The 69,371-nt window shown below is 48.1% G+C and overlaps 2 protein-coding genes across 4 annotated transcripts; one reads left to right on the top strand and one right to left on the bottom strand.

Moving 5' to 3' along the window:
* The first annotated feature begins 10,983 nt into the window (after positions 1-10,983).
* Positions 10,984-28,827, top strand: LOC121673174 (ras-related protein Rab-6A). Of its 2 annotated transcripts, none has more exons than XM_042046262.1 (7): positions 10,984-11,079; positions 13,611-13,664; positions 15,316-15,421; positions 17,210-17,321; positions 18,023-18,116; positions 23,567-23,633; positions 25,772-28,827. In XM_042046262.1, exons 1-7 carry the CDS (start codon positions 10,999-11,001, stop codon positions 25,834-25,836), a joined length of 579 nt encoding a protein of 192 aa, XP_041902196.1. In that variant the 5' UTR covers positions 10,984-10,998; the 3' UTR covers positions 25,837-28,827. The 2 variants fall into 2 exon arrangements, with proteins under 2 accessions (XP_041902196.1, XP_041902197.1); XM_042046263.1 differs by lacking the exon at positions 15,316-15,421 and adding an exon at positions 15,143-15,248 and having other exon boundaries at positions 10,993-11,079.
* A 4,572-nt stretch (positions 28,828-33,399) lies between these two features.
* LOC121673175 (pleckstrin homology domain-containing family B member 1-like) lies at positions 33,400-39,162 on the bottom strand. 2 transcript variants are annotated; one of them, XM_042046265.1, is made up of 7 exons: positions 38,917-39,162; positions 37,746-37,805; positions 37,125-37,277; positions 36,195-36,297; positions 35,323-35,362; positions 34,582-34,687; positions 33,400-34,508 (listed from the first exon to the last, which is right to left on the bottom strand). In XM_042046265.1, the coding sequence occupies exons 2-7, from the start codon at positions 37,780-37,782 to the stop codon at positions 34,372-34,374; spliced, it is 576 nt and encodes a 191-aa protein (XP_041902199.1). In that variant the 5' UTR covers positions 37,783-37,805; positions 38,917-39,162; the 3' UTR covers positions 33,400-34,371. The 2 variants fall into 2 exon arrangements, with proteins under 2 accessions (XP_041902199.1, XP_041902198.1); XM_042046264.1 differs by having other exon boundaries at positions 37,746-37,808; positions 38,917-39,151.
* Positions 39,163-69,371: the final 30,209 nt, after the last annotated feature.

Raw genomic sequence — 69,371 nt, 5'->3', positions numbered from 1 at the left:
TCTGCAGAAAACCAGACAAGAGGTTTCATCTCTAGAACATAAGGCTTAGATTTTAAAATGAATTTTTATAGCTGTGCTGAGGAGGTAACATTTCCGTGTTTTTTTATTTTGCTATATTGACAGAGTAATTGAATTATTATATTTAATAGATTTGCTCCTTTGTGTTCAGCAGTGAGGGGTTGCCTCTTGTTTATTCTTTTGTACAATGGGATAGTAAAAAACACCCCAGTTTTTATAGGAAAACTTTTCAGTGTGCACCTTAATAGTTTAAAAAAATTCCAAAGTGGGACTTTGAGACAGAACCAGAGGCTGACCCGGTTTTACTGTTTCATTTCTTTGTGGCTGTGACTGAGCAAACAGAACAAGATTTGTTTGCATTGTGCTCTTTCATTTATTTCCCATTTTGGGAGGAAGAGTCTTGCTAATTACTGACAAAACCCACAAGAGTTAATGAAGCTATTTATCACCGGGTATTTTTGTCCCTGTCACAAGGCTTGGTGCAGATCCCAAAGGAAATCTTTCCTGTGCATTAATAATCATGGATATTGTTCTACTTTTATCAACTCTGCCAGTGCTGATTAGGATTTGCTTAGCAGGAAAGAGTTCTGAGTTTGTCATTAAACTTTTAAATGAGTCTCCACACATTTTTATTGATCTGTGTGATCCCAAAGTGCAAAGGGGAGCTTTTTCCAGCTTTATGTGTCCAGGCTGTGCCTTCTACTTTGGGGCCAGTCATGAGCAGTCTTAACTTGTGCTTTAGTTTATATCTGAGAAATAGAGATACCAGGTAAAACTAACTGGCATCTCCCTCAGGAAAAAAGTGTAGTGCTAAATAAAATAGGATTCTAAATTGCCTAAAGACAGCAAACAGCCTGATGTTGCCTTAGAAAAAGATGGATAATAGAAAATACTCTCTTCTGCCTCTTCCTTTTCCCTTTAGCTACTGCTGAGCTTTAAACACAAGTGACAATTCTTTGCTTCTCTTGCTGGTTTTAAAATGCCCAGGGACTGCATAAAATACATCCATATGGCACTGAATACTTGGATCAGTGGCAGAGCAGGCTTTTATCTGGTTGTCCTTCAATGTGTAGCTGTCAGCTGTAAAACCCTCCTGGGTTTTTACATAGTATGCCTGGGAATGATTGTGTAAAAGGAAGGATCCTTTGGGAGAATTGCTGCTCTGCCTTTTAGAGGCAATTTCTTGTCCACTGGAGATGGACCAGTAAATACCAGTGAGCCAGCTCAGCTGTCTGAGTGGGAGGAGAAATCTCCAGGTGAGATGTGACCATGAGGAACAAGAGACTTTCCCACTTGTCACTGTCTGCTCACATCTTTTGCAGTGGCAGAAATACTGTTCAGGTTCCCTTGAGGAAGGGAAGTTTCACCTGAGCTATTCAGAATGAAAACCACAGCAGGGAGCATGGACAGGATGATCTTTAAAGGTCCTTTCCAACTCAACCCATTCTGTGATAACTCTTGCCAAATACTTGAAGCAAACTGCAGTAGTGTACAGCAGGAATTAGACCAGGAAAATGTATACTGCAAGACTAGGAATAAAATGAAAATTTTCTCATTTAAATAAAAAGAGAGCAGGTTTTTAATAACTTTAACTAGCTCTGCATTCCTAGCTACAGAGACTAATGTTCAGCTAGATTGAATCCCAAGTGTGTGTCTCTGTCCAGGGGTATATGTAATCTAAAACAAGGCTGAGAACTTCAAATTTGAAGACATGAACCAGCCTTGAACCGGTAGGTTTTGGAAAGCATCTCTTGGAAAGAGAGAAAAGAAATCCTTGATTTCTGCATTGTACTGAATTTGACTGAAAAGTGGGGGAGTGGAGTTACATGCCTGGCAGCAACACCCTGGGAAAAAAACACTTAATAGGTCAGAAAAGTGCATCAGCCTCCATTTCCTTCTGTCTTGGATGAATTATTGTAGAAAACAACACCGTGAACATGCTCTGAGGTACCCAAAGAGAACAGTGAATGAGAATTAATGAGCTTTTCAGGCTAACACATATTTTCATAGTCATCTTTTTTATAAGGCAGTTACTGAAGTGTTAATCATTTGATTACTGGTTGTTGTAGATAAGGGAGTAATTGGTCCCTTTTTGTAAATGATGGAAGTGCCTGACAGGAAGGGGCATCATGTTTCCATGGATTATTGCCCAGGGAGATTGACTTGAAGTAAAACCCCTTTGCTCTGATGACATCTGGGTTGTGACAAAATCCTGTTTTGTATTTCCTTCTCAGTAGCAAGGGCAGGTCTTTAAAACACAATCCCAAATGTGTGTGAAACTTAATTTTTAGCATGGCTTGAAATAAGTATTACAAATTTCTTTTAGAAGCCGTTACAAATGAGCCTTTGGTGCTGGCCAGGGAGAAGGGCTGAATCTTGGCCTCCTTGGTGACAAACAGCTCTGGTGTTGCTTGAGGACATTTCCCTGAGCCCTGAGGAGCTGCACTTCTCTGTTTTCCTGGGGCTGTAACAAATAGAGCAGATATTTTTTGGTGTAACTCAGGAAAATCAAGTTATACCTTGTCTTGGGAAGGAAAAGCATGTGAAATGCAGGATCAGGGCAGCTCTTCCCATCCTTAGAGTTTAAAATGGTGCTCCTGTGCAAAGGGCTTGGCTCCTTCCTTTGTATCCCTGTTCTTGCAGCACGTGGGAACGAGCTGCAGATGATCCCAGCCATTCCCAGAACAGCTTTCAGTGTGTTCATCTGCTGGGTAGGTGTCATTCCTTGTTATTCCCTGTTACATCATGCCAGTTCACTCCACTCCATGCTTCCCTTCCTGCTGCTCTGCGCCAGACACTCATAAATATTCATGTGAGCTTCCCACCATCCACTTAGGCTCCTATCCCTGGCTAAGGGTCTGTTCCAGTTTGCTAAATGCAGCTTTTTTTACCAGTGCTGATGGCTGGCTGGGGAGCTAAGGCTGATGTCACACTTTCTGCTTTGGGAAGTTGCTGGGAATTGCTGGGATGTTAAGGCTTTAAAAGGTTTTGCTCAGAAATTCTCCCATCACAAAGAGCTGACTGAAGTTCAAGGCACCTGATCGTCACAGGGTAAAAGGAAAATGGAAATTTCCTCAGCAGCAAAATTCTGGCTGTGCTGTTTCTTGCTTCATTGAATGAGTAAAACTCATCTCTCCACCTTCAGCTCTAATAAAACTGTCTCATCTTGCCTTGAAAAGTCCAGTCCAGACAGAATCTTTGTAAGGATAAAGGAAATTGAATTTACAATGAGCAAATAATCAACTTTTTGTTCAGGATCTCTCAGTACTTTAAAATACTCAGGGCTGTGTACAGAGGGCAAAGGAAAGAGGCCAGTTTGGTTATTCCACTGGTTCATTGATCACATGCTGCATCTCATTAAATTCATCCCCATTTTGTGTGGAGCGCTGGGACAGTGCTATTACTGATCATCTGGAAGGGGGTTAAAACCTGTGTTTTAAGGAAATAAATTAATTTTAAGAGGCTCAACATTCTCTCATGAATCCCAGAATGGTTTGGATTGGAAGCAGCCTTAAGGCTCATCCAGTCCCATCCCCTGCCATGGGCAGGGAGACCTTCCACTATCCCAGGTTGCTCCAGGCCCCATCCAGCCTGGCCTTGGACACTTCCAGGGCATCCATATGCTTCAGGATTACCTTGAGGTAATCCAGAACTTCCAAAAGTCTCTCATGTTGTCCAGTCAGTTTCTCTAGAATTTTTATTTTTGATTGTTTCTGCTATAAATAGTCTCTGAATAACTGTGGTGATGGCTGTGAGGAGTTACTACTTTCGGCTTTGTCCACTGCTGGCTAACAAATGGAAATGGAAAACAGGGAAAGGCCAAGTCCACCTTTCCCTGTAGTTCACCAACGCTGAACAGGCTGCTCTGGGAATCCTCCACATCCAGTCCTTGAATTTCTGTGTGTTTTTTCCCCTGCTCTGTAGGTACAGGCCAGCGATTCTCAAATTCGGAGCTCCAGCCTGCCAGCAATCCCTGAAGCCAAAGTAATTGATCCAGGACTGTATCAAACAGTTTTCAATAGTGCTTTTAATTAAAAGGCAAAATAAAAGCTTTGTTGTGGTGGTGACCTGAAAAGAAATAAAGGATTGGCAGGGATTCATTGGTTTAAGAAGGCCAGCTGCAGTTGTTTGACATTGTTATTGATTGTGTCTGCCTTTCTAGAGTTCCTTTTCGAGGTAGGATACCATAAAACCTCCACAAATACACTGCCAAAAACCCCTTTCAGATGTGGTTGCTCTGCTGCCTGTCCTCCTTTCCCCAACAGTCATGGACAAACTCCTGCCAGTAGCATCCTTGTGGCTGTTTTTCATTGGAGGAGGTTCAGAGCAGGTTGGAGCAGGTTCTGCAGCCTGTGTGTAAGTTCTTGAAAGGGCTTTGGCTTATTTTGGGGCTGGGGTTTGCCATGTGGGTGTTGTTTCGTAGCCCTGTGAGAGCTGCTGGATCCCCATTCCTGGAGGGATTTAAAGCCCTCTGGATGCAGCTCTTGGGGCCGTGGGTTAGTGATGTTCTTGGCAGTGATGGAGGAATGGGTGGACTCCATGATCTTGGAGGGCTTTCCCAGCCAAAAAGGTTCTGTGATTTTTTTTTTTTTTGCATTTTTAGAGGTATCCCTATGGACCAAAACGTGTCCTGAACTGCCAGAGAAATACCTAAATACCAATATTTGGCATCAGCACGTTGTGTGCAGGTCCTCACTGGCCATGGTTCTGTGGGAAGCATTGCAGCTGCAAATGTCCTTTGTCAGAGGAGCAGCTGCTAAAATAGAAGGAATAAAACTGCTGGAATTGTGTTGAAGGGACGCTGTGTTCAGAGGGTGCTCCCTGTGCTCCGCTCCCTCCGAAGCCGGCGGATTCGCTGTCACTGCTTTAATTTCCGTTGCCTGATCTCCGTGTTTGATCTCTGCCGTGAGCTCTAGGCCATTGTTTGTTCTGCTTGGAATGAGTATCAAACCCAGAATCAGCTAAAGTCAGGGTGAGTTGTTCTCTGGGAGGAATGAAATGGAATGTATTTAAGGTAGAAAATGATGGAGCATCTCTTGAACTACAAAAATGGTATATAATCAAACCTAAATTGTTCCATGTTTTTGTGGGTCTTGTTTCCCTGTAACTCTCTGGATATTCTATGTTAACTTCCTAAACAGAATCTTAAATTCCTTCTTTTAAAGGAGCACATCTGTATAATAGGATGACAGAATAATTTATAACCTAGATCTTTAACTAGGCTGGGAATAAATTATCTTAAAAGGGGCTGTTTGAACCATTTTGTTTATTCTACTTAGAGTGGTCCATGCATGGATTTCAAGAAGGTTCATATCTTGCAGGCTTTTTACTGATTTTATTTTTTCTTGATTTTTTTTTTTTTTTTAATTTATTCAGGACTTAAAACTGCAAGGAATTGGCTCAGGTGGTCCTTTGGTCTGATCTTATATCCCATCAGGAAAGAAATGGCAGAATAAAATAGGTTTGACAGCAAAGCAGGAGTGCAATCAATAGGGAAAAAAATCAGGGTAAAAACATCCTTTAATTAGAGTGAGGAGATGAGACCTCCTCAACTGTGGCTTTTGCCTCTGCTCCCTGGGACTAGACTGGATTCCATCCCCCGAGTTCCTCACTGTGGCTGGGATAAACTTCACCTGACTGAGAGTTCCTTGGATGAATGCAGTCTGCTGGCTCTGTCAGTGCCTTCGGATAATGAATGAGTTCTGTTTCTTGCTTGGAGGGAGCCAGGTGAAATTTCCGTAGTTTGACAGCAAAGAGCAGCAGAGGATGGGGGATGTTTTTATTATTTTTTAAAGAAGCTGCTTTAATCACTTTAATACAGCATTTCTGTTTCCAGTGCTGGGAATGACATACCTAAAAATACTCTTACTGGTTCATGCAGATCATTTTAAGTCAACTCTGTGCATCTTCCTTTTGGGGCTTCTTTTTAAACACAAATCTAAAAATGGTTTTGAGGCATTCATAATTCAGTATATTGTTCTTAGCAATGCTTTTCCTCTGGGTGCCTTGGGTTGGTTTTTTTCCCAGCAAAATAATTCCAGTGAAGATTTTGAGGTGAGCTTATCTATGAAAGAAAGTTGTAGTGTCACTGGGGTTTATCCTTCAGTCAAATCTGAAAGGAGTCATGCGAAGGGCAAGTGAAATTTTGGGATTACACTGCAATTTATCTGCTATTGTGAGGAGAAGGCTTTCCTCATCTTCCTCCCTTCACCTCTGGCTTTCAGCAGGTTGGATCTTTTAGCCAAGGCTGCTTCTGAGAGCTGGGAGAGGCCAAGTGCAGTTTTCCAGTTGAATAGGCAGGACATGTTGATTACTGCTAAGGTTATTTCGCTTTGCAAATATTTCTCGGTTTGTTTTTTTTCGTGGTTGCTGATGCTTTGAAGGTTCTAAACGACCACTAGGTGAAGTCAGCAATTTAAATGCGACTTTTCCAGAAGAATCCATGGACAAGATGTGAATCTCTAGTATGATCTGCCTAAGAGAATGAGAGGGGGATGTCAGACCTGCTCCTCGTGCATCGCACAGTCCAAGTGCCACAGTCCCAATTACTTTTCCTTGGAGGTCACTCCTGGCTGGTGCCTGAGCCCTTTGCAGACTCTGGCAACAAATGACCTTCTAATCCCATGCTGGCAGGGAGGTGATTTGTGTTCTCTCATGGGTCTGTGCCCTCCTCCTCCGTGTCTCGGTAGAGTGCCCAGCACAGAGCGCTGCAGCCGGCGCTGTTCCGCATGCGCTGGCACCGAGGGCTGCGGGAGCTGTGGGAGCTGTGGGAGCCCACCGTGAATCAGTGTCAGTACTGGGGGCTGCTGCTGGACACACAGATCTCCCCAGGAGCAGGAAAAAGGCAGCCTGCAAGAATCAGATGGAACGACCTTGGAATCTCTCCAGCGGCTGCTGTCGGATCAAAGTGGGTGGAAGCACGAGATCAGCGTATTGATTCCATCTTGCAGCTGACTTCTCTCTGTGAAATCCCTGCCAGGCAGTGGCTCAAGGCTCCCAGACAAAGGGTATTGATCAGGGTGACTCTGTGAGCTGAAGGCTTGGAATTTAGCCCCTCCTGGTTGATGGCAGTTCCACTTATAGGAACTTCACGACTTCCCATCTTTTAACTCAATCATGTTTGGACACGTGGCTGTTTGCTGCCACAATTCAGTTGCTGATTCAGGAGGGTGTTGGTATTTGGGAGGGTGTTGGTGTTCGTGGGTGTCTGCTGGTTTCTGTGCTGAACCAGTGATCAAACCTTGCCTTTTAGGAGTTTCCTAATTTTATATATCAGGACAGCCGACTTCTTGTCCCAGAACATATGAAAACATTGCAGCCTTCCAGAATTCAAGTGGATGGGGTGAGCAGCCAGTTCATGATGGGAGCCACCAGCTCCAGATTCTTCCAGAGCTGACCCAGCCAAAGAAAACCATCTGAACAAGTCAGATCCGAGCTTAAAAATTCCTGTTGGAGCTGGACCCCTTCAGAAGTGTACATTGATAATTAGATGATAGAAGGTGCTCTGGGGGCTGGAGCCCCTCTGCTCTGGAGCCGGGATGGGAGAGCTGGGGGTGTTCAGGTGGAGAAGAGAAGGCTCCAGGGAGACCTCAGAGCTCCTTCCAGAGCCTAAAGGGGCTCCAAGAGAGCTGGAGAGGGACTGGGGACAAGGGCTGGAGGGACAGGGAATGGCTTCCCACTGCCGGAGGGCAGGGCTAGATGGGGTATTAGGAATTCTTGGCTATGAGGGTGGGAAGGCCCTGGCACAGGGTGCCCAGAGCAGCTGTGGCTGCCCCTGGATCCCTGGCAGTGTCCAAGGCCAGGTTGGACGGGGCTTGGAGCAGCCTGGGAATAGTGGAAGTTGTCCCTGCCCATGGCAGGGGGTTGGAATGAGCTGGTCTTCAAGGTCCCTTCCAACCCAAAACCTAGGATTTTATAATCACAGCACTTAAGCAGTGGTGTCTGAGGCACAGCTGTGTGATTAGGAGCTGTTTGATGTGGAGATTTTGTTGGACGGAAAGTTGGAAGGAGCCAAGAACTCATCTGGTGAAGCCGTTGTTCAGCCTCTTAATGACAGAAAAATGTCCAGAATTGATGTTCAGGTGCAGTGTCGAAACAAACGGTTTCTTTGGTTAATCACTTATTTACTTGGCTTCCCTCCTCTTCAAAACACTCTCGGATGCCTTAGATGTAAATTCCTGGAGTGGAATGACATCTGACAACTCTGCGTGCCAAGGAAGGGAGGAGAGTCCACTGCCCAGCTGAATAAGTTATTTTAGAGTTTAATTGCCTCAATTTCCCAGTTCCATGCCCTTCTGCTCGGATTGTGGTTGGACTTCGCTTTTAGCTGTTAGATCTTGATCTACAGAGGGAAAAGTGGCTGCAGACAACTTTTCCTGAGCAGTAAGTCACTTCTGCCCTCACCTTTCAGCTGGTTGCTGTGAGCTATGCAAGCTGCCTGGTTTTTTTGCCAAAAAGTTCCTTCTCAGCTCCTGAATTGTTTGAGATTTTCCCTGGCTTCCTGTAGCACAGCTGTCAGTGTGTCCAGCAGAACCCTCCTCCCTGCTCCAGTCAAAGCAAACCCCATTCCCAGCACTTCCTCCCCCACCTCTGTCCCTCCAAGGATGTGATACTGACCTTTTTCTTGGAATTGTTCCAGTAGCATACCAGGGATATTTTGGCCTAAAGGATATTGCATTGCTGACTTATGCTGCCCTGGACGTACTCGTGTGTGGAAATTTTTCCAAGAGATTAAATTAACTCAATAGATTAAAAAAAAAACCCAAACCAACATCTTAATGAAACAAAGCTGAAGTCTTGAGTGTCTTATCTGTTCCTTGGGCTATAACCCCTGGATTACTTATCCAGTTGTTTCCCATCTGCATTTAAAGCAGCCGGTTGTTCTTGTCTCTGTGTACTACCTTGTTCTGCTTCTCCCTGCTGAGCTTCATTTGCCTCCTGAGGTCATTTTGGCATTTTCCAAGATGAATTCAAATTCTGATTCTGTCCTCTCCCTCTCCTCTCCCCAAATTAATGCCTTTTGGGAATTCGAGAAACATATGGCCAGCAAGGCGGAACAGAAATCAGAGATACAGTGGGAACTGTGGGCTTTCTTTCCTGCCAGGATTTCTAAAAGGAATCCATTTGGGTTTTTTAAAAGGAGGAATGGCAATGCCTCAGTATTCATGGAATTAAAACTGTGAGCAGTTGGTGTTAATACCAACTTGATCTGGTGCCTGTCAACATAAACCTGGGTCTGTTCAGAGAAGAAAAGTCTTGGAACTAAGTCCATTAGGATGCTCTCTCCAAATGTTGGTTGAAGCAGATATTTAAATATAAACAAGCCAAGCATTACCTTATTTCCCCCCTCTTTTTGTAAAATGAGTGAAGGTAGGGTAGGGAGGGAGGTTCCAGGAATAAACGGAATATTTTCATATTTTGTAGTCTGTGGTCAGACCCCGTCCAAGACATGTCACTCAGAAGGGAAGAATTTGCTGGAACACTTCATTGTCCTTCAGGGGTCGTGAGTTACCAAAGCAGATGATTTCCTGGGTTAGATTGGACCTGTGAAGAATTAAATGTGCCTATTTGCATCAGTGGCCACGTGAGGAAAACCAGCTTGTTTGTGACGCTGCAAATCAGTTCCTGGGATTCAGCCTGTGCTGCAGCGGGAAGGGATTGGGTTTGCTTGTCTGTGTCTCCTGAGGATTGTCACTGGGTCTGGAATGAATCCCTCCTCCCCTCACAGCAGCCTGTGGCTGTTTGTCCTGCACCAGCTCGAGCTGTTCAGCACATTCTTGGGACAAATCTGAGTAAGGGATTCGGGAATCATTCCCGTCTGGGATGCGCCGCTTCCGAAAACCTACTCAGAGAAGGGAATATTTGGTCTACCTTTGTGAAGGCAGCTTTTTAGCTTCATGGGAAACCTGACTCTGCCTCCAGAGCAGAATATGCTAGAAATTCATGTGGGAATGCAGATTTTGACTTGGGAAGATCTCATCTCTCCAAGGCTGTCTGCTGGGTTCCTGTTTGTTTAGTCCTTTTTCAGAGTTCACTGAAGATGAAAATGCTGCTTAATTGGGATACTGGAGATTTTGGTGACACTCTTATGTTAAGATTTAAAACAAACAAACAAAACCCCCCAAAACTCACCCCAGAAATCATAGAATGGTTTGGGTTGGAAGGGACCTTAATCTTGCCTTAAATCCCTGTGTTCACTGGGTGGTCACCCGGGCAAAGAACTAAAATCCTTGGAGTATTGCCTGGAGAACACAAGCTCTGCCCTGTGCACTCTTCCTGCTGTTTATCTGCACCAGCAGTGTTTGGGATCCGACACAAGTCACACAGTTCCTCTCTTCTGCCAGTGGGAGATGGCAAATTCCAGCTGCAGGGAGGTTGGAAAGAACACTAGGAGGAGATGTAGCCTTGAGGAACTTCAGTTGCTTCCCAGATAACTGGCCTACAGTTAAGAGGATTTATACACATCAAAATGAGGCAGCTGGAGATATTCCAGTTCCTGTGTATCTTGCTGATCCCTTCCAGGTGAAGATGGAGGAGAAGGAAAAACCCTATGAAGTATGAGTTAGGCTTTGGCCCAGCTCAGCTGTGTTGTTTGGTCTTAGAGGAGAAGAAGATAAGTGTTGTGGGGATGGTGGGGTTTTAAAGTGAATAATTCCCGTATTTTATGAGTGAGAAGAGCTTTTTGTTGTTAATAATTAGTTGTAGGGGCTGTTAAATTCATTCAGTTCAACTAAAATTACTGAATGACTTGGTAGAAAATGGAGCAACGAAATTAATTTTCATCCCAAATCACAAATATTTAAGAGTAAAACTGATGCTTGGGAATGATACCGAAAAAATAAGTGACCTTACAATTGTAAAGTCAAATAACTGCTCTTGTCCTTGAGGGAAGTTTAAGTGCACGCTATGGATCTGTTGGACACAGTAAACCCTTTTAAAATGACTTGCTTAAAATTTGCTCTGAAATTGGTCCTTGAATCCATGGTTTTTTCTCTTCTTTTAGTGGGGAAGACTTCCTTGATCACCAGGTTCATGTACGACAGCTTTGACAACACCTACCAGGTAAATTAATCAGTATTTTTGTCTTGTGTAAGACTCCTCTGCTGCCGTGTCTTCCATTGCAGGAAAAGTCATTCCGTAAGAGTTGGGGCACTGACCATGAAATTCCCAATTGTAAGATCTTAATCACCTGCCAGAGTGGCACTTCTGGGTTGGATTCTGCTCCAGAAGTTTATCTGCTGCTTGCAGCAGGATGAGCTGTGGTTCTAAAGGAATACCCGAGGCACAGCCAGGGAATAGCAGTTGTTAAGTCTGCTAAGGGTTTTTTATCCACCATTTTCTACCAGACCATCAACAGATCTAATCCCTGTGTGTGGATAACATAGCAGGTACCCAGCTCTTTTAAACAACGAGTTGACACAAGCTAGAAAATCATATAAAATGTGAAAAAAAAAGGAAAATGTAGGAAGTTTAGAAAACAATTTTACAGATTAGCACTGTGCAATCCAGGAGAACAGTTGCCCACTGTTGCCCACTGCCAGAATTTAGCATGAGCTCAAAATGTGGCAAGATATAAAAGTACTTCAGTTTCCTAAAGTGTATCTCCTCCAAGCAGAACTTGTTTCATGACTTGGTTACAGTTGGTGATGTTCTGGATACACGAAACTGAGAAAAATCTGTTCCCTGGTGCCTGGGAAGGTTTTCTTAGGGGGGTGGGAGGAGGAGGTAATAGAAAAAAGGAAAAAAAAGGAAAACGTGATTCTCCCGTTCCTCAGTGTCTGCCCAAGGATCTCATTGAACTGAGTGATTTCCCTCCTGCCTCCTTCAGTAATTCCTCCTTGCTGCTGCTAGGAAAAACGAGATGGGAAGTTCTCCCTGAGCTGTGGGAAGAGGCACGCTTCCATAGTGTGGGAGGGCTGGAGCACACGTCACTGCTCCCGAGGCAGCAGACATCCTTGCTGATTCCTCCCACTGTAATTACATGGACATTGAAGGCAGTTCTTTTATTTAAACTGGGTTTTTTTTTCCCCCCCAGTGTTTTTTCTTTTAGGACTGCTCCTTTTCCTTACGGAGTTTGTGTCCTAGTTCTTCCTTGAGGAGGTTTGACCCTATGTGCTCTAGGATAATACGGGTGTCGCCAGGAGAGGTGGTCTGTTGTAATACATTAAATGATTACAAAATCAGTGAGTGGCACTTAGAACAGTGAGAAATCCTAAGGGCTTCCAAGATAACTTGGATTTAGGCATCAGTGCTGCCTGCCCAGTTTGGGCGTTAATGGACTTGGGTCAGAGCCATTCAACCAAACCCCTCGGTTTTCCTGGAGTCGTGACTGAGGTGGGGCCATACCTCCTATTGTGCTGGAGCTGGAAGAAGGAATCAGTCACAAAAGCTCCAGGAATTTGGCCAAAATCACATTTCCAAAATAGACATTTTTGGATGCCCAGGATTCTCTAGAGACCCCTCAGAGCCCAGTATTTAGTGCCAGTGCACATCACACCCTGATCGTGGGTAACTGGAGCCGGAGGGGAGTTCAGGGACGATATGCTTGTTCTGGACGTTTCTGGCAGATTCTGAATGCGTAGTTTTCTGAAACCTATCATTTGAACATGGGTTTTTATGTTCAGCTGTTAAAAATAGGAAGCTGCCATTTAATAAAATCCGTGCTGTGCATTGGATTCCTTTTACTTGATGCTGGATGAGAGGAGTTCAGCTGTGTTCCTCTGTCTTATCAACAAGAACTTGCTGTACTGTGTCAGAAACCCAAACACCTGAAATAAAACCATGCAATTGGATCTGTTTATTTTACCAGGAGTGATTCCCCTCCATGGACATGCTGGGAATGATTTCCCTTGTGCTGTGGCACCATATGTAACATATCATAGAAGATCTATTTTTTAGTAAAAGTCTGGAGTGTAGGGAATGCTGGAATCCACTCCTTGATAACTGCTGCTTCCCTGTGTCGTGGTAGGACAGGCTGGGAGAGGAGAAGGCTCCAGGGAGAGCTGAGAGCCCCTTCCAGGGCCTAAAGGGGCTCCAGGAGAGCTGGAGAGGGACTGGGGACAAGGGCCTGGAGTGCCAGGACAAGGGGAATGGCTTCCCACTGCCATTAGGATGTTCTCCAGGAAACTCCCACTGGTGTCTGGACATTTGGGTGCAGTTATGCTGCTGCTTTAGGACAAACCAAGCTGTAGTGGTTGTTAGGGATCATGTAGGTGTGTGCCTTAATCTGCCTGGGAAAGTGAAGATCCATGGAGATATTTGGCAATTGGGAAGAAGACAATGTGCCCACATATCCTGGTTGAGCTGAGGGACACCAATTTGTCACATGCATAAAAATCCCTGCTGCTACCCAAATAAATGTGTGGATTAAACTGTCAATATGCATGAACTGAAGCCGAGCTTTAGAGCCTTTTGTGCTTTAAGGAATTGTTCTAGTTGTGATATATTAAACAAATTGCTTATTGAATCGAGTTGTATCTTAAGAATAAGAAACCCAAGCTGTTTCTCTTTCAGCTGCTGCTGCTCCCCTGAAAATCACTGCAGGTGTTCTGACATTTCATTTAAGAGCTGTTGGTTTTCTCATCTCTTTACAGGCAACAATTGGCATTGACTTCTTATCAAAAACCATGTACTTGGAGGATCGAACAGTGAGTAAGATTTTGTTGCTCTTCTCTCTGAACAGTAGGAATGAGGACCAGCATCTGGTTTTGTGCAGCCCACACTTCTGAGATCACTTGGAAGCACAGGCTGAGCCTTCATCTCCCAGCTGCTTCCAGACTGACAAGTGCTGTGGAGACACAGCAGTGGGGAATGGGAAGTGGGGAATGGGGAATCATCACTTGGTTCATGTGTGCAGGGCTCTCGGGTGCAGTTTGGGAGTGGCACCAGGTGCTTTGGTGTCATCCTCTCTGAAGAAAGAGATGATACAGATAATTTGAGGGGTGAATGGTGGTGGGAATCTGGAGAAAGGGGAACCATGCTTAACCCCTTCAGTTTTTGATGCCACAAAACAGAAAGGTAAAATACAGATTGCCAGATGTGGCCAGTTAATAGCTGGCTCCATCTTCTTCCTCTTTTGAAAAGAAGGTGGCCTCTGATGAGTTCACAAATGAGATTCGTTTCTTAGCTTGGTGCGGTCTTAGCTCCTCAAGTGAAATCACTCCTCTGTGCAAGCAAAGCTGTGGTTTAAAATGAGCTCAGATTCTTAATTAAGAAATTCAGCCTCAGTTGAGCTATTTGCAGAAACAAAACTGCAGTGCTGCAGAAGCTTATGGTACTGGATAAACCCCCAATAAATGGTACTGGATAAACCCCCAATAAATGGTACTGGATAAACCCCCAATAAATGGGATTGCATGGAAAGTGCTTGAGGGATGAGATGTGCTTTCCATGGACAAGCTGGCTCTTACACACCTTGCCATACATGTTGCTTTTAGTCTGTCTTGCCTTTTCTTCCAGAACCTTGCTGGTAAGAGCCATTCAGCCTCTCTGTGCATGTTACTTTGCAGTTTAGAGTTATACAGAGCATTTTATCCTTGAAAAACTGACATGAGTAGCTTTCCCAGCTTTTCCACCAGCAACCATCCTCCATGCTGCTGGAGGTTGCCTGTGTGGGTCCTGAGGACGGAGAGCAGAGCATGAAACTCTGGTGTAGGGAGAATTGCAGGTGAACATTTCACAGAATCACAGGATCACTGAGGCTGGAAAAGCCCTCCAAGATCAAGTCCAACCATTCCCCAGCACTGCCAAGGCCACCACTGCCCCACGTCCCCCCCAAGTGCCACATCCACATGCTTCTGAGCACCTCCAGGGATGGTGATTCCATCACTTCAGCCGTAGCTTTCTTGTTGGTCCTCTCAGTTTGGAAGCTGAGCCATTCCACCCCTCCCCTTTTGGAAGGGAAGCATTTTTTGGGAAGCTGAGCTAGCTGCACCCCCCAGTTTGGCTGCTACTGTCCCTCGGGAGAGATTGCTGTAAGCAGATGGTATCCTGCTGCTCCCAGTCCCCAGGCATCTCCTGCATGAGTTTATCCTTTTCATTTAGCTTTTTTGGAAAAAGTAAAGCATTTATTTACTCTTTTATTTTTAGTGGCAGTTTGGCTTTTTTAATTTTCTCCCACCCACAGATCAGGTTGCAGCTGTGGGATACTGCGGGTCAGGAACGTTTCCGTAGCCTCATTCCCAGTTACATCCGTGACTCTGCTGCTGCTGTAGTAGTTTACGATATCACAAGTAGGTATTTTGCACTGGGTTTGACCTTTTTTCTTATTTTTCTTGCTTGTTTGACTGATTTTGTTAGGTACGGTTGCAATTATGGGACACAGCAGGTCAAGAGCGGTTCAGGAGCTTGATTCCTAGCTACATTCGTGACTCCACTGTTGCAGTTGTTGTTTATGATATCACAAGTGAGTGGGGGGAATTCTGCATTTCTAATACTCTGCCCTTTTCATCCTCTAGCTTAGCTTTGCATGTCCTCTCACGTCATCTGCTTGGGCTTCATCCTGGCATGACAAAAGCGTGGTTTCTTTGCTTGTTTTGAACAAGCCCTGTGGTTGCTGCTGTTGTGATCTATAAACTGTCTCAGAAACATCATTTTAACCCTTCCCTATCCCATTTTCTTCAGTCCTCGAGTCCTGCCTGCTCTCGTTGCACTCTTCCATCTGCCTTTTGGTTACAACATCACCTGTGACTTTTGGTCTTCATGTTCATGGGTATCTGAATTCTCAAATTGGAGGCTGTTGTAGCTTGCTTCACTTCATTCACCCTCCCCCACTGAACAAAATCTGGGCACGGGCTGGCGGGGAGAACGCATTAACATCACATTTTCCTTGGAATCAGCCACTCTCATGTGCTGCAAGATGTAAAACTCACCACTAAGCCCTTACCCTTTAACAATTGCTCTTTCATTTCTTACTAAGGTATGTACATTTTTGTCAACTAAAATATTAGTGCTTCTTCAACCCTGCTCCTTCTGTCCCTCCCCTCAGTCCAGACACCCCTTAACTTACCAGTTCCTGCACTGACAAAGAGCAGAAATTTTGTTTTAGGGGAGCTAGGCCTTCAGACAATTTCAGTTCTAAACCAGAATTGACTGAGAACGATGGCCTAATTCTACGCAAATGCCTAAGTTCTTGTCCTTTGATTTATAAATACGAGGAGATTACAGCAGGAATAGGGGCTTTACCTAGAAAAGCTCTAATTGTTAAAAATGGCACTTTACTTTGAGCTAAAATTACAGGTTAGCTGTGAACTCTGAATTTTTTCCTGACCCAGCAAATTCAATATTGCCAAGCAGTAAAGAGAATTAAGATGCTGGCAAGTGATCAAGTCGTGGCTGTCTAGCACGCAATATATTACTTTGCAGTAGAAGCCATTAAAAAAAAATCAATACTTTTCAAGAACTGCTGCAGTGCCCCCCCCCCCCCCCTTTTTAAGTACTGAAACTACTTGGGCTGCTCATATGCTCTTTGTGTCACTAACTGGCAAATGCTGAGCTCTATGGCAGCTTTCCTCCAACTCCTTTTTCCCTGTGGGATGCGACTTGTCAAGCACCATACAGTCTGAATTCTTACCTTGCAGCTTTTAAGAAGGTAGCATTAAGTGCCTGTGAAGAGGTTAAATTTCTGCTTCTGGTTTTATGCAAAGATTTAGAAATTGTTTTGAAGGCAAGTGTTCAGTGCCACAGGAGTTGCTGCTGTGTTGTGTAACCCTGGGATTCCCTAGAGAAAATAAAAATTACTCATTCAAGTGTACAAAATGCAAGGCTGGGATTGAGGATTTTGAGAAGCAGTGGAATCGTAGGAACCTCTGTAGGTACACAAGCCATGAGCAGTGTGGAGTGCAAAAACTAATCCCCACTCCCTATGGAAAATACTTCATGTTGAACTAAAAAATAAGGAACTGAAACACGGTGATAAGCCTTTTCATTTTAGGTGCTGTCAAATTATAAATGGACTCAGTTCCCTCCCTGGCTTTGAATCCACCTGTAATGATGCCCTTGCCCACCTGAAATTAATGCCAGACTTTCCGTGTCCTTTAGTGGGGGAGATTTAGGGTTCCACTTGCTGATTCTTCATCACCCTCTTCCGCCGACTCCACAGAATATGAAGCTTCTCTTTCCAAGTCCAGATGTATTTCCTGGTGAGCTGTGAGGGACACCTGCAGTGATAACCCTCTCCACTGTTCTCTGATAGATGTAAACTCCTTCCAGCAAACCACAAAGTGGATCGATGATGTCAGAACGGAACGGGGCAGCGATGTCATCATCATGCTGGTGGGAAATAAAACAGATCTAGCAGATAAGAGGTATGGAGGAATAATCCAGCTTTCAAATGCTTTTCTTACTCTGCTGCTGTTTGCTTCTATTTTAAGGAGTATATTTAAATGTATTTTTTTTCTGGAGATGGCTGTGACTAGAGAAATCTCAATTTTAAACCCACTTTCTTTTGGCTAAGCCAAATTTCCATCACAGTGCTGTGAATGAGTGGAAAAACCATCACCAACTTGTCCAGATATCAGGAGAGAAGGGGCTGTTGACTACAGCCCACATCAGTGAATGAATAAACTGGTTACAAATATTTGTTCTTAATAATGTTCTGCTTAATGGATGGAACGCATATCCAGGGAAAAACGGGACAAAATTCCTCCCGTATGAGATGGTTACACTTGGACTTTTTTTGAAACAGTATGGTTTTGATGATTATTTTTGGACTGTGATTGCTAATTGTAAAATATAAAATAAAAATAAAATAAAAGCACAGCCTCCTGGACAGGGATTTGGGGGTGAACACTTGGCTGTTCCACTGGAATGCTGAGTTCTGCTTCGGGAGCCAGGTGTGCCATGGAAGTGGGTCTGGTACCTGAAGTAGTGATATCTCTCTGCAGCTCTGCATTCCAATCAGGAAAAAAACCCATTAAGTGCTTTCAGAACTGTAATAAATCTTAATTATTAAGGTGTTTGTCCAGATTTGGGTTTTTTTTCCCTAACTCTGTGTTTTCTTCCCCAGACAAGTGTCCATCGAGGAAGGAGAAAGGAAAGCCAAAGAGTTGAATGTAATGTTCATTGAAACTAGTGCAAAAGCAGGATACAATGTAAAACAGGTGAGTGGCACTTCCCTGGATATTGGGAGGCCTTGGCAAAGGGAGCCAGTGGGAATTGTAGTCCACACACAGCAAGCAACCCCTCAGAGTTGTTGGCTGAGGTTCTGAAGGATCCCTCACCTTGCATCAAATGACTTGGGGCTTCCTTCCCCTTAAATAATAGAGGAGTAATGGAAGAAGCTTTGTGAGTACAAAATCACACCTTCCTGGATTTTTGGTGATCCAGATTTGGTGTTTGGACTGAGAGTGAGACAAAAAGTTGGGGAAACACAGGTCTGAGGAGTGTTTGTTATTCAGTGAATGAACAAACCAGTGAAGGAGGAGCGTGATGGCTTAAAATGCTTCCAGTGCACAGGGGGACACTGGAACTGCTGTTCCCACTCTGTTGGAAGGCACTGCAAGTGACAGCAAATGTTCCTGGATAGCCAGAGCTATTTATTTCTAGTAGATGATGAGTTGCTTTTGAATTGGGGAAAGCAGTGAAAGGTCTTTTGAGCTGATGGGACTGCAGAAAAATGAGCGTTTATGTCCTGAGATGAGCTGTGGCTCTTTAAATTTGGACCTGGAAAAGACATAGATTCTTGTGTGTCTCCACAGAGCAAACACAAACATGTGAAATGCTGTGTTCAGCTCCCTGTCCCCTGGGAATAGAAGGATGTGGAGCTGCTGGAGAGAGTCCAGAGGAGGCCCTGGAGCTGCCCCAGGGCTGGAGCCCCTCTGCTCTGGAGCCAGGCTGGGAGAGCTGGGGGTGCTCACCTGGAGAAGAGAAGGATCCAGGGAGAGCTCAGAGCCCCTTGCAGGGCCTAAAGGGGCTCCAGGAGAGCTGGAGAGGGACTGGGGACAAGGCATGGAGGGACAGGACACAGGGAATGGCTTCCCACTGCCAGAGGGCAGGGCTGGATGGGATATTGGGAAGGAATTGTTCCCTGTGAGGGTGGGGAGGCCCTGGCACAGGGTGCCCAGAGGAGCTGTGGCTGCCCCTGGATCCCTGGAAGTTTTCAAGGTCAGGTTGGATGGGGCTTGGAGCAACCTGGGATAGTGGAAGGTGTCCCTGCCCATAGCAGGGGTGGCACTGGATGAGCTTTAAGGTCCCTTCCAACCCACACCATCAGGGATTCTCTGTGTATGGATGACATTCCATGTATATTTTATATATGTAGTTACACAAATGGTTTCTATGCAGAAATGGTACCAGGAGTAAGAAAACAGGATTATAAACTACTTTATGTTCTAGACAGGACTAAAGGGTCTGTTATTAAAATGTCCCTTGACTTTGTCTCTAAGTAGCAAAATGATTCCCTATATAATGGGATAATTATAGCAGTGTTAACTCAGAGCTCTTTCACTGCATTACCCACCATGGACGTATTGGCTTCCAGGGTCCCCCAATTACCCTGCCACAACAGAGGCTGCCTTGTAATTAAGGTTTGGATTCTGTGCTGCAGTCCTTAATGAGTGCTTAGACCTGGGGGTGTGCACTGAGAGCAGTTGCTTCACTGAGAGGAGTGATGATGATGGTGATGATGAAGTAGCAGCTCTACACTCCTTCTTTCCTTGAGGGAGTTTCTGTGCCCTGCCACATTTCCAGAGGTTCTGTAGCCAAGCCTGTGAGGGAGTTGTGGCTTTCAGGGCCGGGTGGAACCCTGAGGATTTGATGGTGTGCAAAGACACGAGTGGATATTCAAAAAGAATTAAAAGTGGATTTTTCTTCTAAGTTTTGATCCAGATGTTGCAGGCGTGGGCTGGGATGTTCAAGGGTTTCAAAGCTCTTCTATACTCTAGAATATTTGTAACTCTCAGTTTTTTATTAGTTTAATAAATAGTTGTTTAAGCAATTATCAAAGGATAAGACCTTTAATGCCACCACTTAGATGGTTTCCTGTTTCCTTGCTGCTTCTCTATTGAATTGTGTGAATTTATTTTAGTAACTTAGCAATAAATTCTCTCCCAGTGCAAGGGGAAAGTACAACTGCAGAATGGATCCCCTACCCATAACCTGTGTAAAATCCTTAATAAGCTGAATGCAAATTTGACCTTCCCATAGCTGGTAACTTCTATCCACAATATATTCTGGGCCTGGAGAACAAGCACTGTCTAAGTTAATTTTCATACAGAATTTTCATACAGAAACAGCTGAATTTCTTGTCCTGCTCGGGGAGGGAATGGCTGTGACTTTCCCAGCTCCTCCTCATCAGTGGGAATCCAGGGGACTTTGGTCCTTGTGTGCTGCTTTTAGCTTCTGGTTCATCATTTTCCGGTGGAAGGCAGCATGGATAAGAGGGAAGGGCACTGCCCTCAGCTTTGTGCTCCCTGCAGCTGCCCTGCAAATCCAGAGGGCCTGGCTTTGTGCTGGGACCGCAGTAGGTGAGGTGCTCTGTCCTTGCAACAGCAGGTATTCCAGTGCCAGCATCTTCTACCAGCAAAGAAGCAGAGGGGACCGTGCTGCTGCCAGGCTTTTTTTGCCATTCCCTGTGCCAGGAAAGGGGAGAGCTCTGAGGATGGCACCTCAGTGCTGTGTACTGTTGGATCTGTGACTGCAGAGCTGTTTGCAGTCCCCAAGGTCCTTCACACTTGCTGTTCGTTCTGGCTTTAGGCAGGGGCTATTGAAGAAGAAATGAGTGGATACTGGGGAATAAAAGCGGTGGTGGTGTTATTGTGGGGTTAAACTGATGCAGCAGAGGGGAAAAGATTGGCTTTTGGATCCTGCAAAGACTGATTGCCAGGGGAGCCTTAAGCTGGAGAAGAGAAGTAGATAACTTGCTCCATTTAATGCAGAGAATCGTAGTCTCTGATTCATTCTGTCAGCCCTGAATAAGCTTTAAAAGACTTTGCGATTCCTGCTCTGGCTCGGCAGTCTGTATTTCAGGGAATCTTATTGTTAGTCCGTGGATTTCATGCCCAGAATATGTCAGGGTTCATTTTGCTGTCTTGTAGAAAGAGAGGGGAGGGAGAGCCCTTGAATTCCTCCCTCCAGCAGTACCTGGCACACTCCACGCTGGCCCTGGAAGAGCCAGGGGATGAATGTGGTCCTTGGCAGAAGAACTTTCTCACGGCAGCAGCTCCCTGAGCACAGCCCCTCTGTGACCCTGTTCTCACAGAGCTGGGCTCTTTCTCCTGTCTTCTGATTCTTATCCATCTGATGGGCAAGAATTATCCTCAGAGCTGCAGAGAATGAGAATTAGGGAAAGATTTTTGTTTGCCTTGCATTGGGGAACAGGTTTCTTGCCCGGTTTTTCCATCTGGACAGTGATCCTCCTGTCCTTTCCATATTGCTGCTGGACTGTGGCTGAAAACTGGTTTATGCCTGCAGTCCTTTGTGACCCTGATCTGTTGGGATTTATTGGCTGGAGTAGCAGGAAAGGCACAGTTTGGCAAATGGCTGGAAACTGATGGTGAGAGATGAGGCATTTTTCCAGAGTTTCTATCAGGAAGCAGATTGCAGAGTTGAACGCTGAGAGAGCGTTTGTGTGGCTTTTAGTCTTTCAGCTGCTGCATTTAACTCCTGCTTTGGAAAAAAAGTCCTGGATGCTCATCAATACTTGTGTTTTTATACCCACACAAACACTTAAACATGTACATGTGTGTGTAGACACACACTGGCTCGGGGCTGACAGCACCAGGAAGCTCGGAGGGCCCTGTGGGAAGGCTGCTTTCCAACCATCAGGAAGTTTCCCTAATTGGATTTACTCACATATGCTGGGGCTGATAAGCAGAACGTTAATAAGAAAGAAAGTTGATTTTTCTTAGTTGCCAAATTCCTATTTTTAGTCTGATAATTTAGGGGAGAAATACTGCTAAAAGCATCATTTTATTCCTGGTCTTAATGTAAAGAAAGGATTACTGTATTTTAAGCAGTAAATTCTTTTTGTCAGCACTGTGGTTTAAATGCAGGAATTTTGGTTCCATCAGCTGAGGATTTTTTAAAGACTCCTCACCCTTCCTCTGCGTGGGCATTCCTGCTGTTGGTTTAGGTACAGTTTAGCACCTGGAATTTTGTTATGTCCTGGTCGGCCTCTGAGGATTTCCCTGAGGTTTTCAGGGAGGCTGGAAGGTCCAGGTTAATTGCAGAGGTTCACAGAAAACACAGAGGGGGGTGTACTAAGCTTTGTTTACTTCCAAGTTGTTGGCTGAAATCAGGGAGTTACGTCAAGGACCGACTTCTCAGACCCCTGTCCTTGGCTCAGATTCCACTGTGTGCCAGATTCCTGCCAGGAAAGGTCCCAGACAGGCCTGGGGGCTTGCTCATGGTGAGCTTGGAGGGGGCTGTCAAGCCAACAAAGTTGTCTTAATTGTCTCTCCAGCATCATTTGGACACTGGGAGCCAAAGCGGGGAAAGCCCTTGGGCAGGGACCCGCAGGGCTGGTCGGGTACCCACATTCCTGATGTAAACAGGCTGGCAGTGGCTTGGCTTGGTTTTCTGTGGAAAGTGGGTCACTGGGAGTAAGTGGTTTAGCTTTGTGTCATTTGAGGAGAGGCAGGAAAATGTGCAGTAATGGAACACACCAGGGCTGACGTCAGACCCGCACCGGGCGATCCAGGACTCCCGCGCGGCTCTCAGGGATGCGGTGGGAGCGCAGCGATGGATGGAGAGCATCCTGTGCTGGGGGGGACAGGCAGCTGGATCCAGGGCAATTCTCCTGCAGTAGTAGTGGGCACATCTGTAGGGTCCTCACCCAGAGGAAAAGCCGTGTGGTGGGAATTACAAAGCTGAGCCTCAGGGGCAAAGGCAGGAAATGCAGGAGAGGAAATCAGTTCTGTTCCATCTCGCCTCCTTCAAGTGGAATAAAACCGTGAGGAGAGTTTGGAGCTCAGACCTTGCTGGGAAACTGGAGGTGGTGTTCAAGTGAGAGGCTTTGGATGCATTTGTTCTGTGCTTTATGCCCTGAATGTGGACATCGGATAACCATGACGTGGGCACCGAAAGATGAGGATTAGGTTTGGGCACGTTCCTTTGTCTGGTTTACAGGAGCCTGAGCCACAGCTGGGTGAAGCTTGGAAGAAATCCTTTCCATACATCCCATTTTCTGACACTTTCCCATGTGTGTCAGCTCAGCTGATACGGTGACAGGTTCCTGGATGGTGTGTTTGCCTTCATCAGCATGTCCATGCTCCTTTGTAATCCTCTGGGGAGGTGTGAAAATGGAATTCCCAGCTGGCATGGGGAAGTTGTTGGGGTCCATGGACATACGTGGCAGGTGTGAGGTGAGGTGCTGGATGCCTCCCATCCTATTTGCAGAGAAGGTGCAGGAGGTTTGCTGCTCGCAGCCATTTGATCTCCACTAACAAGAGCTGTGCTTTGCCCTTTCCTAGGAATAAAGGTTATATTTGGTGTCAGGATTTTGGGGCTGAGCAGTGTAAATAGTGCTGCAGGATGTGTTGAATCATTGTTTGAACTGTCTCAGCCAGGGGGAGCCGTTGTTTTCATCTGTTCCCTGTGTGGTTCTTTGCAGCTTTTCCGACGCGTGGCAGCTGCCTTGCCTGGGATGGAAAGCACACAAGACAAAAGTAGAGAAGACAGTATCCTTTCTGTGCCTGTGCCAGGCGTTACCCTGGACGAGGAAAAGCCGCTGCAGCCCTCGCGCAGCTCGTGGACATCCCAAAAAGAGGGGGAATAGGGGCAAGTAACCTTCGAGCTTGAAGTGCTGAGGAAGAAGGATTGGTGGGTTGAAAGGCTGGGAGCAGGGGTGTTGAGGGTGGAAGCAGCAGGGGAAGGAATGGTGATGCAAAAGGATTCTTTGCTTGGTGTTTGAACGTGTGGGATGTGGGGAGGGAGGTGGGAGAAACAGCTGCAAAGAGGTCTGAAAAAACCCCCCTATGTGGCTCTTGCACATCTGCCTGACAGAATCCAAAATCAAACTGTCGTGGAAGGGACCTCTGTAGGCCCCTTCTCTGACCTTCCTGCTCAAAGCAAGGCTGACTCCCAGATTAGGCCAGTTTCTCCAAGGATGGAGATCCCATAACCTCCCAGGGCAGCCTGTCATGGCCTGGACCCCAGGCAGCATCTCTGTGGTGGGAGGGAGAAGACTCAACTGATGCGATCAGTCTTAGCCAAGGGAAAGCAGGTGGCATGAGGGATGGAAAAGGCATGATGTAGCAGTATGGCTACACTGGAATCACTGCCCTGGCCAGGTGGGTGTGTTTGGAATAGCAGTTTTTCCAGGGTTGTTGGTTTTATTTGCAGCAGGGATCATGCAGCTGGTAAATAGAGGAGAAATTGTATCTTGGTGGAAAGAAGTCCCAGCAACTGTGGGAGTGAGACAAGCCAGGCCTTGAGATTCCATCAGAGCATCTGATACATGGGGGAAAGAAGGATTTGGGAAGCTGGGGGTTGCAGCTGCTGAGGCACAAGCTTTGTGTGATAGGGACTTGAGTGAGCAGAAATACTTCGTCATGCAGGTCCCTGAAAGGTTAACGAGCGACAATCTTTATTAATGAGGGGTAGAGTGCACAGGCAGGGGCTGTGTCAGGCAGTTTGATCACCAGTGTCTAAACGGGAGTGCAGCAAGGGCACTGGGAATTTGGCTTCCTGCAGCCTGCAGATAGCAGGGATGGAATAGCATTGTCTCCTGGGCAGCTGCATTATGATTAACGGGGGCGTTTTTGCAGAACATGGAGGGTTCAAGGATCTTGACCCACTTGTGCTCTGAGATGAAGCTGTCAAGGCTCATGTCAAGCATCTCCAACTTAAACACACTTCAAGCTTTAGATCAGCCAAATGGACCAAACACTGGAGATGAATTATTGGTCTTTTGTTTCTCTTTCCGTGTTTATTTTCTCCAAACCTCTTTAAAAAGCAACTTCAACCCCCTAAAGAAATAAGTTGGAAGTACCAGCTGTGTGATCTCTTTGCCTCTGTGTTCTCTGATAAGGGGAACGCTGGAGACTTGTGGTGAACAGCTCTGAGCTGGGGATTAGCATTCAAAGCTCCTCCTGGGCAAAGTTCCGTGAGGCTGTAACTGTAGGGCATCCGCTGGGAATTGGAGTGCTGCAGAGGGAGTTGCTTATCACAGGCAGGTTCTGAGCAGCCAGCTCTGCAGTGACCTTGTGGGACAGTAGCTGTCACTGGAAGGGGGAGCTCAGGCTGGTGGCAGGGCTTTGTTGGCTGCTGGTGGAAGCAGAGAGGTTTAACTGAGCACGGATTGATGGGGAGGTCAGGATGGCACGGCCGGTGCTCCGGGGATTAGCAGTGTGCAGTGGTGCCCAGGAAGTGGTAGAGTCCCCATTTCCAGAGGGATTTAAAGTCGTGTGGATGTGGCACTTGGGGATATGAGATACTGGTGGCCTTGGTAGTGCTGGGGGAGCAGGTGGACTGGAAGATCTCGGCGGGCTCTTCCAACCCGAATGATTCTGTGGTTGTGCAGAAGCAGTGATCAGACCCTTCGGTGTATCCATGCATCTTTAATTCCCACAGCAAGAGGTCAGTGGGATCGCTGGGAAGAGCAGACTGGTTGGAGACAAGCATTGGGGTCCGACATAGTTTCTGCTGCATATTTAATGTGCCAGTGCCAGGGCAGGAGGGGCAGGTGAGAAACCTTCGGTTTGGAGCTGGTCTTTCCAAGCATTTCAGTGGGGAGCACTGAAAGTGCCGTTCAAAATCCTGCTCTTGGTAGGGAAGCAGAGTTGGAGATCTGTTTGCCTTAACTTCCTCCTTCCAGTGATTGACATAAAACTGGAAAAGCCTCAAGAGCAGCCTGTCAGTGAAGGAGGCTGTTCCTGCTAATACCATGTGGCTTCCACCTTTCTCCAGAACATCACTGCTTTCCCTCCCTGTCCTCTTCATTGACTGCAGTGTGAATATTGGCTTGAACCTTCCCCTTTCCGTAATAACGTATCGCAGTTCATCATCGCTGGCTGTCTCGTGGAGATGATCTTTAGCTTCACAAGCACACCCCACACACACACACACCAACAAAATGTCAGTGTCTTCATTATTTATAAGAAAAAAAAAAAAAAAAGCCAAAATATTCCAGCGTTTTCTAGGTATAACTTTAAAAAAAAACAAAAGCAAAAAAAAAAAATCCAAACAAAAATAGGTACAATTTCTTAATATTTGTTCCTTTTTTAATATGTTATGATATTGCACTTTGAAAGGATGGCAACTGAGTAAGTTTGGAATTGGACCTAGACGAGATGTATGTGCAGAAGAAGGCTTGCAAATCTGGCCCTTTGGATTTCTCTCAGAAACTGGGAATGCATAGACAGCAGGCGGAATCACAGGGGGAGGCGGCAGATGCCGAGGGTTAAACACTTATCCTTGATAATTAAACACAAATTAACCCCAAGCTCTTAATTGCGTTGAGCAGAGCGAGTCTGCCTGGTGTCCAGACCCAGCCCGGCCGTAGTGGGGCTTTGTCACCGCCGGCTGCTGGAGCTGGGAATTCTTGCCGAGGCAGCGGGGACACATTTCCAAGGACGCATAGTGGGAAATACGGATGGGCTCTTTGGGATGAGTGGCTTCTGGAGGATTTGGGGGGGAAGGAAAGGGTGGATGTGCATTAGCAAAACACTTGCAGGAAACAGGGAAATAATGTTTCGAGTGCAAAATGAATTTTCAGAGCTTTTTTTTTTTCCTTTTTAAGTAGAACACCAATGAAGTGAATTATTACTGCCCAAGAGATGGGAACGTAACGTTTCAGCTGTTTGGAGGAGAAAGCATTTTGCTTCTTTGTTTTTTTAAGGGAAATATTGAAATCAGGGCTGGCATTAAAACCTGCCAAAGCCAATTGAAACCTTGGAAATTTGGGACAAAGAGGGAAGAGCAGCTGGCTGCCCCAGCAGAGGGGGAATGGCACCCGCTTTTCCAGAGCGTGGGCATAGGTCCGTGGGGAAGGGGTGTTTACTTTGATCCTGCAGAATCCTAGTTGAGACATCTTAGATGGAAAGGGAAGGACTGGAGTAGGATGGAAACCAACTTCTGATTATGCAGATTTATGCCTTTATTTTTTAGCTTTTTTTTTTTTTTTTTTTTTTAATGTTCAGTCTTCCAAGTTGGTTTAGTTTGGTTCTCTAGAGCTGTATAGTTTGGTTAAGTAATTAGTAATTTAGTTTTCTATGGAATTAGGCTCACAATTAACCCTTTTTTCTTTGATATTTATTTCTCGGCTTCAATTTTTTTACTCTTTTCAGTGCTGATTTTGTTGTTTTCCTTGGGCTGAGGAATCTGTGTAGAGCTTTGCTGATGTTGCGAGATGTAGCTACCCGAGAAACACGGAATGGAACACACTAGAAGTGCACCCTTTTAATCTTTACTAGTCATTGTGAAGTTGCTGTGTAAGTTAATAAACACAATTGTAAATACATTGTTTGCTGGGCGACTCTGGCCGAGTTACAGTGCAGGAAGGAATTCTCGAGTCTGTGTTGCGATTGCGAATTAAATGGACAATTGCAAGGGAATATTCAGGCTCCTCCTTGGTTCTCTTCTGCCCCTCTCTGTACCACCTAAAATAACCACCTGGGGGAGAGGAAGGGAATCATCCTCACCACCACTTTCCCCAGGAAGCGGGCATAAAAGAGTTGGAATTCTTCATTCCTGAGGTGAATGCCAGGCTCGTGCCCTGCCCTGGGTTTCTAGCAGCTCTGCACAACAATAACTTAAAGGCAGAACGAGATGTAAAAGTGCTTTTCTAATGCAATATTAAAGGCGAGTTTTTTTGACGTGGCATGTCTTGAAATAAACATCAATGATATGTGACAAAGGATCATTCTTTATTTAAAAGAAACTCTCTGGGGGAAGGAAACCTGGCTGCTTTTCCTTTGTTGTACTGTTCTTAACCATGCAGAAATGCTTCATCCTGCTGCTTCTTCCTTTGCTTTGGTTTGCTTTTGTCTCCTTTGGTTCTCCGTGCAGCTTCTTTTGGTCCTCATTTGGCTGTTCCCCACAAGGACATCCTTTTTTTTTCTTGCTTCTGATAGAACCAGCCCCCTCTGCTTCCCACAGTCCCAAGCTTTAAGCACTGGATTTAAGGAGCTGGCTTAGCCCGTACGGGCTGTAGTGGACCAGCAGCCTGGCTGCTTTTCCTGGAAGACCTGAGAGCAGGTTTGTCCAGAACTCCCTGGGAACAAAGGTCTGGAGAGCAGCATTCCCACAGCTCCGTGTTCAGCACGGCCAGGGGGCTGCAGGAGCACGGGTGAGGCTGTGGTTTGGCACTTCCAGACAACGTCCCTGGGGCTGCTCAGCACAGCCAGGTATGTTCCGTGCATGTCCTTGCTGATAGTCTGTGCTTAATGTGACCACAGGGCTCAGTCCTGTCCTCATCCCAGTTTTCCACAGAGCACACACTTCCAGGGTGAGCACAGGAGCAACATGGTCTTTATATTAATTTTTTGGTTTTTTTTTTTTTTTTGCACCATCCATCTGTCAGGTTTTAGATTTTAATTTTCTTTTGCTCCGTGGATGTGGCCAGTGGAACCATGGGCACAGACTTCTAATGCTGATTTTCGTGTGATTTTTTGAGTGAAGGTCTCGGCTCTGTTTCTTTTCTCCTCCCTGCTCTGGCTTGCTCGTTGTACAGTCCATCATGCAGCTATTCCATGCCTCACGTTTTGTCTTGATAAAAGTAGTTGAAGAAATTGTGTAAGGGGAAAAAAAGGTTCCTTTTCTTCATGTTGGAATGTCAGTGGTACCTCAGCTCTGTTTGATAATATGAACCAACAACAACAAGAGAACAAATCCTTAGCGCTTGAACTAAATAAATACCTGTCTCATTGGAAAGCTCTGGGTCTCTTCTCTCAGCACGTGCAGCGCAGCGCAGGCGGGAGGCGCAGCCCCTCACGGGGGGCTGAGGTGCTGCAGGAGGCTTTTGTGAGGGCAGGAAGAGTTTTGGGGGGTTCTGTTTCAGAGGGAAGGTGGTGCAGGGGTGTGTTTGCTGTTGCTGCAGTGTCTCTGCGATTGTTTGCAGCGCCCGACGAGCGATGCCGGGGACGGAGCCAGTCCAGGGAGGCAGCTGTGCCTCTCTGCTCCTTTCCGCTCTCTGCAGCCAGCTGCTTCCTCCGTTCCCTTCCCAAAGGCGATTCGGGTGCTTTGCGCGGCCTCACCGCTGCCTCAGCTTCCCTGGGATACGGGTGCACCAAGCCCACCTTCCCTGAGGAGGATCCTCCTTAAGCCTCCTTGCTGGAGATGGCAGCCAGGTCTGCGGGGCCAGGGAGGTGAGTAACAGATGCACTTTGGTGAGTTATCCTTTGCTCTCCTGAAGGAGAGAATCGTGGAATCACAGCATGGTTGGGTTGGAAGGGACCTTAAAGACCATTCAGTGCCACCCCCTGCTGTGGGCAGGGACACCTTCCACTAGCCCAGGTTGCTCCAAGCCCTGTACAACCTGGCGAGTAGAGGAGGGGAATTACCTGGATTTGGTGTGGGAACACCAACAGCCCAACCTTAGTCTCTTGGTTAAGCTCTTTGTTGTTAAAAGGACCACGAATAAATTGGTTGTGAAACTGGAATGCAGCTGTGGAGATGTGCTGGAATTAGGGATATGGAAACAGTCGTGGGGGGGAAATGAGTCCCTGGAGAAGGTTTTTGTCACTGGGAGGAGCTTCCATTCCTTGTACCTGGCACCTCCAGGCACCACCCTGGGTGGGAGCCTCTGGAAACACCACAGTCACCGCCTCGGTTCCTCCTGGCTGCTGCCGTGGGTAGCCTTGGGACCGTCACCTCCCGCTGGTGTCCCCAGGCTGCCACTGGTGAAGGGGGTCTCGATTAAACTGCAGAGACGGGGCTGCCGTGGAGCAGGGAATGGGGGGGGGGCACCCACCAGCTCCGGAGGGTGCTCCTGGCCACTCGCTCGTGGCTGCAGTGGGTCAAGCTGTGCTCCCAGCCCAGCTCCAAAATCCAAGAGGGAGTATCTGGCTGGGGTTGGAGGGTGCTGATGGCTTCTTTGCTCACTGGTGGGATCAGCCCTGATTTTTCCAGGCTGGAGGAGCCAAAGGATCCTCCAGGCAGCATCTGCAGAGCTGCTGCAGCAGCCGAGCCGTAGCCTTGCTGCAGTTCTGCTTGCAGTGCCCGAATCCTCAGCACACCAAAGTAGGTAGGGCTCTCCCTACCTGCTGCAGCAGCACCTTTTTCCATGCTGGGCATGTCCCAGCTCCGAAGGAAGATAAATGGGGTGGGCAGGCTGCGGCACAGGCTGCCAGCGCTCCCGCAGTCAGAGAGGCAGCTGCAGACACCCAGACCTCAGAGCAGCCTCTCCTTCCCATCTGTGCTGCTTTCTCCTCTGCTGCTCTCCCGCTGCCTGAGCCGGGCTTTCCAGGCTTGCTGAGCTTGGGGTTTCACCATTGTAATTCTTTTGTCATCAGTTTAATGGATTTTTCATCAATTGGCAAAAATACCGATTTTATTTCCCCCCCTCTTTAACCATTTTTCCCTTCCCCACCCTGGTCCGAGTGCATGGTGTAGTCGAACGTGGCTTTTTATAAAATATTTAGGATCCTCTTGTAGGAGCAGAATGGAGCTGACTGCCCAGACCGATGCCGGAAAGGCCGGGCCCGGGTGTGTCGGGAATCAAACGCCTGTGGAATTGCAGCTCTGCCCTTCCCGGGAGGATAAGGGGTAGGGAAGGGCTGGGGCCAGCTGGGTGATGGTGCTCCTGCTGCCCCACAGCTCTGCCCTGCTGGGTTGGGAGGGAGGGGTGCTGTTTCCAGATCGAATTTTCCAGGCTTGCCACCTGTTTCCAAGCATTTGGATATAAATCAGAGCCGTTTTGAGTGCTTGCTGTCGGCCACCCGGAGAGCACGTCTGGAACGAGGATGTTATTAAAGGCTTGATTAACGTTATTGCTAATTAAAGAACTGAAGTGTCTCTCCCACGGCCAGTGGGTCCATCCACGGCGCTGCGTGTCCTCGGATACAGGGCAGGGAAGGGAGAAAATGGGATTTACCCACGCTTGCGGCACTGGTGGCTTGGCACTGACTTTTCCTGCATTTATCCCAGCTCGGGAAGAGGGGCTGGATGGAAATTGGAGGTTTGATCCTGACATTTCCTGAGCTGCTTGATTTCCAGAGAAGTGGGTTTGGATCACAGTGAGGGTCACGTGGCCCCCAGCTGATTCCTGTCCCATGGGATATTGTGGGATTCATTTTCCAGGTGGTTTGTGCGCATGATGGGTGTTAATGGCTTGTGCCTGCTCCTTACTGCGGATCCTGTTTTCCTGAGGGGTTTTGGAGTTGTTCTGAGCTTTGCTCCGTGTTTGGAGCTTCAGCAGCTCTCCCTGCTGGGAGAGAGGAGTGCTGCGAGTCTGGATTGGAGTTGGGAATGGAGCGGGTCAGCCCTGAGCTCTGTCCCTCAGCACTTCTGGTCCCTCTGGTCCTGCCCAGTGCCGCTCTCAGTCGGCGCCATGAGCTCCTGGGAAGCCCTTCCCGGGCAGAGCAGACCAAGCCAGGTACTTCTGAGGGCTGTGGTTCAATTGTTTGCGCTCCCAGTATTATTTATAACATATTTAATTGCTCCTTCATTTAGCTCCCTAGTGCAGGGCCTGGCTGCTGCCAGCTGTTCCTACTGGCGTGAAGACCCTGGGAATTGCTGCTGGAGGCATGTGCTGGTCCACCACTGTCCTTGCCCGGATTGCTCCATGTCCCTGGATCTCTGGGAGACCAGCACAGCAGGAGAGAAGCAGGAACAGCTTTGGAATGTTCAGGTACCTCAGGGATGAGGAGCATGGGTGTCTGAGCTGGGGAAAAGGAGCTTTCTCAGGTCAGCAGCCGGATATGGCATGGGAATGAGGGACAGTTTCTAGGTTGTGTTGCTACTGGTGACAAGTTTTCAGATGTTTCCACCTCCCAATGTGTCTCACCTGGGATTATGCACTTTGGCTGGTGAATCATAAAATGGATATTGGATTGGTAAATTAGATATTAGAGAAAAATTCTTCCCTGTGGGGTTGGTGAGGCCCTGGCACAGGCTGCCCAGAAAAGCTTCTCAATACCCCGTCTATCCCTGCCCTCTGGCAGTGGGAAGCCATTCCCTGTGTCCTGTCCCTCCATGCCTTGTCCCCAGTCCCTCTCCAGCTCTCCTGGAGCCCCTTTAGGCCCTGCAAAGGGCTCTGAGCTCTCCCTGGAGCCTTCTCCTCTCCAGGTGAGCACCCCCAGCTCTCCCAGCCTGGCTCCAGAGCAGAGGGGCTCCAGGTCCTGGAGCTGCTCCAGGGCCTCCTCTGGACTCTCTCCAGCAGCTCCAGGTCCTTTGCTGCTGGCCCCGGGGCTGGGGCAGCTCTGCAGGTGGGGTCTCACCCGAGTGGGGCAGAATCTGCCCTTCCCTGCTGCTCACGCTGGGGGATCAGCCCAGCACGTGGGGATTTTGGGATGCCAGCACACACGGCTGGGACGTGTCACAGGTTGGAAATGGGGACAGTGCCCCCCGTCACAGGAGTTGTTTCATTCCTGTGCCCACCCCTGCAGCAGGAATAGCCGTGGGTGCTGGATCAGCGGCCCAGGAGCGGCGGTGCCACGGGGAGGTACCGGTGAGTGAGCGCTGCGGGGCCTGGCCGGGGTCATGGACAGGCATGAGGGATGAGGATGCAATGGGGTGTGTGGGGCTGGATCCGACACCTCTCCAGCCCTTGGGAGCTGGTGTTTGTGCTGGAATTAACAGAGGGATGGAGGGGCCTGAATCCCTGGCGTAGAAGTGGGAGCCAGGCGTGACTCCTGCTTTGCAAATTAAACAGAACCAGGGATTCTGTTCAGCCACCTCGAGGCCTAACCCGGGGCTGGCAGTGCCTGACACTGCGCGGGGCCTGTCCCAGGTGGAGACGCCTCATCCCATGAATCCGTGGTGCAAAAGAAGGAGCTGCTCTGCCAGCACACGACGGTGGTTCTCGTGCACAGGAAGAGGATTTTTGGGGCAGCTTTGTCCCTTCCGTATCTCTTCAGGGCCACTGTACCACGTTCAGAGGCTGAAGGTGGAACCCCCAGAGCTCCCAGTGGGAAAGGGAGGGAGGTAAAGGGGCACAGGAGGAGGCGGAGGAGCTGGGGACATCCCTGGGCAGCTCTCCAGGAGGACACAGTCCTTCCCACCCCTGGAGGTGGCCAAGGCTGAGTATTCCCTCCTCATCCTCACTCACCCGCAGGCCAGGGCTGGTTTTTTGCTGCCTTTATTAGACTTCAAAGAGGTTGTTTGTTTGTTTGTTTGTTTGTTTTTTCTCTTTCTGGGAGCGGATGCACAGCAGGAGAGAGGCAGGGAATGCAGGAGAGGATGAGGATGGTGTGTTGGGATGTCCCAGTCCCCCGATGGGCACAGGGAGGAACTGACCCGGGGCTCTAAAGGCAAGAGCAGGTTGGGGTGCTGGTATCACTGGTGGTTTTCTATCCAGCTATGGGGTTTGTAATTCCTAAATCCAGTATCAGTTGTGGTTCCAGGATACAATCCTGGCTCTGGGGGTGATGCTCGGCAGCTGCTCCTCACCCCTTCCATCGCCATCTCCCTGGTGCTGCCCAACCAAAACCCTGAGCTGCTGCTTGTCCCCTGGCCTGACCGTGTGTCCCCCCTCAATCCCAAATCCCTGCTGTGAAGATCCTGGCTTGGCTGCCAGAAAGGATCCCTTGTCCCCATGGAGAGCTGCCCTTCTCGCCCTCCCAAAAATCAAGGTGAAACTGAGGATGCTGTGTGTCCCTCCCTTGGCTGGAAAGGTTGGGATATTCCCTGGGCTGTTCTCAGCCTGGTTCCCAAGGGTTTAACTCCAGTTCCTGAGGGTTTTGCACCATTTCGCCAACTTGGCCAGGCCCGGGAAACCGGTGAGAGTTGGAAAGGGGTGGAAATCCTGCAAAGGTTTTCATCCTCCTTAATCTTTCACCCACCTCTTGAGCATCCCGGTGGTTGCCCCCTGTGTCAGCTCCTGCTCCAGTGCTGGAGCCTCTCCCAAAAACAGCCCTTAAAAAGCCTCTGCATTGTGGGGTTCACCCAGCCAAAAAAGATCCAGCCACTTCCCCCCAGATTGACTCCCCCTCGCTCCCAAACACGGTATTTCTGCAGCCAGCTCCCTGTGGAGATTTGGGGTGGGGAAGCTCTGCCAACAGCCCAGGCAGCTCCCCGGGCCCTTTGCCGATGGGAATCGGATGCTGTGGGGTTCTGGAGTGGGTTTTGGGGGGGCTCTGAAGCACTTGGGGGTTATTTAATGCAGAAGCTGGGGCTGGGAGGAGGGCGTGTGGGGAGGTCTCTGTCCCCAGGGTGTTTTGGGGAGGCTGAGGTGGGCTCAGGGCAGGTTCGAAGCCAGGGGTAGGTTAGACCGGGCTGGGGAGCAAAGGGGGGGGCCGAAGCCCGGCCTGGGGGCTGCTAAAACCAGCACGGCATCCACATGAAGGAGCCCAGGGCGGCGCCGGTGGCGGCCCCTGCCAGCAGCCCCAGGGCCATCTGGTCCCCAGAGACGCGGTAGGGATCCTCGCGCACGATGACGTGGGTCACCCCGGGAGCTGCAGGGGAAAAGGGCCGTGAGCGGGGTGCGGAACGGCCTCGAGCACCCCCCGGGGCCACCGGGCCACCCACCTCCGTACTGGTGGCCGTAGTGGCCGGAGCTGATGTAGGCGGCCTGGTGGGAGTCCAGGGGCACCGTCTGGTAGTAGTCGTCGTCGTAGGGGTCGTACACGTGCACCTGGAGCAGCGGGGGGTGGGGTGAATTTGTGGGGCTGGGCCGCAGCCCCCCCAGGGGTGACAGGGCCCTGGGTCCCTTGGGTGGGGAATCTGAACAGTCCCAAGGGCTGGGGGCAGCCTGTGCTCAGGTCACCCTGACTGCCCCTTCCCTGTCACCTTAACCGTGTCCCTGCCACCTTAACTCTGCTCCCATTCCCTTCACCTGTTCCTGTCACCTTAACTGTGTCGCTGTCCCTTTACTGTGTCCCTATAACCTTAGCATTGTCCCTGTCCCCTTAACAGTGTCTCTGTCATCTTAGCTGTGTTCCTGTCACCTCAGCTCTGCCCCCATTCCCCTTAACAGTGTCCCTGTCGCCTTAACTCTACTCCCATCGCCCCCCACCAGTGCACAGGGTTCCCGTGGCTCTGTCACCTGCCATCAGTGGTGACATCCAACCCTTCCCCACCTTCTTCCCTGTGGCTCCAGGGACTTTACTCCCTGGGCCTTGAGGCTGCACAGTGGGTGTTGGGGAGCCTCTCCAAGCTCAGTGTCAGCCCTGGGAAGGACCAGGGTTGGGGTAACCTCCCCCTGCCCGAATCCTGAATCCCAAATCCCATGCCAGGATGGTGTCCCTGCTCAGGGGGACGAAGCCTCACCGGGGTGGATTTAGCCTCCAGCACAGCCATCTTCCAAGCACTGCAAACAAAACAGAGGCACTCATTTTTGGCAGGTGCTGCAGGGGTGGGAACTGTCCCTTTTCCCCTCCATGGGGACCTGGATGTGGCCATGGGGCTGGCACTAATCTTTAATTCCCTATTAATGAGTGCTGGGCTAACAGCTGGGATTGGGAATGTGCTGGGAGGTGCCCAACACCACAGAGATGGGCACAGGGCAGTCCCTGGGAATGGCCCCGGCTAAAACAAGGGCAGGCAGGAAAATGACACCTAAGTTTGGAGGGAAAAGCGTGTAATGGATGAATTTCCACTCAGCTGAGGTCAAGCTCAGTTGAGGAAGTTCTGCTTGGCCACAGCTGAACGTTTCCCTCAATCCAGGTGCAGCTGAATGTTTGCCGCTTCTAATTTTTAAAAGTTTTATTTTAAAACAATCAATTTTCATAAAATAAAACTCTTTTTAAAGTTTAATTTCTAATTTCTTTTAGAAATAAATAGAAGGGGAACAGTGCTAAAAAGGGCAGTTTGCCTCAAGCCAGCGAGGGCTTCACATTCACAGTTTTTATTTACAAACATTGATGAAAACCCTTCTCCTCAGTCAGGCCAAGAGGGGATTTCTCATCCATGAGGAAACCTCCCTCCCTCAGGAGACTGCTTAAAAATAGCTGCTTTTGGCTCTGGATTATTCAGTGGGAACCCCAAATCTCCTCCTGCGCCTTTCGCCCTGCGAGCGTGTTTGAGAAAACAGGCTGGGGGCGGATTTAGCCAAGGGTGGGATGTGGTGGGAGCAGGACGGGGCTCTCGTGTGGCCCAGGCTCTTTCCAGGCTGGGATAATTGGGACGCAAAAGTCACTTACACAGCGTCGTCCTCGCTCTGGGCACACAGCGTGGTCTTGGAGCCGTCCCGCAGCACCACGGTCAGCAGGCAGTCCCGGCTCCTCCCCTCGGGCGGCTGCACGTCTGGGAAGGGAAGGAAAGGGATGGGGTGGGATCCAGCCTCAGCCAGGGAGATGCCCCAGAGACCCTCCCTGGGCCCCAAATTCCCTCTGGCGTGAGAGCTGGTGGGTTTAGGTTCGGCTCCGTCTCCACGTGCAGTATGCGGTCAGGATCTCACAGGTTAAAAGCCAACCCAAGGAATGAGCTGATGGGCAGAAACCTCCACCCCCGTGGCAGAAGGAACACGGAAGGGCAGCAAACTGCCAAAAATCTGCTCGAGGCCACGAGGCCGAGCTGCCTTTGCTTTGAACTTGCCAGAGCACACCCAAATTTTGTAGCAACAGGAGATGCGCATTGCTGGAGTGGGATTGTGAGCTCAAGCAAGAGCAAAATCTTAAATCCATGAGGCTCATGTATCTTCCCCCGTTCTCCAGGCTTGGCAGGACCCTCCCGTGAGCACAAAGCTCCGGGATTGTGCTCCCACCGGCACTCCCAGCCCAAGAAAGGAGCTTTGTGCGGCGGCCGTGGGCTGCGGGGCCCAGCCAAGCTGCTGCTTTGTTCCCCTTGTTTGTGCGAGACGTGAGCGATGAGTCAGGGCCGTGGGATCCTGTTTGCTACAAGCACAAACCAGGAGGAGAGTTCCTCCTTCCTTCCTTCCTTCCCCCAGGAAAAGCAATGGCAGAGACGATCCAGCGTCTCCTGGCTGCGAACGAGAAGCTGTGAATGAGACAGCCTGGATTATTTAGGGGGTATGCTGGATGTGCGTCGTTTAAGAGGGGCACAGCCACATGGAGAGCCCTGTGTGGGATGGGGTTGGGAATGCAGGGCTCGGGAACAGGGGCTCTGCTCACCCTTGCACTCGCGGCCGATCCGCACGTCCCGGCAGCTGTACTTGATGTGGATCCGGCCGTCCATGTCCCGCTGCGTCTCGTCGTGGTAGTAAACCAAGCTGCCATCCAGGTAGAGCACGAACCAGTTCCTCTTCCAGCGGCGCAGGATGGAGCCTGGTGGGACAGGGAGCAGGTGAAGGACCCCAGGGAGCCCGGTGGGACACGGCCAGCGCGCTCACAAGAGCCAATGTCATCCTCCAAACATCCATCTCCAGCTCCTGTGAGCTGCTGCATCCCACAGGACACCCGTGCCTGGCATGAGCATCCGGGGCAGCGTGGCCAGGTGGCTTTAAGTGGAAAAAGGCTGCCAAAAAAGCCATCAGGGCATTGGGTGCCACCCTGCCGAGCGCATGGGAGCGGATCCAGCCCCGGACACGGAGCCGTGTGTCTGTTCTCATGGCAGGCAGCCCCTCTCTCCGCTTACGTAAATCCGCGAGCGGCTGAGCCACAATCTCCCTGCTGCTGTGGATTAACCGCCCAGGTTGGGGCTCCTTGTGTCCCCCACACCCCACCTCTTCCCAGCAAACCCCTCCGGGTTTTTCGAGGGGCTCCCAACCTGGAAAGCTCAAGGGTGGCACTTACTCTGCCGCCAAAGCCAACCGCTCTTCACCAGTGCCATGGCTGCCGCAGGCTTCGCCGGATCTGCTGGGATGGGAAGAATAATGGGGTTAAAATAGCAGCTCCCGCCTCGCCTCCGGCTCTGCCCATGGCTCTCACCTCCCCACAGCCTCTGGGGGCCAAGTGGGATGGGGATTCACCCTTGTTGCTCCTGGTATTTTTGGGGGATGAGCTCAGCGCCCGGGTTAATCGGCGTTAGACAGACGCGGGATTTCGTCATCTGGGAAACATCGCGAAGGAGGCACTCCGGCCACCTTTCTTTCTGCCTTTAATCTCATCGGGATTTAGGGATTATCGTCCCATGGAGGTAAATGGAGAAATCCGGGCCATGGATGAAAACAGGCAGTGCCTCCCCACAGCCCCAGTAACTTTCCATGGTAAACGACACCTACACTTGTTTATTTTCCCTGCCTGGATGGAAATTAGTCCTTAATTAAGGCCATGAAGTCATCGCTCCCCAGGTCCCCAAGCACAGCCAACACCCCAGGGACAGGCAGGAGCAGTTCCCTGGCCACAGCCCCCATACCCACCATCAGCTGGGAATCCCAGCACCCAGTGATGGGAACTCGATACCCTGGGATGGCCTCCAGGATCTCCCACCAGCTCTGGGGGCACGGCAAGGCACAAACACCCCCCAGTACCTCTGTGCCTGCGTTACCGAGTGCCTGAATCCCTGAGTATCCAGGTCCCCATGGAGTTTGCAGCCCTGGCACCCTCACCCTGCGCTGCCCACATCCCCGGGAAATCACAGCCCGTGGACACCCCCATCCCCTGCCACCCTCACCCTGCCCTGCCCACATCCCCGCAAAATCACAGCCCATGGACACCCCCATCCCCTGGCACCCTCATCCTCCTGCCCTCGCACCCCTGGGTACCCCATCCCTCTCCGCTCCCGTCCCTGTGCCACCCTCATCCCACTCTAGTCACAGTCCCTCGGCACCCACATCTGGTGCCCTCATCCCACATCCCCTGGCATCTTTTCCCCTCCGTACCCACATTTTGTGGCACCGTTTCTGCCCCCCTCAGGAACCCGCCCCCCTCAGTACCGGCCCCCTGGCACTCTCCCTGCCCCGGTCCCCCCTCCCCGGTCCCTCCGCGCCCCCAGCCCCCCGAAGCCGCCCCGCGCATCCCTCACCGGGCGGAGGCGGCGGTGCCCGCTGCGGGATGCGCTGCGCTCCGCTCCCGCCGCCCGGCTCTGCCCGCCCGCGCGGCTCGCCGGGAGCTGTAGTCCGGCACCAGCATCCCGAAGTGCCGGCCGGCGGGAGAATCCCGCTTTCCAGCGGTTTATCCCGAAAAAGCCGCCGCCCGGCGCCTGCGCGGCGGGGATGCTGCCGGGCTGGTGCCACCTGGGATGCCCGTGGCTGATCCAGCAGCTCCCATGCTCACTTTCTCCTCAAATCCACCCCCCCCCTTTGCTCCTGACGAGGAGCGCATCCAGGAGTGTGGGTGCCCTTGGGAGGGGGCTCAGCCAGAACGGCACCCCCGAATTCGGGCGTCCGGGGGGGGGGCTGCTGCCCCGCACAGAGCTGGGCACAGGGAGGCGATGCTTGGGGGATGCAGGATTTTCCTCCACTACTGGGAATGGGTCTGGCGAGGTGTTTCATGCCAGAAGCATAAATCAGGAACAACCCAAGTTTTAAGCACCAAAGTGCTCGTCTGAAATAAATTTCCAAGTGGAGTGAACAATCCTCTAGGTCAAAATCAAGGTCTGTCCTGGCTTCTGCCGGAATTAGAACTGTCCCGGGCTCTGGGACACGAGGTTGGATTATTTGGGAAAGTCAAGACACAGGTGATGGCTGAGGCTGGGCTGTTAATAAAAGATGCTTATTGAGCACATAGCAACCCTTAAGATACGAAAAAAATTCTATTCCAGCAGAATTTTCAATGTAAAGCCCTTTCCCCTCCTCTCCTTCCAGCGCTGGCTTTACTGTGGTAAACAGCAGAAGGAATTAAATTAATCCAGCAGCCCACTGGATGATCGCGAAGGAGTTGAACTGGAATCACCCCCTCAGCCAGGCCACACTCACAGCCTTGTGCATCCCGCCGTGCTGGTTACGGGGCTGCAAAACATCCTGGTGGTGCTGAATATTTCCAAAATCAGGGACATTATTTGGAAATCTGGCTGGGCCAGAGACTTTGTCCTGCAATGAGTCCAGGAAAAAGTTCCCTTAGGAAGAGATATGGACTGGAATTTGGATGTATTGGGCTGCCTCTCCATACAGACACGTGTCAGTTTGGAATTAATTGTTCTCAAAACTTTTCCATTGTGGTTTTCCTCTTGGGAAGGAAATGGTGCCAGTGTGGGAATTGGGGGGCTTGGTCTATTAATTTTTTTGTAAACCAGGGTGGGGTTTTTTATGTTCAATAGGATAAATTTGGGACATGCTGGGTGGAAATAGTGATCCAAAGAGCCAGGACATTGTTTCCAGCCAGAGAAAGGAGAGATGCCATGTGGGAATACACTCTGTCCCTCGCTCAGGAGAGCCAAATACTGAATTTCCCCCCATTTTCCATAGCAGTTGGGCACTGCTTAATAAAATCTATGAACTTTGATGTCTCTGGTTTGTTTTTCCTCCAGCTCTGTCTGCAGTGGCTCGTGCCTGGTGGGGATCTCCCCCACCCCAGCCACAGGCTTGGGTTTTGGGTAGGAAACCAAGGAATTTTGAAACTCTTCCGCATCTCAGGAAATCCATGTCTTCCACAGGGGGTCTCCCCAGGTTTCCCGGTGCTGTGGATCTGTGGAGACAGAAGCTCTGGCGGTTCAGAGCTGAACCTGGGGACAGCTGCAGGTGACACTCCCAGCATTTGCTGTTTCTGTCATTCCCACACTCGGGACAGGTCGGCACCTGGTTAAACACCCCGCAAGTCCCTCTGGGGGGATTTTCCTTTTCCTGTAATGAGCATGTCCCATTGGTGCCGCTGGAATCCTGCAGGAGAAATGCACAAGGAGAAATGTTTCCTTTGACATGTTTTTCACCTCCTCCACACCCATCCTTGCGTGTCCCAGGGGAGGGAAGCAGACCCTTGTTACCCCTGTCCCAGTTCCCTGATTCCCAAGGGAGGCATTCCACATCCATGGCTCAGGAAGCACAATTTACAGCGTGAATCCCCACCAAAAAAAAGCGCAGCAAAATACTTCGAACAGCAACGAGTGTTGTGAGGGAGTGAAGGGGGGGCGGGGGGCATGGGTGCCCTGCTCGTCCCAGTCCCTGGGTGAAGATCCACAGGAATTCTCCATCTCTTTCCAAAATACTCCTTTCCTGCCCTAAGCAGGGTGAGGGGCTGGTTTGGGTGCGAGGAGAAGGACGGGGCAGAGCCCCATGGAGACGGCGGGCGGAGGGCTGTGCAGGCAAGGCCGGGCCCCGCGGCTCCCCGCTCCCCTCCCGCTACCGGCCCGCGACCCTGCGCTCGCCAGGCGACCCGGGAAGGGTCTCCCGGAGCCGGGTTCAGATCCCGAATCGCCGTGAAGCCCCACCTGGCATATCCCAGCGGGATTCCCGTAGCGGCCTTCTCCCTCCCTCAGCCTTCGCGGACTACAGCTCCCGTCATGCCTCGCTGAACCACAACTCCCACCATGCCCGGCGGCTCTACCCCTGCTGTACTACACCTCCCAGCACGCCCCGCGCCTGTCCGGGCCCTGTCGCCTGATGTCCTTCCCTCGCCAGCCGCGCGGACTACAACACCCATGACCCCTCGCGCGGGGCAGCCAGCGGCGAGCCGCGGCGGCGGCGCGCGGGCCTTGCCGGGAGCTGTAGTCCCCGCAGCGGCGGCGGCTGTAACGGTCCCGCTGGTGGTACTGCCCCCCCCCATTCCCGGCTGGCGGCTGTGGGAGCAGCGGGAAGAGGAGGAGGAGGAGGAGGAGAGGGAGAGCTGCTGTACCGGCACAGGGGCCGCCGCCGCCCGAGCAGCCGCAGGTAAGGGGAGGGGAAGCGAAGGGGGGACACCCCCGGGTGACAGCGGCGGGAAGGGGTGGCGGCGTGGGGGCTCCGCGGTGATGCAGGGGGGTGGCTGGGGGCTCCCTCAGAGCGCCCGGGGAGGGGGCGGCGGGGGGCGCATCCCTCAGCCCCGCGGCGGGAGCGGCGTGAGGGGCGGGAGCGCCGGGCCGGGGGCAGCGGAGAGCGGAGCCCTGGGGCGGGGGGACCGGCCCCGGGCTTGTCGCTGCCCGGCAGAGCCCGTGTCCCCCCGGGCTCCTGCTGCCCCCGGGGGCTCTTGTCCCCGTGTCCCCTCGCAGCCCGTTCCCCCGGGGGCTCTGTTCCCCCCGTCCCCCCGCGCCTGTCGTGTGTCCCCCCTTCTCACAGCTCCTGTTCCCCGCCCGGCCCGTGTCCCCCGGGGCTGCTGTCCCCGAGAGCCTGTGTGTGTCCCCCCCAGTGGAGCCTGTTGCCCCCGCACCGGGCTATTCCCCCCCCCCAGCCTGTTGCCCCCCAAATTTGCTGTCCCGCCTTCCCAGGGGCTGTTTTCCCCCAGAGCCTGTTGCCCCTCCAGGGGCTGTTCCCCCATCCCAGGCTCACCGCCATCCATGGAAAGAGGGAACGGGATGCGCGGGCTGGGGGTGCCCCCCGGGAATGGGCGAACCCCCCCAAAATATCCCGAGGGGCACGTGGGGCCGGCAGGAGAGATGCCGGGAATATTGACGAGCCCGCCGGCAACTCCGTGCGATGGGAAGGGCCGAGCTGTGGCCGGCAGCCCCGTCCCGCAGCCCTGCTGGGGGGTTAAAATGCTTTTTAAATGGTTATAAAATGGTTAGAGGGTTTGGTGAGCGGGGGGATGTCGGCGCGCAGCATCCACAGGAATGAAAGCAGGGACATCCAGGTTGGGAAATGCAAGGCGGTGTTAAGATTTTTCTGCCTGTATAAAATGCGTATTCCGTTCGTTTTTATGAAAATGTGGATTATTTCCTTTTTTTTTTTTTTTTAAATTTCTTTTTAATAATGATTGCTTGCATGCTCTGTTGTTGGCATTGTGGTGTTCAGGGCAGTGAAGTCCATCGCTACATTGTGGGTGAATAATGCCAAAAAGGAGCTTGGTTTCCGTCCTTTATAGAAAGCAGAGGAGCCTGGAAGTATGGAAATGAAATAAATACTCATTAGCAGAAAGAGCTTTTGTACCGGGTTGGGTTTGGGGGGCATTTCCTCCCCTCACTGCACATCGTGATGAGCTTTTGGGTTATGGTTTGTATTTCCATAGGCTGAATTTTATTTATTTGGTGCTCATTATTGTCAAGTGTAGAAAAATGAGCAGGTTGAGGGTATTTTTTTCCCCCCTCTCCTGGACAAAGACATGTTGTACTAAGCAGAAAGAAACCCCAGAAAGATTCTATTTTTGTTTTAATGAAAATATGATTTAAGATGCTGTGGTGTGTTTATTTTTGCTGTTAACTAGTGATGGAGGAAGTCAGAGCCTTTTTTTGTGCGTGTGTGTGTGTTTTTTTAAAGGCATGTGAATGATGGAAACATCTTTAGGGAAACATTTTGCTGGACTTGATTGCATCAACTGCATTATTTCATAAAATGTGAGCTGTGAAGTGGTTGTTGATTAGAACTCAAATTGAGGAGCGATGTTGAGCAATGTAAAGAAAAAGGAAATTAGTATGAAGAGGCCAAATGCTTATTTTCTTTTTTTTTCAGTTCTTTCTGATTCTGAATTTTAACTGTTTCGTGGCTTCTCTTGACCTTTATGGTTGAGTCTATTAAAAAAAAACCCCAACAGCCACTATGATCTGTATCTGTATTCTTGTTATACATATATAGGTAATAAAAGGACTGATATCAGCCAGCATTGTGTATTTTGCATTAAATCTGATTAACTTTTTGTTCTGGGAGTTGCAAATACCAACTTACCCAGTTATGCATCCCAACTTTTTATTTACCAAGGCAAATGTGGATGTTTTTTAGAAGGAATCTTTCTCTCCCAAATCACGTGCTTTATTTTAGGGAGCGTGGGGTAAGTGTTACAGATATTATTGTCCAGATCTGGGGGGTTTGGGGTGTATTCTTCAGCTGATTAAAATTCCTGGCTGTCAGCAAAGACACACTTTTTCGGACAGATAGATATATATCCTCTGGAACAAAGGGACTGGAAGCAAAATGTGTGCCGTGGAGGTGTTTGAAATTTGTTCAGAAAATATTCCTTGGAGTGAGAAATCTAGATTGCAAAAAAATGTATGTGGGATAACTGGGATACAATCACTGAGGGAGGATGTTTGGGGAGATGCTTTCTGATCCTGGTTGATATTCATCTGTCAAACCCCATGGTAAGCCTGCATTGCAGCAGGTGAACTGTCCAGGGACTTTTAAACCCTGCAGTTAAGTTTTCCTGGTCCCTGTGATCCGTAACCCACCACGGGGATACCGGGAAAGAACAGGGAAGAGAGGCGATGCTGCTCCTGCCAACATTTCTTAGGAGAGTGAGAATGCTTTGGAGCAGCAGTTCTGTGAAAGGCCTTCGGTACCTGCACTGAAAGCGTAATTAAAATGGTAATTGAATGGGGGCTAAATTGAATTATGCGATCTGCCTGGGAGAGCTCAGCTTGGACACGGAGGTGCGAACGCAGCCACCTCAGGCAGGGGAGGTGTCTGTGGAATCCAGGGTAGTGCCTGCTTTTGGGAAGTTCTCCAAGGCGTGCGATTGGCACCGATCTCCCTTTCAGGGAAGTGGGACATTCACCGCTGGGATGTCGCTGCTGGGTCACCTGCTGTGAAAGCTGTGGCATGAACAGAATTCCATCTGGCTCTAAATCCAGGGGTTTTGCTGCTCTTGCTGGGGCAGAGGTGCTTCAGAGCCTTCTCCTCAGGTAGTCAGAACCCCCCCGTGTTTCCAGCCGGGAACTCGGAGCAGCCTCCCAGCTCTCTGGAAAGCAGTTGTCGAGGCTGTCAAAAGGGAAACACAACTTTTATATCTTCCTTTGTGAGCTCGCTCTTCCCTTCAGTGCGGATTATGATCTTCATTTGTCTTCCAGCCCTGCCTTTGGGGCCTGATGGTATCTGCAGAGGCCCCCGGTTTCCCTTTCCGCAGCACAAGTGCTCAGTGTACTTTCTGTTTCCTCTGCAATTCCTGAAGTCTCTCCGTGTGCCGGGGCATTCCTCTCCCTGTTTCTGTCCCGAATTAGCTCCCTCATGCTCGCTGACGTGCCTGTGCTGTGATCTTCCTCATCAGCTGGGCTCTGGTTTGCTGCTTAAAATCCATAGGTTCTCATGTCCAGTCCGTAGGAATATTCGATCCGAAATGACCGAGTGAGGAAAGGGCTCCTGTCATACTCTGTGGTATTTTCTTTTTGCCAGTTTCAAATGCCAGTCCCTTTGGATGCTACTGGATGCTCATGCCATGCATCCCTTCAGTGAAGAGATGAAGATTTTTGTTTCACTGACGAGAAATAAAACCCACCAGTCTGGTTTTTTACCTGTTGATGGTCTCTTCAGTCTCTGAATTAAAAAATACTGAATCTTTATCTGTCACTGTTTAAAACTGGGAATAAATTTTCAGGAATTATTTCCGTGTGACTCAAATACCAGTTGGACAGACACAGTTCTGCAGAGCTGTTAAATTGTGTCACCTTCTAGTTCCTTCCACTCAACTGAATCACTTTGTTCCTATTTTTGTGTCAAAAACATTGATATCCCTAAATATGAGGGAAGAATGTCATTGCAGGGCTGTGTTTATTTATGCAAATTCATAATTCCAGAATGGCTGGGGTTGGAAGGGACCTTAAATCCCATCCAGTGCCACCCCCTGCCATGGCAGGGACACCTTTCACTAGCCCAGGCTGCTCCAAGCCCCAATGTCCAGCCTGGCCTTGGACACTGCCAGAGATCCAGGGGCAGCCACAGCTGCTCTGGGCACCCTGTGCCAGGGTCTGCCCACCCTCCCAGGGGGGGAATTTTTTCCCAGTAAAATTTGTGTAAACCTGATTTTTGGAGAAAGGCAGGATGATGTGACTGCACTTCCCACCTGGGCAGAGAGAGAATGAAATCAATATGAAAACATGTCTACGATACACATTTTGTGTTGTGCTCTGATTTTTCAGTGCTTTGTTAGGTGGATAACCTTGAGGTGGGATTTTATGTTTATTTGTTAGCTTGAATGGGAAGCAACAGTTGGGAATTTCCAGGATTTTCTTCTGCTGAGGGGCAGGTGTGCCATGAGCATCTGAAGCAGGAATCCCAGACCTGTAATTAAGATCCCAGGCAGCAAAGATCCAACTTTTAAGGCATATCCAGCACTTGCAGATCTGAAATTTGTGGAAGCTGTTTATTTTTAAGAACGATGTAGGGAATGATCTTCTGTTGAGGATGACGGGGATGCACGGATTTTTAGAGTGTGAGTGGGACTTGGATAATTTTTCCAAAGCTCCTCTGGGTTTTGTTTACTATGGATGTGCTGAAAACCCTGAGCACTGCACAGGAATTTCAAGTGACTGTGCTTTCTGGGAGGAAAAAATGTGGGCCTGCTGACGCTCCCCAGCAAACCATTTAGGAGATTATCGTCATAGGACTTATAAAAGCTGAAAAAAACCCACATTCCCCTCCTCTGGTTTGTATTTGTTTGTGCTTTACCCTGTCTCTCCTTCCTCTGCTTGGCTGAAACAGTCACGTGGAGAACTGGAGAGTGGAAAAATGAGAAGTCAGAGCAGAAAACTGGAGTTTATCGTGGCCTTGGTACAATAACTTTCTCAATATGAAGATTAAAGCTGAAGTGTATTTGTAGGCTGATCGTTTTTGCCTTCCTTGTCTCAGCAAGGGTTAGAGATTTGGGAGGATTATTGGAGACAAGCTTAGAGTATTTTATGAGAGGAAAAGTACTAAACTGGCAAAAAAAAAAAATAGAATAGATGCCATCATGCCTGCTAGGCATGTCTAATTCTTTGATAAAATGGATAAAGATTGCCGACTGCAGCAAAAGTTAAAATAGACCATAACATCTTGGGGTCCGCAGGGTTTTTCCTCCTAATTTGCTGTAGAACTTAATAAAAAAGATCTGCCTCTTTTATGGCATCAGGCTCTTTATCTGCCACAAATTAAAGCCCAGTGCTTGGGCTTCTGCTTTCTCTGCTGTTAGATACCAGCTCCCTAAATTTGATAATGAGTCGGTTTTGTCATTCTGAGATTAGAAATACATCCTGAAGACTGGTGAGAAGTTTTGTGCATGGTCTTCTTCTTCCCCATTTTCCATTCAGCTCTTTATGCTTGGATTTATAGGCAATAACAACTCGCTTTTTGATGGACAAGGGGATTTGTGTGGTTATTTTAAACAAGGTCCTAAGAGTCCCCACAGTCCCGTGGGCTGCCCAGGGTGGGGGCAGAGTCCCCATCCTGGGACAGATCGAAAAGCCACGTGGATGTGGCACCTGGGGACATGGGTTAGTGGTGGCCTTGGTGGTGCTGGGGGGCTCCATGATCCTTGAGGTCTTTTCCACTGTTAACAATTCCATGATTCTACCTTCTCCTGCCAATTTGCTGGGCAAAGTAAGATCGTTCATTCCAGTTCCTGATGACATTTTACCCAGGATAATTGTCATGTCTGTATGGACAGACAGGTGCTAAGGGCTTTTCCCTGCTGAAGAGTGTTTTGTATGAAGCTTGTGAGCATTTGAAATGCAATTACTCTGGAATAGGTCCCTGTATAAACATTTGATTCTGTAGTAGTTTATTCTACAAATAATTTTCTTCGGTTTTCTGTGTATGGTGTCACTTAATGAGACTTTTAATGGCTTTTACAAAATGATGGCATTCCACATATTTTCCAGTTTGCTCTTGACTTGACTTACATTCACAACAGAAGTTTTCAGGCCTTAAAATGCAGTGCCATAAATGGAGAACTGGGTTCTTTTTCTTTACTGTAGCGTCCAAATCCCAGATGTTGAACTTTCTTGGATAGCTGAGTCTTCTAATATGGATTTAGGAGCTCAAGAAAATGTTTCTTTGTATAAGAATTTTTTGACTATCTTTCTGTTTGAGCCCTTGGAAAAGCAAACACGGCAGAACAGCTCAGGAGCATCTCGCCCACGTGGTTTTGCTTTCCAGGGAAGCCGTGCTGCTGCTGGAGCAGATGCCAGGGACAGGGTGGGTTCCTGGGTGATTCCAGGAAGTGTGGGACATCTCCACCGAGCGTGGCAGATCCGTTCATGGAAAGAAGGAACAAGTTTTTACAGTATGGGTGGTAAAACACTGGCACAGCTGATTGCCCAGGGAGGTGGTAGCTGCCTCATCCCTGGAAGTGTCCAAGGTGTAATTTCAATTGGTTTCTAACTTCTACTTCCAAAAGCCAATTCTTGTCTAAATGCAGAGGTCCTTTGATACCCAATAACTTTTCCCTTTGGAGGGAACTCTTAATTCCACAACCAAGTGGCCTTTGATTGTGGTCCAGTTAAACTCACAGCATCGCCTGGAAAGTGTTGGGCAGGTTCCATTTGTGGGGCTCTGGCTTTCCAGTTTTGTTCCCTAGATTCCAGGTCTACAGTGGACCTCTGGAATGGTTCTGGGCTCTGGATGAAGCCCAGCAGAACCCCACTGCAGCTCACTTTGCTGGTGATTTTCCATGCGTGGCTGCTTTTAGTCATCTGTCCGTCCGCCAACTCTGAATCTGCTCAGCTGCTTTGTTGACACATACAGTGGTAATTTTTTAATTGGGACGTCATCCTCAAAAGGTTGCCTGTCACGTTGCAGCATTTGCCTTTATTACCTTGGATCTCCTCGGAGGATGAAGTCAGCTTTGCTTGACAAGGCCTATTTTCCATAATGTTGACTTGACTGTCATTAATTTCACTCCTGTTCTTTTTAAGTCCAGATCGAGTCTGATTCAGATTTCCCTTATTTTGTCCAGAGCCTATGTCTGGCAGACTGATTGGTGTTTACTTGGTGTTTTGCCCTCCCATGATGTAGCCATGTTGGAGATGTTTGTCTTCCAAATTTTCTCCTGCATTCTGAAAAATATTGCAAATGAGCCCTTGGGGTCTCTGAAATATTGGAGGACTCTTGGAGGACTCCCAGGATGATTTTCAAACATCCTGGGCTTCTGGGGCATCATTCCATACTGGAATGCAGAGCTGGTAGAGACCCTGGGGGACTTCCCAGTTCATTCACCTTCTCAAGGCAAGCTAAAGTGTCCCTAGAGCAGCCTTAATGAATGTATTTCTAATTTTTCCTTAAAATCTTCAGTCTTGGAGGTGCAAGCCTCCTCAGGAAGCTGGCAGTGAGTGCTTAACCAATTTGGCTAAAAGCTTTTCCAATATCTTAGATCTATTAGGAAGCAATTCTTGGCTGTGAGAGTGGTGAGGCCCTGGCACAGGGTGCCCAGAGCAGCTGTGGCTGCCCTTGGATCCCTGGAATTGTTCCAGGCCAGGCTGGATGGGGCTTGGAGCAGCCTGGGGTAGTGGAAGGTGTCCCTGCCCATGGCAGGGGGTGGAATTGGATGATCTTTAAGGCCCCATACAGTCTAAGCCATCCTGAGATTTTGTGATCTCTGAGAAATGAAGATACTTTGCTTTGAATAACACATCCCCTTGTTTCTGCTGTCATTGATGGGAGCATGTTACATCCTCCTCCAGTTTGTTTTCCTCCAGGCTGGCAAGGTCCTTTAATGTGTTCCTATGGATCATTTTGTATCCAAATCTCTTTATTATTTCCTCAGCTTTCCTCTGTGCTCTGGTGTGTTTACTTCTCTCCCTCCTCAGACTTGGCACTGCGAGGCCTTGTCAGCATTGTATAAAACGAAATAATGCTGGTTTCCACATGGCACTCTTAAAACAATCTGAAGTGCCTTTTTTTCCCTTCTTTCTTTTTTTTTTTTTTTGGTAATTCCATTGTATTGTTGACATTTTACTTGTGATCTGATATCCCCTCGGGGTTGTTTTCTCCTGTCCATCAGTCCAGCTGGGAATTCTCCACCTGCACAATGTACACTGCTCTTGCACTCGTCTTTATTGGGTTTCACCGGGCTGTTTTGGTCTTGACTCATCCATGTTGTTTCATTTTTGCTGTATCCTGTAATTGCTTTCATATAAATTGTTAAACAATCTTTCTGGTGTCTTCCCATTGATTGTGAGGGGAGTGCAAGCTCTGATTTGCCTCAGAAGCTTTTTCAAACTTCACTCTGGAGCTGTTTCCTTTTTGATCCCAAAAGCACTTTGAAACTTGGTGAGTGGATCATCTATATGCAAATTCCTTAATTTTTCCTGTGCTACGTTGTATTTGTGCCAAATCAAGTGATGCCAATTTTCATTACAGTCGGACTCGGTATCTTAAAGGTCTTTTCCAACCCAAATGGTTCTGTGAGCCTGTGATTATGTTGATATTTTGTTAAGATGCTAACTAAAAAGTACAAACATCGTACAGGTTAAAATCAATTATTGAACTCAAGACATTTTGCAATCTTGATTGAAGTACGAGACTTAGATATAGTTAAATATGAGCCTGTTCTTTTTCTGCACTGTCAAGGCTTCCAGTCCAGTGATTTCTGCAGCTTTATTGCTTGTAACGAGGCCCAAATCAGTTACTTGGTGTTACAATTTGTCACCTGTGATTTTGGGAAACTAATCTCTTGTAATTACTTGCTGCATGAGAGTTTCTGCATCCCTCCTGTCTCCTCCATAACCCCCCAAGGGTTTTTTCCCTGTATGGACTCACCTCTTTTGGTGCTTCCCAGAACCTCCTCCTGGCTTCACCCATTAAAACACACCAAGTTTCTGCCCTGGAAATTCAGTTTTCCCGCAGTGTTGATAACTGTCAGAGAGGTGAGCCTTCCCACCTTTTTTTTCAGGATACATTGCAGCCATCTCTTCCTTTCATAGCTGAACACCATGGGATTAATGATTTTCAAGTCCAGTCACGTGCTCATTTTTTTCTTACTGCTGGCCAGGATTTCATTTGTTCCTGCTTGTTATCCAGACTCCCTGCATCCATATATAGCAACAGAAAATTCATTTTTTTAATGAAAGCTCTTGTCTGACTTTGTGCCTCATTTCCCCTTCTAAGTGTCCTTCTCCCGTGTTCAGCTTGTGCCTTTCCTGGATGCATCAGCAGTTTCATCTGGGAAGGTGTCTTATTAGTTGGAAAGATGCTGGCTCTGCAATTCATGGTCTCTCCCTTCCCTCCAGTATTGCTCCATCACTCAGATCCAAATATTTTCTCATCAGTCACGCAGCCTTGTTCAGTTCCATGATTCTTTTGGGGCCTTCTCTTGTATCTGGTACCGGATGCATCTTTTAGCTCAGGGATTGACAGCCTGTGGATGCAGTGTGGAGCAAACAGCATTGGCATTTTGAGGCACTGGTTTGCAAGAGGAATTTGCAGCTTGCAGTTCCTGCCTCTCCCTGAGCTCCAGGCTCGGCAAAAGCCGCTGTCCTGCTTGGAAGCAGATTCCTGCTGGTTTGAGAGGCAGCTCGTACCAGCTCCTCCTCAGCTTCTCTTGGCACCCTCAAGCCAGTGGGAAGGAAAAGCCTGGCATGGCACCGTGTGAAGATTGCCAGACCTTGACTTAAACTTTCCCTTGGAGTTCTTTTCCCGGATCCCTGAAATCTTTTCTCACCTGCTTGGTTCCAGCTGACGCCGTCGCTGCTCCCAGCAGGCGCAGTTACTGCTTGTGACCAGAGCAACCAGCCAATATTGGTGCTCATCTGTGGGAAGAGGAAATCCATAGCAGCCAGGTATTTCTTGGAGGCCATGGTGCTGATCCACAAAGCATGTTTGCAGAGGCCGGTGTTTCTGAACACAGGCTGGAGAAAACAGCAGGAAACCATTTTTCTCCATAATCCAAGGTCATTTTTTCCCGCCAGCACTAAGCACACGCGCAGAGTTTAGTGTGACTTTCACCACGGGTGTTTCCCTGGATGTCCTTGACTTTCTCCTGCTTTCCTGGTGCTCTTCACTGACGCTCCTGGCACTTGACTGTGCGTATTCCCTCCTGTTCCCTGCAGTTTGTGTTTTTTCCCCTTCTCCTGACACAAAGCCTGACGTTCCGTGTTTGTGTTCAGCCCTTGGGAAGCTTTCTTTCCTCTGTTTGTGGCCAGTGTTGCTGGCTTTAACCAAATTCCACGTAGCAGAATTGTCCTCAGTGGAGATTTTTTTGGGATGAATTTTCAGCCTCATGCTGAACTTTTCATTCAGGAGAGATCTCTCTGCCAGAGAACCCAAATCTCCAACCTCTTACATTGTGGCTCGTAGTTTGCTAGGGATGAACGATGGCCTCATGATCCAACGGTGGAAGACTGGCATCTGCTCCTTTCCATGCCCCAAATTTCTCTCTAGTTCCCAAACTGCATGAGCAGTGCCTCAGTTTCCCATTTGGAACAGGGCAAAAAGGGTTGGTAATGTCTGTACTTGCTGAGATAGATAAATGAAACTTTGGAAGATGCTATGGTGACAACTTCCCCCCTTCTCTGCCACAGGAGGGAATGGGAAGGTTTGGACTCTTTGTGGCTGGGCTCCTTTATTGTGCCCTTTAACTTTAAATATAGTTTTATACAGGTTTCAGAGCCAATTGATTCCTGCCACATGGAAATGTCTCCCATGTGCCATCAGGGCTGTGGGGACTGTTCTGGTGTCACCCTTGCTCAGGCTTGCAGTTCAGGCTGCTGCCTTTGATCTGTGAAAACCTTGGTTTGAATCTTCTCTCTCTGTGAGACCTCTCTCCCCAGGACTGTGCTGGCAGTCAGGATTAGCTGGGCTTTACTTCGTTGATGATCTTGTTTTTAAATCTGAAAGGACCTCAGCAGAGTTTCCTCCTGGGGCAGGGAGGGCATTGATTCTGGAATATGTTTTTCTTGGTGTTATCAGGATTTTCTGGCTATCAGGATAAGCCATGGGGCTTATGGATCATGGAGTTTTCTTCCTGGAGGAAGTTGTGTCTTCAGTTTAGGTTAGGTTTTACCTGACTTTCCTATGATTTTTACCTTTTTATGATTTTTTCCACATTTTTTCATATTCCTTGCTTTCTGTGGGTGTTTCTATTGACCCAAATATAGTGGGAAGAACGCTGGGGAAAACAATCCCTTATTTTTTGGCTTTTGGTTTCCGCCTGCCCTCTGGAGATACCGGCAGGGTTCCAGGAACACAGGCTGGCCTGAGGGAGGAGAAAACAGGGCAGTGTTTCTTTTCCTGCCTCAAGGTAGACACCAGGAGCTGTCGTACTTTTAGGGATGTTGCCATTAAGTAAAGAGGGAGTGGAAAAAACCCCAGATATTAAATTTGCTTAAGATGTGTTCTCATGAAGATGCTTAGTTGGATATCAGTCCTGTCTGCAAATCTTTTTATATCGAAATAATTTAATGGGAGTATCCATTTTAAAGTTACTGGGGAGTATCCAGAGTCTATTCCTGGTACGGAGAGCGGAAATCTGTTTTAATTGGAGCAGTTTTCTGGGAGTCGTGTTTCCTGCCAGAGTGGTAACAGTAGGAAGGATCAGCAGCATGAGAGGTTATAAAACCCCCAAGCATTTTACATTCGTTTCAAGTAGCTGGATACAGTTAAGAAGCCACAAAAATTGGGCAAACAGAGACTCTGCTCAGAGGATTCAGAGAGCGTGTTTTAAACCTTCCCAAAAAGCACCTGAATCCATGGGGACACAGTTCCTGAGTTCCCTTCTGTGTTTGTTTTACTGAGTGGCTCATACTCTGAGAGCGAATAAAAATCCACTGCTGCCACAAATAGCACTCGAGATGCTGGTACTGATTATAATTAACCCTGATGGTTTCTGCCTGATTTGGTTCATTTTTGTATTTGTAGGCAGCACACAGGAGCGCAGGAACAAACCCAATTAACACTGGGAAGTGAAGCCAGAGTGTTATCAGATAACCCAGGGAAGTTAGAGAGCTGGAAGCCTTTAAAAATAGTTTTCTCAAGATAACTGTGTCACTCTAATTTCAGAAGAAAAAAGTGTGTAGATACCTTATTTTTAAAGCCGCTTTTGTTTCCCAAAATGCCCGGAAAATCGAGCTGATCCATTAAAATTGCTGTTCCTTCAGTGTTCCATCTTAGAGGGATTCTTCTACACAGGGATAATTTATTCCTCCTTGGCAGCGTGTCCGTAATACACATTATTAGCAAACCCTCAGAATTTTGTTCTCACATGCTAAAATAAAGTGGAAAATGAAAAGATTTTGTTTCATGTCCATCATCCCAGATTATCTGAGATTTATTTCTGAATACAGTCTTTACAGAATGGGTGAGAAGCCATCATTAGAGGTTAAAGACATGGTTGTTTTTCTTATGTGGATTTTCACTTTGGGTTATTTAGTTTCTCAAAACTTGTGTCTCTTTAAATCCATAGATCAGGAAAGTTGTGAAAATCCATTTTTCAAAGGTTATTGATTTCAATTTACCATTCAGGATTCTGCCCTGTCTACAATAAACATCTCTTAAAAGTGGTTTTATATAAGAGCACCCAGAGACAGCCAAACCCCAATGAATAAAGGGGAGCTTAAAGGCTTGAACTCAGTCCTGCTAGAGCAGATCTGATTTCTACTTAAAGTCAAGTTAATACCAATTTTAAGTTAATGATGCCTAAATCGGTTGCCAGTTTTTGTCATCACTAGGAAATTAAATCGAGTTGACTGTGCTTAAATTACTGTTTTCAATTAAGTAGCTCAAAGCAGAGCAGCAGAACTGAGAACTCACCCTGGTCCTGCCTTCCTGCAGACCTGGTGCCCTGCTGGAACCTCTGGGATGGATCCAGGGAAGCATTTAAGTACCAAGTGATATTCTGATGGAGAAAATTGGCAGGATGTTAGCAAATAAATATTATATTAATCATATTAAAAAGGGGTTATTGTGGTCAGATAGATGGGTTTTAGAAAGGTTTCAAGGAACTAACAGTGGATGCAACAGGATTTTGGGAGCCTGGAGAGGAGAAGGTTTCAGGGAGATCTTAGGGCACCTTCCAGTGCCTGAAGGGGCTCTGAGAGAGCTGGAGGGAGTTGCTTTATGAGCAGTGGTGCTCAAAGGGATTTCAGAGCAGGTGGATGTAAACACCAGCAGCGATGCTGTAGCAAAAAAAAGGGCAATTAAAATTTTTTAAAAAAAATTTTTAGGTGTATGAGCAAGAAAATATTTAGAAGAGAACAGATTTCATTTCTGTATTTGGTGCTTGTGACTTTCCTGTGTGATTTCCATTTCAACATCCTGAAATAGCTCCTGGTTAAGTTGTAGGGGAACGGAAGAAACGCAAAAATAGTCTGAGAACTAGAAAAAACACACAGAGAGAAACACAGAGCTAAGTCTGTTTGGCTTATCAGAGGGAGAGTCTGACTGCAGGAGCATCCCAGAGAAAATTCCAGGCACCGAGTGCCCTCCCATACATCCAAGGAAGTTGGAGTTTTAAAAGGGGAGCCCTTTAAAGGTGAACTGCCTTTTGGGAGGGATGATCCAAGGAAAAGAGCACTTATATCTAAAATTGATCACTTTTCCTTTAAAACTACAGAGACCAGGGCAGGGTATGTTCTTGTCAAGGATTAGGTTGGTTGTGGGTGACATTTAAATGGCTGAAAATACGAACAGTATTTTCTTCCCGGGCAGAAAGAGCTGCAGGAAGGCACCAGGCGCCGTTCACCCCTGGCCGTGGCACAGGGGTTGTGTGAGGGGGTGATGGAGTTTGCTGATTGAAGCATTTGATTTTATTTAGTGGGCCAACCCTCATGGTAAAATTACCGCCTCGTTCTGGTTGAAAATTCCTGTGGAGGATGGCACTGTGGGAAGGGTGGGTTTGGGATATGGCTCAAATTAACTGGAGCTGGAGACAAGCCCGAAAATGTTGTGGAGCACATGGTGAATATGGGAATAGAACTGGATTGCTGAGAGTGAAGGTTAAAAAGATTTATATTTATATTTATATGATAGATGTATCCCCCTATATAGAATCACGGAATTGTTCAGGTTGGAAAAGCCCTCCAAGACCATGGAGTCCAACCGTTCCCCAGCACTGCCAAGGCCACCATTGGCCCACGTCCCCAAGTGCCGCATCCACACGGCTTTGAAATCCCTCCGGGGATGGGGACTCCAACACTGCCCTGGGCAGCTGTGCCAGGGCTGAACAGCCCTTTCTGGAAGGAATTTTCCCAATATCCAATCTAAACCTCCCCTGGCACAATTTGGGGCTGTTTCATCTTGTCCTGTCCCTGTTCCCTGGGAGCAGAGCCCGACCCCACCTGGCTCCGCTCTCCTGTCAGGGAGTTGTGCAGAGCCAGAAGCTCCCCCCTGAGCCTCCTTTGCTCCCCAGCTCCCTCATTATATGAGAGAATCTCTCAGAGCTGTGAAATACCTGTGGAAACCTGGGCTGTTTGGGAATGTGATGGTGAGGTGGGTGGTGTCTGGTGGGTCTCCACTCAGGACCAGTTGAGGGAGGGACTCATGTGGTGCAACCACCGCTATAATTGCTGTTGTATGCAAACCATATGTAAACTTCCTTTCTCCCCAAATCGATCTCATCCCGAGTGTTCACCTCTGGCTGCTGTGTCCTAGGAAAATAACTGAGGGAACTGTATAAAATGGAGTTTCAAGTGTGTGTCAGCACCAGGTAAAACGACGCAGCAAGAATCCTGTGAGCAGCAAGACAAAGCTTCTATTGAAATCCTCTGGCTCCAGGTGATGTATTGTAGTACCTGGCTGTCTCCAGGTGATCCCTTGTGCTCCTTGAAGCCAGACTTCACCGAGGGACAGCTGGACACTATTCATGGCATTCCCAGAAAAAGTGCCATGTGCATTGATCAGTCTTTGTCTGCATCTAAAACTCATCCCTGCCAGTTCTGCCTCGCCATCAGAACTCCTGGCCTGACTGATGTTTGAAGTGATCTAAGAATACCTCAGATGTATTGTCAAGGGACTCAGTGCTAAATAAATTATAGGAAAGATGAGATCCTAGCAAGCATTTGGATAACATAAGCAAGATTAATGGTTTGGAGCCTGTTTTCTGAACAGTGGGATGTGATTGATCAAAGAGAAAAAATTGTCTCCGTGGCTCCTTTGTACCGAAACTTTCAAGAGCTGAAAATGAGCAGCTGAAGTAAGAAATGCAGAGCTTAGGGAAGAACCTTGTGATGAAAAACTAGGGTGGGAGGTTATGAAAGTACAGGTTGACAGCTCTGTCCTCTTTACCAACCTTTCCCCATAGGGATCTGCTGTAGAAGATTTTGGACAGGCTGCTGTAGCCTGGATAGGTACTTTGAAATTTTTTTACAGTATTTTTTAAAAATCAAAGACTTTTCTTGTGCTGTGAGTAAGATCTGAGTTTCTAGAAAGCTGGTTTCTTCTGCTCTCTGGGGAAAAAAGAGCTGAACAGGTGGAAGGCTGATCTCCTAGGGAAAGGTGACTGTGCCTGAGGATCTGGGAAGAAAGGCAAGGGCAGATTTTTATGTGCCTCACTCCCTGCAAATAATGCTCCTTGCAATTCCTGCTCCTAAAATCAGAATTTAGGACTTTGTTTCCATGCTTGATTCTCAGTTGGGGGAAGAAATTTAGAATTTTGCCAATGTTTGAGTGTTGCACCCAGATGTGGTGGTCTGGTAGGGAGGGGAAAGACGAGGCTGGAAATGAGCAGGGGAGCTTATGGACACAGGAGTGCTCAGAGTTCATGGAATATCTTGGATTGGAACCCAGGGTAATCACATTTTTGGATAAAAAAAATACTCAGATAAGGTCTTGTGACTTTCCTGTGTGTGATTTCCATTCCAACATCCTGAAATAGCTCCTGGTTAAGTTGTAGGGGAATGGAAGAGTCCTTTGTCTCAGAAGAGTCAGACCTGTTCCAGGGCTGAAATCTGTGACATTCAGAACAAGTGAGACACAAAGGTAGAAAACTGTGGCTCGAATAATTCCGACTGATTCGGGTTGGAATGTCACTGATACCAAGCAATGGGAAATGGGAGATAAAGGTTATCCAAGTTATCCATACCAGCTCCAGTGGCTACACAGCTTTCCCTACAGTTCTGTAGAATGGCCTTGTGTGTTTAATGCATTGAAGGACACACGTCCACTTCACTTAGCTGAAGAAATTGGGGTACAGAACTGCTGCACTTGATGGAAATGTCATTTCTTGCAGTTAAATTTTGCTGTTCCGTTCACTGAAGCGTGTAAGGACGAGACTTAGGATGATATTCTGCCCTTTTCGGTATCTTTCTTTAAAAGATGTTGCCCTGACTAATCTAACAGTGGGGATGGGCTTTCATTTAGCTCAACCCAAATAGCAGAGCTGGTATAAGAATAAACACGAATGTGCTCCTTCAATATCAATAGAGGAGACTGATTTTGTAAAAACACTGCAAGGAGAAAGATGGTTTAAACCATCCCCAGAATAACGATGTGTAAATTGTGATCGCTCTTGCACTCCAAGTGTCAGTTTTAATTTGAGTCTTTTGTAAACCACTTGATTGTTGAATATTGCAAAGAAATTTAACCCCCTTGGAAGAAATCAGAAAGAATCCTGCTATTGAGGTAATTAGATACAAATTTGAGTGGGGATTTTTTTAATAAAGATTAAATGATCTGTTCAACTGTTTCAGGCCATACTTCAGATACACACACCTGTGTCTAGCTTGTAGAGCATTTTCCTCATTAATTAAGAGCACTTTCCTTGTGTTATTACTTAATTGGGTATCGCAGGGAACCTGATGAGACAATGAAATGGTCTTAATTGCATACAAACTAAATGCGTGATACTCCACATGCTGGAGTGTTCCACAGCGTGACCCCAGCTTGTCATCGTGTGCTAATGGCCACGGTGCTTGCTCGGGGGAGAGGGAGCCCTCCTGGAGTAAACACAGCGTGAAGCACAACCACAGGCTGGGCAGGGAACGGCTGGAGAGCAGCCTTGGGGACAAGGATTTGGGGGTGCTGGGGGATCAAAAGCTGGCCCTGCTCTGGCCACGTGCACTGGCACCCAGAAACCCCCATGCCCTGGGCTGAGGGGGGATTCTGCCCATCTGCCCCGCTCAGGTGAGACCCCACCTGGAGAGCTGCTCCAGCCCTGGGGCCAGCAGCACATCCAAGGATGTGGAGCTGCTGGAGAGAGCCCAGAGGAGGCCCCAGAGCTGCTCCAGGGCTGAAGCCCCTCTGCTCTGGAGCCAGGCTGGGAGAGCTGGGGGTGCTCACCTGGAGAGGAGAAGGCTCCAAGGAGAGCTCAGAGCCCCTTGCAGGGCCTAAAGGGGCTCCAGGAGAGCTGGAGAGGGACTGGGGACAAGGCATGGAAGGACAGGACACAGGGAATGGCTTCCCACTGCCAGAGGGCAGGATTAGATGGGATATTGGGAAGAAATTGCTCCCTATGAGGTGGGGAGGCCCTGGCACAGGGTGCCCAGAGCAGCTGTGGCTGCCCCTGGATCCTGGCGGTGTCCAAGGCCACGCTGGAGGGGGCTTGGGACAACCTGACCTGGTGGAAGGTGTCCCTGCCCATGGCAGGAGTTGGAACTGGGTGATCTTTAAGGTCCGTTCCCACCCAAACCATTCTGGGATTGTATAAATTAAACACTTTCCTATAGTCAATTTTCCCCACTTACCAGACTTCAGAAGTTTTCCATGTTTGACAACATTCAGTTTTGAACCATCTAAACACTCTTGGCTGTTGACGTTTCCCAGGGATGTATCCCATTTCACAGGGATGCCTGTTTCCCTGAAGTTTCAAACCAATCATTACAAAGGTAAATGGCCATGTTTAACTCTTAAATATAATCTGTAAGGCTTGCTTTCTGTGAGTGTACATGTGCTCCTGGACAGCCAGGGGCTTGCGTGGAAGCAATAAATTTATTCTTCTGGGATTAATCCCTACTCTGCTTCTTCAGCTTCTTCATTTTTTTTTTATTTTCTGTTGGGAGAGTGGAAATGAGAGTGTAAGAAGGAAAAAACTCTTCCCCATGTCATGTTTGCCTGTGCTCATCTTCCCCAAGCAGCAGGTAGATGTGTCAACACCATGAATTATGGATGGAGCTGCTGGAGCCCACAGAGTGCAGCAAGAGTTGACCTGTTTTATTCATCCCTCAGCAGAACTCCATGTGGGACTGGGAAAACCCAAAACCTCCCCATTGTCTATGCTTGGGAAGTTAGTCCTGGATTATACTGATTAAAACTTGGCAAGGAGAAGCTGGAGAGCTTTTCACACCTTTCCAGTATGGAAAATTCTCTTGTTCAAGAGGATATTTCAATCTAAAAAACAGTTGTCAAAGGCAAACTTATGTTTTTCTCTCTTGGAAATGAACTCTTTTGCAGTGTGCCAAGGTATTTTTTTAGTTTTAAGGGGAAGAGATGGCAAGAGATTTCCCATCAAGGCAAGGGAAAGACAAAAGCAGGGACTCAGCATGGACTGTGCATGACACAGGAGCTGAGTTCTTGTGTGACTTGGGGCAAGATCTGTAGTTTGTCTGGATTTTTGTTTTCCATGTCCCTGGAAAGGAATGATTGATATTTCCCTTGCAAGGCTGTTTTCAGGCTTCTTGGATAAAAATTTTGCAGGGATTAGTTATATGGCACAGAAGCCCTTGTAGCTCTGGGGTTTGGCATTGGTGCCACTCAAAAGTAATGGTGAGCACTGAAGAAAAAGCTGGGTTTTATCATGCTCTGAACTCCCTGAGTGCCTCACACAGCCCTAGCAAAGGTAGAGTGGCAGTGAACCGACGTCTTTAATCTTCTGGATTTCTGTATTTTGAACTTATGCCCATTGCAACAGTCGTCATCCAAGGAATTCAATAGTGGGAGGATCTGAATGGATTCCATTTCCATTCTGTTTGTTGTTGTTACACCCGGTTTAATTTTTCCTCTTGTATTCCTGGGTACAGACACAGCCTGCATGTGGCTGCATTCCTGGTGGGGAAGGGTGGGAGAGCTGGATTTTACCATTTACCATCCTATTTAAGGTAGCTTTTGCCTTCCTTTTATTGTTTTCTGTAATCAGTATTTTGGATTGTTATTGTATTTTATATGAGGAAGGGCTGCAATAGGTGTCATTTCTTTTAAATACTCAATTTCTCTTAAAACTTCCTATTTTTTTGGCAAAGGGGATCCTGGAGCTTTGTCTGCTGGGAGAGGAAATGGTTATTTCATTTACCTACTTCTGTTTTAAAATCTATTTTTTAAATCTGTTGCTGATTTTAATTATATTTAAGTCAAGAATCCCAGCTTGCCGATTTAAAAATTTGTTTGTCAACTTGTTTTTTTTGTTTTTTAAATTGTGCTTTTGTTCTCCTAACAGAAATTTCTACTCCCTGCTTGGTCAAATATCAGTTGTACACTGTTGTCCTTCCATTAAAATTAGAACTCCTTTATTTTGGTCACTGCTTCTCTGCACACTTATTTAAGCAATGGCATCTAATTAGTAATTTGAGAGTCTTTGTTTAATTTTTTATTATGTAGGAAACAGTGATACATTTCAGTGATGATGTGTGCTAGGAACTAATGTCAAACTTCCCTTGGAAACTGGAATCCACATTAATGCAGCGTGAGGTGCACAAGTGTTTGTGTTCATAGAACTACTTTCCACTTGATGAATTCCTGAGAAAAGCAGCAGCCTTCTCCCAGAACAGACTGGGATGTCACAGCAGGAGTTATCTGACAGGTGTTTTCATAGAATCCCAGAATGGTTTGGGTTGGAAGGGACCTTAAAACCCATCCATTCCCACCTCCTGCCAAGGGCAGGGACACCTTCCACTAGCCCAGGTTGCTCCAAGCCCTGTCCAGCCTTGGACTTGGACACTTCCAGGGATCCAGGAGCAGCCACAGCTGCTCTGGGCACCCTGTGCCATGGCCTGCCCACCCTCCCAGGGAGCAATTTCTTCCCAATATCCCATCTATCCCTACCTTCTGTCGGTGGGAAGCCATTCTCCCCTGTCCTGTCCCTCCAGCAAAGTCCTTGTGCAAAGTCCCTCTTTTGGATTGTTTTAGCAAGTATAAGGTGTGAACCTGTCTCAGCTTGTAGGGCGTGGAAAATAAACATCAAATCGCCCACATGAAAGATGTTGCTTTTTTCTCCCTTCTTCTACCCAGATATTGAAGTGCTCTCTTGGTGCTTGGATTTTGTCACAAACATTTTGCATTGCCAAATCCCTGTGTACCCACCTGACGAGGTTTTTAGCAGGCTGTGTGAGCGGAGCACGACAGAATTGGGCCGAGGTCAGGGGTACCAGGCCTTGTAAAACAATTTCAGCGTCTCTTTGTACAGATCTGTTTGTCTTGTGATCCATCAAAACCCAGCTGGGGAATTTGTCCGGGCTGATGGCTCGTTTCCTCCTTGGAGAGACCTTCAAAGGCTGCCATACAAGTGGTTGACATTCTTCTTCACAGACACATGGTTGTTCCAGGAGGTTCATTAATGCAATGCTGCCTTCAAGCTCTTTGGAAATTTAAGGGTCTAAGTCTCTTGTTTACACCACTGTGGAACCAGTTAGGAATTGCAATGACTCGAGCTTTTGTAGTCTGTGTACAAAAAGGGAGATTGAATTTGATGGGTTTGGTGGGAATTAAGATCAGAAGGGAATATTAGATCATCTATGCTAATTATGAGTAAATTAGATGGTGCAAATTCTGAGCCGAAAACTAAATGCGCACTGTGATTCCTTATGGGATGAACTCTGTCACAAGGAACTGATGGGTGAGAAGAGGGTGTTAATTGCTGAGGCTGCTCTGATGGGGCATAGCTGATGCTCACTGGGGCATAATCCATGCAGCAGGCAAAGAGGGAATGGCATCCCTTCCTCCCTGGACTTCATCTGATCCTCGGGCTGATCCTGAGCACGGTGGGCAAGATGCTCTGGGCTGCCTTAGAAGAGGCTCCTGCAGAGCTCACAATGCCGGTGCTCTGTCACCTTTGTAGCTGCTGTTTAGGGAGCTGCAGGCTGGGCTTAGATTGTCCTTAATCTCCTCCTTGCCAGATCAGAGAAGTCTGGCTTCCTCACCTGGTTTTCCTAAGTCCTGTGCTGTGTGCAGTTTGGGGCATTAATGACTTCTCTTGACTGGCCAGCCAGAGCCTTCTACTGCCCAAAGGGACTCCAACAGTGCTGGAGAGGGACTTGGGACAAGGGATGGAGGGACGGGACACAGGGAATGGCTTCCCACTGCCAGAGGGCAGGGTTGGATGGGATATTGGGAAGGAATTGTTCCCTGTGAGGGTGGGGAGGCCCTGGCACAGGGTGCCCAGAGCAGCTGTGGCTGCCCCTGGATCCCTGGAAGTGTCCAAGGCCAGGTTGGAGTTCTAACAATCTTTAGGGTCCCTCCCAACCCAAACCATCCCGTGATTCCTCCTCACATCAGCCTGTGCTATTACTCAAGTCATTGATGGTTGTTTTGGACAAGCCCAAGTATCAGCCCCGTTTGCCTTGTTTCTGGCTGCCAGCTGAATGTGGAGTCATTGACTGCTGTCCTTTGAGCACAGTGGTCCATATTGCTTTAAACCCATTTAGACACAAATGTTTGATTGTAATTATTGCCTTAATACGTAACTGCAAGGTTTTGATAGACTTGTTCAGGGTTTCCAAAAAGCAAAGTAGTGTAAAATGGATTTACATGTTCCAAGATCGGGAGGGACTGACATAATCCTCTGGTCAGATGAAAGACCCTCCTGAAGCTTGGAATTGAGCAGGTTTTTTTTGTCTTTTGGAAACAATTAATATTCAAGTAAAGATACTGAGTCCAAGATTTGTTAAATCCTGATGGATCCTTCTGATGCGCGCTTGGAAAGCTCTTCTGTGTTGGCCTGGCTTTTTATCTGCTCAGACTTCAGATGCTTCTATTTTATCTATTTCTGAACTTGCAGAACTCCAGAAAGCCTTTCAGCCAAATTTAATATGGAATAAAGCAAAAAGCATGGTTTGATTCCAGACCAAGTCGGTCAGGCAACAGCTAGATAAGTATAATTAGCCTTGTAATTGGAATACGTTGTAGACAATTAGTTTTTGTAAATGTGTGTAATTTAATCCCAAGTAAAGGGTCAGGAGGACCTTGCTGTGAAAGAGGTTAAGGAGTAACATGTATAATTTCCAGGCCTTCTGATGCTCATGTCTGACACAGCTGGAGAGGAGCATGTCCATCTTTCCAATGGCAGCAAAAAATCCAACCTCCACAAGGTGAGTCAGGGCTTCTGTTCTGCCTTTGTCTCCCAGTATGCATTCCAAGAACAGCCTTAATAAATCCATGGGGGATGCGACAGCAGCAGTGATTTAGAGAATCCCCCATAAAAAACCAAAGTCTGTGAGGTACTAAGAGCCACTCTGTGGGAGTCCATTCAGCTTTTAGGGAAGCTCTTGAGAAATGGGATCCGCTCTCATCCCGAACACTCAATTCGTGCTCTCTGTGGCAAAGGGCTGCAGGATCTCACCCATGCGGTTACATGGCGGCACTTGGGATGTTTTTCTTCCTGCAATCCTTTTGTCAGGAAAGGGGCAGCCCTTCAGCCTCCAAGGTCAGCCCAGGAAAAGGGTCTGCTTCCCAGACATGTGGTACTCATTTGCTTGGAATTTTTGACACCACTTATTACAATATGGCACAGCTGCAAGTTCCCAGGCTCTTGTTTTTGGGCTAGGATTGAATGGTAAGAGAGAAATGCCCAAACGTCTCCCTGGAATCTTACAACACAGCTTGGATGTGGAGTGGGGTGCACAGGGAACACGTTCCCAGGATTTAACAGATCCTGCATCATTATGGTTGGCCTTTATAGCTTTAAGGAAACAACCTCAGTGTGTTGGAGTCCCCAAGAACGGGTTGGTGGTGCTCGTGACCAGCTGCACCTGGGCTTTGCCAGAGTTCTCTGTGTTATTTATGGCTCACAGGCTGCACTGTGCGTGACCCAGGTTCTGTCGGCACAGATGTTGGGGCTGGGGATGGATTCCACGGAAGGAGTCGGCAAAGGGGACTCACAGCTCAGTGTAGGATCAGTCAGCGACAACAAATGCAGAGGCTGGAAGAGCAGGTTCTGGTTTCTTGCCTTGTGCTGCAATAGCAGGAGCAGTGTAACCATATGATTAACAGCGAGTCCAAAAGTAGCAGGGTAATAAATACTGGGAATTCAAAGGAAACCTCAGCTTCTGGCAATTACAGAGTCTGTGCAGCAGAGAGATGGAGCTTCTGACTCCAGTGTTATTTGTGACCTACTTGGAACTGAAATGTTGCAAGAGCCTGTTTGTTTAATACTCAATTGCTTTTTTTTTAAAGTTATACCATATTCGGGTTAAATACAATCCTTTGAACATGGACTGATAGATAAACATTCTCCTCAGAAAATTCCATCAGTTCTTGTTGTCTTTATTTTTATTGCCAGCAAGTGCTCAATGTGTTCCTTCTTTTTCCGTTGCAAAAAACCCCCGCCCCAAACCTCCCTAACCTTTCCTATCATGTATCCAATATTTTATAGAGCAATCACAAAGGGTAGTAAATTGAGTAAAACATACTATCCTTGGCAGGATTTCCCTTATGACTAAATCCAATATGAACAAAGAGGACAAGGGCAAATAACTTCACTTATTCAGGTCATTTTTCATAAGAATCATAAAAATTAGATAGAAAAGGCCTATTAGATTATCTCTCCTCTCTTCCATTTTGCCAGTTCTGGGTTGTTCTCTACAGTAACCTTGTGAAATTTTATTTGTCCAAATGGAAGAAAGATCATCTTCCTGCTGGTTATTCTTTTCTTTTTGAGTGGAAAAGGATGGATGGTTTTCCCATCTGGGCTAGAAAATACTTCTTGTGCTTTTACAAGGCTCATTTTTAATTTCTACAGCTGTGTCCTCTTCAACAGTTTTATGTTCCTCTTTTTGGGCACTGTGATCTTATCGTGAGGCGTTTCCTACACTTGGGCCCATGTTTTTAATTCCACCCCGTTATTCCAGTTGTTCAAGTATTGGAATAACCCTGAGGCCATCTGTAACAATTTCATCCCATTGTGTTTCTGCCCTTCAAGTGCTCGCCAGGGTTAATGTACCAACAACAACAGATTGTTCTTGCTGTACAGTGGGAAATGTTTATAATGCTCTTCAGATTAAAATAATTTAAAATCCTCTTAAAAAGATGTTTCCCACTGCCCCCCCCAAGAGAACTGCCAGAGAAGTATATATAAGATGACTTAAGCCCCCCCAAACAATAAAAACCAAGCCTCTTACAATGGTAAAGGGCCATGAAGAGTTGGAGAGAAGCTGTCTGTGCAGCAGCTCTGGAGCTTGGTTTAACTCCACACGTGTGGTTTAATTGCCGTGCTGAGCTTCTCACAAGCTGAAGAAAGCACTGGAACATGTTTGACATTTGTTGCTCTAAATTACGGTTGTATCAGTATCATTGAAGTGTCCAAAAAATGCTAAAATTAAGAAGGGCTTGGAATGAATTAATGTTTAAGGAGTGTATGTGCTTATCTGCAGCTGAAAGGTCACTGAGTAAATTCTTCAATGATCCCAGTGTTGTGGGGGTGCTGCTGAAATGACAGATCTTGTTCTGTTTCCAAAAAAAAAGATCTGGGTTGGGACTCTGGAGCAAAAGAGGATGTGTCTCATGTTGCTGGGAAATAGGGAATCAAAGAATCATGTCCCAGAATCCCAGAATGGTCTGGTTTGAGAGAGACCTTAAAGCCCACCCAGTGCCACCCCCTGCTATGGGCAGGGACACCTTCCACTATCTCAGGTTGCTCTGAGCCCCGTCCAACCTGGCCTTGGACACTTCCAGGGATGCAGGGGCAGCTGCAGCTTCTCTGGGCAACCTCAGGGTGCCAGGGCCTCCCCAGCCTCCCAGGGAACAATTCCTTCCCAATATCCCACCTAATCCTGCCCTCTGGCAGTGGGAAGCCATTCCCCCTTGGTCTGTCCCTCCAGGCCCTTGTAAATAGTGTCTCTCCATCTTTATTGTTGGTTCCTCCAGGCTCAAAGGCCACAATCTGGGGGCTGGAAGTGCATGTGGCCATGGCCTGTCCAGCTTTTGATCCCTCAGCACCCCCAAATCCTTCTCTACAGGGCTGTGCTCAATGACTTCTTCTCCCAGTTTGTTCTTATACCCCAAGCCAGTGCAGCACTTGGCCTTGTTGAAACTCACGATTGCCATGAATGTCCTGCTTCTCAAGCTTGTGCAGGTCCCTCTGGATGGCCCTGTCCTTCAGGAGTGTCACCTGCACTGCTCAGCTTTCAGGAGCAGTGGTTTGATGGAGTAAAATGGTTTGGCATGGCTTTGGAGCATGCACTGTGAGGTATCCTATGGATCCTATGCCAGCAGGTCTGGGACCATACCCGTGTGTCATCTTCATCTCTTCATCAAGAGTGAATTGCTAGGAGTGGAATTTTGGAGGGAAAATAAGGGAAAGGAATGTGGCCAGCTCAATCAGGGGGGAATTAGGTGCCTTAGTCTGTTCTCATCCTAAAGGAGTCTCAGCACCCAGGGTTTGGACCTCTCCAGCCTCTGCTGGGTTCCTGAATTACTGCAGACTCCTGGGTGACGCTAGAGAAATCAGGCAAGTCTATAATTCATGAACGGGAGATACATTGAATGTGACAGGGAAAACAAAGAGAAATTAGGATCCACAGAATGAGCATTTGTGACAGCAGCGAGGATTCTTGGAAGCTGATTGTGGATCTTAATGGGACTGATATGCTGCTATATTAAAGGGAAATAAACCTATAATATATAATAAAGCAGCCTTTTTTGAGAATTGGGTTTTGATACATGCATTTGGTTATATTTTAGTCTAAAAAATAGGGTCTTCTGGTCAGACAGATAAGAAAAGACGGCTTTATGCTTAACATCCGTAATAGCCCTTCTTCTGTCTCTATAGCCACATCTCATGTGTTGATGCCACTCCTGGGCATCCTGCATCCTGATCCCTGTGTGGGAGCACAGTTCTGAGGGATACTGTCCCTGTTCTCTGTGGCTCTTGCATTGTGAAGTTTGTCTGCCTTTTAAAATGGAAGAGGGGACTACAGTCCCTGGCAACACACAGGGATTTTACTTAAAAATACTGTTGTGGAAGAGTGGTTTCACTGTGAAATAAAACTGGCATCCTTTTGCTCTGTTCTCCATAAAATCCATGGATGGGAGGGTGGCCGTGTACAGACTTGCTGTACATTAATTTTGTTTGCAAAAGCGCTGTAATTATACAGCTCTCCTGCCAATTTGGCACAGGAAGACAAGTAAAATCCCAAGCGGAATGCTTTCCCCATGAAAAGTCTTTCTGTAGGGTTTTTTTCTCCCTTAGCTTGAACATAATAACCTGATTGGCAAACCATTTAAAAAATGAATTGCAGGGCTTCCAGCATGAAATGATTGGCTCCATAGGAGTTACAGCGTTTGCATACGTGGGAGAAAAATCCAACTGTGCCGCCGAGATCCGCTGGGATGTCCTCTTGGAGAGCCTGCCAGGCTGCAGTGACCTGGAATGCATCCAGCTGGTGCATCACCTCTGCTACCAGCGCTGCATTTCTTCAGCTTTTAACTCAATTCCTGCTCTCAGTGGCAGCTGTTTAATTCTTCTGCCAGAGATAGCTTCAGGAGAGGGGAAAAAAAAATAGAACTGCAAATAGAGGAATTGTTTAGAATATTGGGCCTAAACATAGATGATGGTGGTGATGGCTGGTTCCATTTTTAGCTTCCTAAAGAAACAAGGCTTATCCAGCAGTGACATCTGCTCATCGGCTGCTTCCTCACAGGTTGTGAGTGCAGGGGTCAACTTCAGCCAAATTTCAATTAAAACCCAAGTTTTGCTCCAGGTTTTGGTGTTTGGTGGATGGGGACATTTGACTTTGGAGCTCAGTGATTCCTTTTTGACCACATGGATGCAGGCACTGACTGCAGGGCAGAGGAGGGAGAGGGGGTCTTAGAAAGCATGGGAGCAGGAGGGGTGGAGACGTGGGTGCCTCGCTGGTGTGTGAGCTCTGATAGCACGGTAGAGAGTAAAAATTATGGCAAAAGCAGGCTGCCGTAGTTCCCTGTCTGAGGGAGCGGCCTGCTCTGTGTCACTCGGTAGGCTCCCACCAGGGGATGTCTTCTGCTCTGTTCCCACCTCTCCTTGTGCTGCCATGGCCATTTGTGGATCACTAAGGCTTAGGGAACGTTTTTGGCCATGTTATTTGGAGCTTAGATGAGCTTAAGGCAGCCGTGAGAGTGAAGGCCAGCGAGAAGCTTGTCTGAGGCGCGAGTGGCTCCTCGCGGCCCACAAAGCTGCTTTGCCTTAAGGAGCCTGGCTCCGGGCAGGATTATCCGGCTGGCTGGGAGAGTGCTGTGGTAGCCAAGTGGGCATGGAAGTATCTCTGGGGAGGAAGACCAGCATCTCAGTGTCACAGTCAGTGCCTGAGCACAGGTGAGATATTGAGCTTATCAGCTTGAGTCCTTGGGGTTTCTCTCCTGCTCTAAAATCCAACAGGCTCGTTCAGTTGGAAGGGACCTGCGAGGATCATCCAGACCCCCTGGCTGACCAAATGCACAGCATGTTCTCAAGGGCATTGTCCAGGTGCCACTGACAGGCTTGAGGCATTGACCACCTCTGCAGGAAGCCACTTCCAGCATTTGACCACCCTCTTGGTACAGAAATGCTCCCAAATGTCCAGCCTCAAGTGGCCAGTGGGACAATCCTCTCTTTCCCAGCTCTTTGGTGCATCGCAGGCTGTGGTTTGCCCTGACTGCTGGCTCCAGCTGACCAGCACCCCCAATCCCTGTCTGCAGGGCCGCT

The sequence above is a fragment of the Corvus kubaryi genome, unplaced genomic scaffold (genome assembly GCF_017639235.1).
Source record: "Corvus kubaryi isolate FWS band 111438036 unplaced genomic scaffold, C.kubaryi_AGA036_p1.0 65272, whole genome shotgun sequence".
Lineage (NCBI taxonomy): Eukaryota > Metazoa > Chordata > Aves > Passeriformes > Corvidae > Corvus > Corvus kubaryi.
The sequence above is the reverse complement of the archived record's forward strand: the minus strand, read 5'-3'. Positions and strand labels throughout refer to the sequence as shown.

What these genes read in the sequence shown, in the direction of transcription:
- LOC121673174 (XM_042046262.1), top strand. Translation starts at nt 10,999, where the DNA reads ATGGTTTTTTCTCTTCTTTTAGTGGGGAAGACTTCCTTGATCACCAGG. An exon ending in GCTTTGACAACACCTACCAG is followed by an intron (nt 11,080 to 13,610) that starts GTAAATTAATCA and finishes ATCTCTTTACAG; the next exon opens with GCAACAATTGGCATTGACTT. An exon ending in AGACAAAAGTAGAGAAGACA is followed by an intron (nt 23,634 to 25,771) that starts GTATCCTTTCTG and finishes TCCTCCTTCCAG; the next exon opens with TGATTGACATAAAACTGGAA.
- LOC121673175 (XM_042046265.1), bottom strand. Translation starts at nt 37,782, where the DNA reads ATGGCACTGGTGAAGAGCGGTTGGCTTTGGCGGCAGA. An exon ending in CGGTTGGCTTTGGCGGCAGA is followed by an intron (nt 37,278 to 37,745) that starts GTAAGTGCCACC and finishes CTGTCCCACCAG; the next exon opens with GCTCCATCCTGCGCCGCTGG. An exon ending in CAGAGCGAGGACGACGCTGT is followed by an intron (nt 35,363 to 36,194) that starts GTAAGTGACTTT and finishes TTTTGTTTGCAG; the next exon opens with TGCTTGGAAGATGGCTGTGC.